Below are 64,568 nucleotides of genomic sequence, written 5' to 3' on the forward strand. Positions count from 1 at the left end.
TTATAATAAGCATGAGAACCCTGGTCTTCCCACAACTCCTCGGGAAGCTGGGTGGGCCCAGAGCTTCTGCTGGACCTTCAAAACTGGTGATAACCATTTTGGTGATAATCACTTTCTCCATCCTTCAGTCTATACACATGTGCTGGGCACAGGACCACCAGGTGCAAAGCACATGAGAGGTATGGGTAGTAAAAAGAGCACCAAGCTAGAAGCCAAAAATCTGCATCGAATTACAAGGCATTCACCTACTAGCTATGCGATCATAGGTGAGCACCTTCCCCTCTGGCCCTCAGTGCCCTCATCCATCAAATGAGGGAATTAAATTAGATGTTCTTTTGTATTTCCCCATTTTATTAAGTGATTCTACAATGGCTCCCATGCCTTTTGGGGCCCACTAGCATCTTCCAGAAGCCCACTCAGTGGAGGCTGCTAGGATATCATCCCTTTACCTGGAAGAAGAGAAAATTGAGAGCGGGAAGCAGGTGCTTCTCTGAGTGGAGAAGGTTTTTCCCACCTGCTCTAGCCATCCAAATTCCAGCCACCCTTCAGGTCAAGGCTCAGGTGTGAAACAGCAAATAGGGCAGCCACTGGCTTGCTTTCCTTACCCTCATATCCCCGCTGGCCCCAGCTCTCCCTCCTACCCTCAGGGCACCCCCTCTTTCAACCTTTTTACTGCCAAACCACATCACTTGCAGTTTTGCAATTTCCCAACTGAGCTTTCCAGAAAGCCCCACATGTAGAAACCAGGACAGCCCCACCCTCCACCCCTCTAAGCTCCCCTTGGCCTAGAACTTAGCACCCTACTTTTGGTTCAGCTATGTTGGTCACCGATTTCTTTCTGATCCTCATGCTTTCTGATACTGATGTTTCTTGGAAGGGTGCAGGATGGGGCAGAACTGAAGGGTTAGGGTCACCATGGATTCATGCAGATGTTGAAGTTTTGCACCTGGTCTCTGACTTGGCTCACAGTTCCTGCTACGGCTGGGAGGTGGCTGAACCAGCAACACAGCAACAATCCCCAGGGCTGAAAGTTCAGTCATAGAATCCTTGGAAGGAGGACAAGAATATGACCACCAGCAAGACCACCATTTTTATGCCTTTGTGGGCAGTAGACAGAAGAAATGCAATGTCTTGGTCGGTTTGGGCTGCTATAACAAACTACCGTAGATCAGGTAGCCTAAATAGTAAAGTGTATTTCTCACAGTTCTGGAGGCTGTGAAGTCCAAGATCAAGGTGCCAGCAGATCCTGTATCTGGTGAGAAACGGCTTCCTGGTTTGCAGACAACCTTCTTGCTATGTCCTCACACAGTGGAGAGCAGAAAAGAGGAAGCTAGCTCTCTTGTGTCTCTTCTTAAAGAGCACTAATCCCATCATGAGAGCTCCACCTTCATGACCTCATCACCTTCCAAAGGTCCCCACTTCTAATACCATCCCACTGGGGGTTAGGATGTCAACACATGAATTGGCTGGGGCAAGGGGTAATATAAGGAGGCAAATAACTCATTCCAATAGTACAGCTGTGAAACAGTGTTCTCCTGGCTCCTGCAGAGGTAGAGGACAAAGTCAGTAGAGAGAGATTCCTCCATCCCTCTCTCTCTTTCTCTCTATCTTGTTCATATTCTCCTTAACAGTTATCAAGTTATCACCACCTGAAAGGATCTTGGTTATTATTTCTTCACTGTTTCATTTTCTGCTTCTTCTCATCAGACAGAAAATTCCATGACTGCAGGTCCTTGTTTATCATGTCTGCTGCTGTTTCCAGAGCCCAGAAGGGTACCAGTTGGCCCTCAATATATGAGTTGGCAAACAAAGAAATAAACCCATGTTATCATTAGCATTATCCCTAAGGGAAATGGGGGCCCAGAGAGGTTAAATTACTTGCCTATGACACACAGCTAATAACAGAAGCAAGAACCCATCCTAGATCTTGAGATTTCTAATTGGTTAACCATCTCATGCATCATGTGACTTATTTCATTATCCCTGAAAGCAGTGAAAAGCCCAAGTCAGATGCCTGGAGGTTTTCTCAGCTCTTTTGAGCCCAAAAGAGTTAAGGAGGTTGCATTACCCTTAGGGCTTAATATATACCATTGATGCCCTTGCATTTTAGTTATGGGAACACCATCTTGTTTTCATCTCTACTTAGGAGTCTAGTTCAGTAAATATTTTTTGAGGTTACCACATATATGTGGAGTACCCCATAGAATTTATTCAACTGAGCCCAGCTGTGGTTGGCTCACTGACCCTCCTTGAATGTTAGCACCCCAGAGCTGGTCCTGTGTCTCTCTCATTCCCCAACCACTATGGGTTCTAAAGCAGGCTCAGTGTGGAATTGTGTGTGTGTGGAATTGAACCAAATTATCTGCTCCCTTTATTGGTGGCCCCCCTAACTAATACATTCCCTATGCAGGGAGTCCTCCGCTGGCCCCAGACTGAACCTATTTCCCTTGACAGCAAAGTTCCCACTTTCTTGCACGCCTAAGACATAGTTAAGCTTGCTTTAGGGAAGGTGCAGAGAGAAGACTCCCTTTCTTTCTCCAGGCGTCTTTGTCTTTGCTTTCTAGGAAGTAGAGGCTGGAGATTGGTTGCTGGTGTCCAATCAAGGCCCCGACTTTTACATGCCAAGCCTGAGAGCAAAACTTGGTGAAAGTTCCCAGCTGAGGGAATGTCCCCTTCTCCACTAGCCTCCTCCAGCTTACTCTGTATCCCCAAGCACCAGAACCTGGGTCCCTGGGCCCACACACTTGTCTTTACCTGCCACTCCTCATGGGATCTTCCTCCAGAACTCTCTGTACTCTGAATGGGCACTGTACCCATCCTCACCTTCACCTCCTTCCTCTACTCCATTAAGTAGTGGGAACCCCATTCAAGTCATACAAAGGCCATAGTTACTGATGTGTATCCAGTCACTGCAGGGCTCCTGCCTGGAGGGTCTTCATCTCATCCTCCATCGGTGGGGGCAGAGTGACCCCAGTTCTGACATGTGAAATGGCCAATGGCTGGGAATTCTTTGAGCCCCAATTATGCCAACTCTAACATGGAAGTAACCATCCATATCTCATACAGTTGTTACAAAAACTAGTGGGGAAAATGCCTAGCTTAGGTGGGGTTTCTAAACACAGAGTCTTCTTGTGAAAATGGTATAATAATACCTAACTTGTGGGGGGATAAGAATTAAACGGGGTGCCATATTTAAAGTTAGCAGAGAGCACCATACAAAGTTGCGTCTAAATAAATGGCAGCTAGTGTCATCGATATCATGGTCTCTATCAAGGGGACTGCCTGAACACCCAACATGGGCATGGCCCTATACTCATCCTGTGCTTCCTGCTTTCCAGCAAAACCTATAAAGTGTAGATACCTCATCCTTGCAGTGTACTAAGTATGTCACCCCATGTGTTCCTCCCAGGGAGGTAGGATTTAGTGGAAAGATCCTTGATTTTGGAGTCTGACAGGCCTGGCTTGAAATCTGTATTTCACCATTTGCTGGCTGTGTAAACTTGGGCAAGTTATTTAATTCCACTGATCCCCTATTTCCTCATTTGCAAAATAGGGTCATTAGGAAAGGCTTTGCAAAGAAGCCATCATTTGAATTGGGCCTGGAAGGACAGGTAAGATTTGGAGAAATGGAGGGGGATGGGAGAGCCCATGAGGGAACAGATGCAGGTGAGTGAGGGGACAACAGCTCTGCTGGTCACAGGGCATAGGGGAGCCAAATAATGAAGGCCTTTTCTGAAGGTGGGACTCTTCTCTGAAGGCAAAAAGGGACTGTGAAAACTCTGCAGATCAATGAGGCCACCTGCACTGCAGCTCTTGGCCTGTGTTAGAAGTGAGCTCATGATACTGGTTTCTGGGAAGATGGAGATCCCTCTTGTAGCACCTGCAATGGGGGATCCATTCTTGGCAGAGTGAGTAAGGATCCCGGGGTTGTCTCATGTTCTTTCATGTCTCTCTACAGGTATGTGTAGCTTGAACATGAGCTTGGCTGACTGGGATTTTGTTCTTATTACTCCTACCACATGATTGATGCCAAGAAAAGCAGAGAAAGGCAGATGAAGTCACTGAGAGTTGTACCCCTGAGAATGTGCAAAGAGTGGTTACAAGGTGTGAACAAGCGGAGTCTCTTTAGTCCAGGTGGAAATATGCAATCCAGTCATTCTGAGAGGTAGGTGCCAAAGTCCATCAGAGCAGGAGAAGGACAGGCCAGAGGTCTGACTGAGCTGGAAGGGCTGGGGGCTCCCTTGGGTCAAGACCAGGATGGGCCGAAGACCATGGGATGAGGGCAGATAGTGTGCTAGAAAGAGCACCAAACCTGGAGTCCAACAATCCAGAGTTCATCTTCCATTCTGGCCACTGCTTAGCTATGGAATCAACATGCAAAATGAAGTCTTTACAAGCTTTAACTTGCTGTTCTACATAATAATAATAATATTGCCCTCTCAGGGCTGTAATGAAACACATGAACACATTTAGGTGGCTGTCATAGGAAGCACTGTATTTATTTTTTTAAAGATTTTATTTATTCATTTGACAGAGAGAGGGAGAGAGCACAAGCAGGGGGAATGGCAGGCAGAGGGAGAGAAAGAAGCAGGACCCTAGCTGAGCAGGGAGCCCGATGCGGGGCTCAATCTCAGGACCCCAGGATCATGACTTGAGCAGAAGGCAGACACTTAACCGACTGAGCCACCCAGGCACCCCCGGAGACCCTGGATTTAAACATCTGATTTGAACACCACAGAAGAAAACACAGGCCAGTTGGAAAACTGGAATCTGAGTCTGTGATCAGCGAGAGCAAGGAGAAGCACACAGGTGTGGGGTCCAGGCTGTGTTCCAGCTAGAAACCCTGTAAGGAAAGAATAGGACCATTACACCCAGTTCTACGGCAAAAGCTACTTGTTCTGTCTTCCGAATCACAGAGTTGATACTGGTCAATAAGAGGTCTGAAGCCAGGGCCCAGCAAATAACCTGCTTTGGTGGGAGGGAGGTGTGGACAGAGGGGCTTCCTTTTCCCCCAGCCCCTTGCTCAGGCCACATTTTTATTATTCTATAAAATTGAGGGCAGCTGGTTTCTCCACCGTGGAAAAATATGGAACATAGTGGGCCATGCCAAATTCATCTCGTTTGGTAATGGAGACAGCACAGACTTTTATTTTACTCTGAAGGACTTTAGATTAGGACCACAGATTTCAGTCTGAATCCACAGCAGTTGAGCAATGGTACCTAATATAAGTTTGAAAGTTACCAGTTGTAATAAATATAGGCCAACAAATAAACACTCATCTCTGCATCATGGGGGATGCCAGGTAGTGTTTAAGCAGAAGCTTTGCAGATTCAGGGCCAGGGAGATTTAATGAAACAAGCACTGGGTTTGGAGTCAAAGGGCCTGAAGGGGTCCTGAGCACAGGACTCACCACTGGGTCCACGACTGTAAGGAAGTTACTTAGCCTTGGGGGCATTCATTTTTCTCATTTGTAAAATGGGATGATGGCATACTATATACATAGTGAAGCTGTCACAGTTGAATGGGATATTGACATGCGTGCTTTATATACCAGGAAGTGCTGTAGAAATGGGAAATGTTTTGCTTGTTCGGTTCTAGAATTGATTTACTTCGCTTAAAGACTTTCTTGCTCAAAGTGGTCATCTCTTGGCCTTGGCTCTTGTCTCCTCATTTTCTCTGGCTGTAGGGAAGGTGGAGCTGCCAGGAATGATGTGCCGTAGCAGGTCAGGGGCTTCTGGCCCCCCGTCAGGCTTTGCTCTCCTTGCTCTTAGGCAGGATGGGAGAGAGTGCCTAGGGAGCCTGGATCCCCTCTTCGCTGCTTAGAAGTAGATAGTGCCAGGGAAATGGGAGACTCCTGATGCAGAGACTCCTGAGCAGGGCCCTTGGTCAGGCCTCCCCCATGGGGCTTCAAAAGGCCTATGGCTTATAGGGCATCTGCCGCCGTGGCAGTCTCTATGGGATGAGGTGGTGAGGTGTGGTGGGAAGGATGGACTTGGGAAGCCGGGTTTCTCACTCCTGATTTCACCTGTTCTGCAATCTGGGTGAGTCGTGGCCTCCTCCGGAATGATCTCTAAGATCCTTGCCACCTCTGAAAAGTAAATTCCTGCACCTCGTAATTGTAAGTGCACCGCAATGCCTTTGCCCTTAGATCTCAGAATTTACTGATCAGTTTTTGTCCTCCCCTCTGTCCTGCTGAAAAATTCCAATAGTCCCCATCATCCTAGGCTAGGCTTCTCTGTTGCTCCTGACACTAGAATGTCCCACCTAGGCCCTGACAGTGCTTCATGCCACTCTCCGATCTCCCAGGCCTGTCTGACCTGCTCTCTCTTCCCAGACAAAGAGATTCAGGCACACAGAAAGCCATGGGGTACTCCAGTGGCCCTAGATCTCCAGGGAAGCTCCTGACAGTGTCTCCACTTACAATGCACCTCAACTTTTAGTTTAACCCAAAGAAGTAAGTCAAATGGTGGGCATTTCCTTTCAGATAGAAGCTGGGTGATAAGTGAAAGATTTGGGAGTCAGCAAGACCTTCCAGGACCCTTCAGGTCAGGACACACGGGGTGATGATCACCCAGTCCCCCTAGTTCGAGGGACTGAATCATTGTCTGTGCTAACTGTATGATGCCCAGGGCAGATTAACAGGGACATGTGTTGAGTAAGGGTTGATGAAAGGCCTGGATTCCCTCAGTGATAGAACAGTTTGGAGAGCAGAAGATAGGTCTCACTGGGCACAGTCCTGCAACAGCCAAAGGGCCAGGCCCAGCATTCAGATACTTTATAAAGCAATGCCATTTCTGTCGCCCATTCTTCTGTAACCAAAGGCACAGTCATATATGCAGCTTTCAGAGGAAAGAGAGTCAGAATCCATTATTAGGATGGCCTTTTACAGATGGAGAAACTAAGATCCAGATTCCAGGACTGGCTTGGATGAGGTCACCTTTACGAGTGGCAAGACCTGGAATGTGACACCAATCCCCGTGCTGACAAAGACAGGCCACCTGTCCTAGCACAGTGCCCCAGGTCTCCGGAAGGTCAGCCAGGGAACCAGACACACAGCTCCCAGCAAGCCACCTATAAATAGCACTGGGATCTGTACCTGCACACTCCCGGCCGCCGTGTATGGGGCAGCGTGCACAAGCCCCGGGCACAATGGATGGGGATTGTTAAGCAGGAGATGGCTTGAATTCATCTGCATTGCTTGGGCCTACGCCAGCCCCTTTTCTCCAAGCAATCCCATTTTGGCTATTGTGCCCATTATGGCTGATCATTATCTTGGTTGTTTATCCAGTTGCTGTATAGATTGACTTTCTGAATGTTAGGGTTTGGCTGTTTCCATAACAGGAAGCTGCTTGCTGTCTTACTGTGTTAAGAAACTCCCAGTCTACACAATAGAATCCCAGCAGAAGCCTAAACACTCCATTTGCCAGGGAAACCTCATTGAATCTAGCTCTTATTGTTTCTTTTATAGGCTGAATCCTGTATTTACAGTCGGAGTGGTGTGTGTGTGTGTGTGTGTGTGTGTGTGTACACATGCACAGGATATTAAGCCTGGCTTTTCACTTTCCACCTGAACCTCAGCATAGATTAGGATATGAAGATTCCCCAGATGTAGACTTACTAAAGTCAGGGTATGGTGGACACAAGCAGGACCCTGTTACTGTGGAGTTTTTCCTGGTTCTCTTCAAGTTGCCTTGCACTCAGAAGGAAGTTGGCATTTGTGTTTTCATACCAAGGCACAAACAGTAGAACAAAACACTCAAGTCAGCATTGAACCCAGGCGCCAAGACCCCTATGGAGGAAATAGAAGATCAAAAGGCAGGCATTTGGTCCTTGTTTCTGTCTGTCACTATTATTTATTATCTTCTGAGTGGTTCCCATGCCTATGGGAGTTTTCAAGGAACCCCCTTCCCCTGCTCCGCCCCGGACATCTGGTTAAATATCATGGATTCATTTTCGATTTTATCAGGCTCTCCTCTCCCATCTCACCTGCCAAGGAGCCGAGAGAAGAAATCAGATGGACCACATTTGGAAGAGTCTAGCACTCCATGGAGAGATGCTTCCTTCAAACAGAGACTTGGCACATTAGAGAATCAGGTGTTTAGAGTTTGGTTGGACACTCCCAGAGGACAAAGGCCTCCTCAGCCTAGTACCTGGAGGGGGTAAGCCTGCTAACTTGACCTTTCAAGGACCTTTTTGAGGTTGCAGTTCCTTGGGATGCAATTCTAGATGGAAATTGAGCCTGAATCCCTTACGGTATCTTTAAACCTTGTAAATCTCAAAAACAGATGATTTTAGGCATTTTGTCTGATGTAACCAATGAAGCTAGTGAAACAGCTTGTCAAATGATCCATAATGGTTAAGTGTGCATGCAAACTGCAAAGAGAGTAGTAAGTACCTCAGGTTACATAGTCTATGTGCTGGGACCCTTTCCCTGCTTCACCAGTAGAGTGCAACTGGTCTACCCAGAAGGAGCCTGGCAGAAGCTTGAGGGACAATGAAGTGGCATTACTGGGTCTCAGAGGGAGCTGGCAGGTACTGTAGACATGACCTAGTTCAATTCATTCTTCACTTTATAGCAGAGAAAAGTGAGGTCAAAAAAGTCAAGTGCTTGAGGTCAAGTGGCTGGTTAATGGCAGAGTGTCAGGGGATGATGCTTTGCTCCCCCAGCCCACAGTTGAGGGACAGCAGAGGGAGTGAGCATTCTCCTCAAAAGCCCAGGTAAGAAGGGATGGCAGCCACTCAACTCAGAAAGCCAAGGCACCAAGAGAAGGTGGACACAAGGCTTTGTCTCAAATGATTGAGCCTGAGTTATTTTAAATCACTATAGGCATTGTACCTTCCAAATGTCTTTAGAGGAAAATGCAAGAGAAGGAGAAGGAGAAAGAGAAGAAGGAGGAGGTGGAGGAGGAAGAAGAAAGAGAATAAGAAAACTTGGGTTTCCTGGGGAGATATTGCATAGCTCATGGGAGTCAGTGGTTTTAAACGCTCTTAAATTAAATAAAATTGGGTCCCAGTGGTGGGGATAGGGCAAGAGAATGGGGAGGAGAGAAGTGCTTAACTCTTGATTCCTAGAATAAGATCTGAATGTCCACAAAACCTTCTGTTCTTCTTGCAAAGAACTGATCTAGTGAGATACAAACACTAGCCAATCCATCTGACCCAAAGAGGTAGAAAAAGTGTTTGCTTGTTTTTTTTTTTTTAATTATTCAAACAAATGTGAATATTCCTGTATCTTGGTGCTGATAGAATTCTAGGGGCCCTGTAGTCCAACCTCAACTGTATGCTTGAATCTAAATCTGAGACAGAAACCCAGAAACCTCTGTTTTGGTTGAAGGCTCCTGGTGTCCTATGGATCAAACACCATTTCCACCTTGTTCCACTCCTCTTTGGGGGTTCCTGTAGACAGAGCCTCCTTGGGAAAGCTGTCACCCAGAGAGCTGTCATGAAAGCTGTTTAGCGGTAGAGGGCATCGTTTACCTAAAATCCAAGCATGAACGTGTCCTAACAAGACAAGCAGAATTCTGATGCCCTGAGAGTGGTCATCTAACAAGTTCTCTTGTCTCCTCCAAACCAGGCCCAAACCAGCCCAATAGATGAGAAGGTCATAAGTTCACAAAGGGCTCCCTTGTCTTACTCAGGAGCTCGGTCCTGTTGCAGCAGTCCTCCTTGTTGAGAAACCCTTAAACCAGCCTGCACCCATTGTGTTACATTTCCTCTCGTTCTGTTCCACTGACTTTGAACCTTGTGTTCATATTGCAGCAGATCGAATTACTTCCCCAAGATGCCTTCCCTCTATTATTCTCCTTTAGCCAGCATTCCCTACCATGTTAACATCCTTAGGATGGGACACAAGGTAGGGTTGGGGCAGCGCAAATTGGGCCTAATTTGAACATTGGCAGATTAAATCTAACATTGTCTGACAGTTTGAGATAAAGCTAGATCTCATAAACCATAAATGAAGAGCATTTGATTATTTATTCAGCTTACACGTCAGAAGCCTAGTTTCTGTAAAACATGCAAAAATCAGAATCATTCTTACAGGACTATGCTTTTTGGAAAAGATGCCCCAAGACACTTGGAACACTGGAAATAACCAGATATCCATAGTGTTATTCCCTAAGTTATTTATTAGCCATGTTTCTGTGGAAAATGTTAACTTTACCTGTGTTGAGATTTGGCCTTGGTCTGTATAAGGTTAAGCCTCGGGATCCCCTGTTCTAGCCAAAGAAACTTAACACAGCCATGCGTTTTGTGAAATTTGCAAAAGTGAGATATTTTGGTCACAAATTGGTTAAGGCTGTTATTTTTTCCACTGTGACTTCCCCTCCGTCATACTCGCCATGTATATACGTACTTTGGTCACTTCTGGGTAGTTAATCATTGCCAGCCATCCAGGTGTGGAAATGGCTTCCAGGCACACCCCAGGGTCCCAATATCATCATGAGATGAAGGTGCAAGGCCAGAGGTCTTGCCTCAGTGAGCACATGTCTTGGGGCTCCTGGCTCTGGAAGTGTGTACCAAACAGGGGACACCCAAGATTTGAAACATACAGAGCCAGAAGCTTGTATGGATTATTTTTCTGGTTTTGTGATACTTGTCAAGTTTTTTTTCTTCTATAAATACGCTATTTGGACAAAACTATAGAGAGAGTAAAAAGATTAGTTGTTTCCAGGGGTTCTGGGGTAGGGAGGGTTGAGTAGGTGAAGCACAGAGGATTTTTAGGGCAGTGAAACTACGGTAACTGTAACAGTAGATGCATGTCACTATACATTTCTCCAAATCCACAGAATGTACAACGCCAAGAGTGAACCCCGGGTGTAAGACTATGGACTTGGGGTGATTATGATGTGTCTGTGCAGGTTCGTTGATTGTTACAATGCACCACTCTAAAGGAGATGTTGATAGTGGGGGAGGGAGGCTGTGCGTGTGTGGGCGCAGGGAGGACATTGGAAACTTCTGTACCTTTTGCTCTATTTTACTGTGAATCTAAAATTGCTCTAAAAAATAAAGTCTATTTTTAAAAAAATACGTAATTTCTGTGATTCATTTGCTCATTCCGAATAAATATTCACTTTTGAGCTTCATTATGCATTCACAAGCTTCTATTCTATTTCTTGAAGAGGCCTCCAAATTGTGGAGGTCCCCACAAAACTTGGGGCTGCCCTGTTTATAGGTGGCAAATCCTTGCCGCTGTATTAGCTCACCCTTAATAACTATGCCATTTTCCATTCAGGTTATAAATCTTGATGGTGAAAAAGGTCTATTTCCTGTATTCCATAGATGAAGTAAAACTATTTGTTGTCTGGAGTTAATAGACCCCTCTTACTATACCCCACTGGCTGTTATCTGTAGGAATTGTGTTACTGGCCTGTTGAGTAGAGCGTAGAAAATTTTGTCCTGAGATTTCTGGTCACTCGGAAGTGTCTTGAGCTAAAACAGAAGGGGTATCACAGGAAGCATCTAATTATCTATGTCAATAGATGGGACCAGCAAATAGTGAACTACACAAGACAATGACTTCAGAACTGAGTTTGTGGTACAGTGAACGGGATAATAGCATCCTGGCCTGGTGAGCTGGGTCAAGAGGAGCTACGAGGCTCTTCGGCGTGGTCATCCGTCCTCCTCTTCCCACCGCTGTTAATGACACTGAGAGACATTACTTCACAGACTGTTGCATACTTTTTTTGTTTCTAGAATTTTCCAAGTTCACCCTTCTGGGAGACAAAATTAGTAAACTTCATAGTTTGTTTTCTCCAAGTTATTGCTTGGCTAGAGTGAAAAAAAAAAGTTTTTTTCGACAACCAAGATTCATGAGGGTGAATTTTTCTTCACAGAAAAGCCACAATTCAGATTCTCCCAGAGCAGATAAAGAACTGAAGATAAGTTGTAAATGTGGCTTCTCTGGTAATTCTCCCAAAGATCCTGAAGGAGAAACCTTGTCATATCTGCATTTGCCAGCAGAGGGCGGGACATCCCCTGTGGTAGGAACAAAATTGGCTCCATAGCTAGGGGTCTTCCCTTGGCCCACCTCCATTACCAGGTCAGTTCTGCAGACTTCCCCTTGGGCATCTACACCCCCTGATGAGGTGGTCCCACTTGAGGAGGTTACAGAGAGCCCTGGGCCCAAACATCTGGCCTGGGCTGTTCTGGGGCCCTTAGACTTGGAGGATCTTGTGTCCTGGAGAGCCATCCACAGCCTGCAGGTCTCCTTTGGAAGTCATGCTCTAGAAAAACTTTAGGGAATGAGATAGATCTAGAAAGACTCCCCACCCGCCATCTTCCCAATCCTGTCTAAACATCCCAAAGACTGCCCTACAGCATTCTAGACCCCACAAGGGGGTCTAAAGTAGCACCAGATAAAATTCAATTTGAATTTCAGATTAAAAAAAGAAGAATTTGTTTAGTATAATTATGTCCCAAATCTTTCATGGGACATATTTATATTTTACAAATAATTTTTGTTTATCTGAAATTCAAATTGAATTGGGAGTCCAGTCTTTTTACGTGTTGAATCGGTACCAGCCAGCTCTCCTGAGATGCCTAGAATATTCTATCCCAGTGCAGATGCAAGGTCTGCTTTCTTCTCCTTTCCCCCAGCCCTGTCTCCCCAAAACTCTGGATAGGAGCTGCTCTATTAGGCTGGCTCTAATCTAAACCCCTCACTGCAGAAAGGGCCCAGGAATTTGGGGCAAGAAAGTGCCTTCACGCTCTCATTTCTTGGGCCTTAGTTGATCCTGTCAACAACACAGTCAGGCCGGCGCTTAACAGAGAAGGAAACAGAGACACAGAGACTCTGACCGATGCAGGGCATTGATCTTGATGGGAAGATGTGGAGAGACTGCACGCACCTCCTGATCTCACAGCTGGACCCAGGGTCTCTTGCCCCCCACCTCAAGCCCAAGGACCGAGATGCCCAAAGAGAGCAAGGCCACGTGCCATGTACTCCAGCATGCCGCCGCCGGCCAGAGCTCTGGGACCAGCCCGCGGGGACCCGCCTGTGCCGGCAGCCCCCGCCAGCAGGACACCTGGGCCCCGTCGGCTGGCCTCCGCAGCAGCCCCAGCGGCAGCCACGCTTTCCTGTGCAGCCGCTGAGCGTGGAGGATGCTGATAACAGGAACAATGCGGCAGAGGAAAAGTGGCAGGAGTGGGACAATGAGCCAGCCAGGGAGACTCTCCCAGGCCAGGCGGGATCGAGGAAGGATCTGCAGGTCCCAGGGGCCAGGCTGGAGACTGCTCTGTGGCGGGGCCATTAGGGGGGTGCCCAGAGCCCTGGGAAGGAGGGCTGGGGGCCAGCCTTGGCATTGCTCCAACCCCGAGGAGACCACTCCCTCTCTCTCTCTGTGGGTGGAGCAGGTGCAGATAAGGAATCATTAACCCAAGAAGGGGCCTTCCAGACGTCCCCAGGCAGGAGGGCAAGCGTCATCCAACTGGAACAAGGACAGAGAGGCTCCCAGGATGACCACAGCTCTGACGTCTAACTTCCTCTCCTGCTCTCCTTCCTGTCTCGTGCCCAACAGCAGGGCTCTTCAACATCCCGCAGCTCTTGCAGAGTGGCTGGGTATACACACAGGTCCCCCAGGCAGGCCAGCCAACCACTCAGGTAGACCAGATAGACATCTGCTGGGGGTGGGCCAAGTGGACCAAGTCGCCACAGTGGCTGAGTGCCTGCCTCAGCTCTCAGCCAGGAGTAACTGCTGAGATGTCTCAGATGCCACCACCACTTCACCTATGGCTCATGGCACGTGGTAGGTATGGAGCAAATGCGTATAAAATAAATACTCAAATCCCTCCAGGCCACACTGGAGACCACAGGAGATGCCCCGGGGGCGGGGGGATAAATGATGAGCTTGGAGGAATATCTGCCTCTTCCCTATACAAAATCCAGACCACAGTACTGAGGCTGTGTTCATTGCTTGGTCCCACCTTATAGGGACCTGTAAGATGCAACAATGTAACAGGATAAAATGAACACAAGGGAGGGAGGGAGGGGAGGTAAAATGGAGCCCAGAGTGAGGGCAAGTCCCAGCAGTGCTCTCGGCCAAGTCCTGCACGCGGCTGGCGGAGCCAGGAATGCAGCCGTCGCCGTGAGAGAGGAACATGACCTGTCACAGGTGGCCTCTGGGGAGGAGCAAAAACAAAACAAAACAAAACATCGGAATATTATTTCTGATACTAAAACCAAAGACCAGTTCTTGCCCGAAGTCCTCAGGGAGAGAGCTCAGAGCCAGGCAATGGACACCTTCCCCTTCATGGGGAGCTTGCTGCTCAAAGCTTCTCTCGGTGCTGGGTAGGGATCAGTCAGGAAAGGCCCTAGAAGAAGACCACTGCGGGGTGACCCCTGTGTCCACCTGTCTGCTGTTTCTACTTCATTTTTTTAAAAGATTTTATTGATTTATCTGTCAGAAAGAGAGAGAGCGTGCGCACAAGCAGGGGAGCGGCAGGCAGAGGGAGAGGGAGAAGCAGGTTCCCCGCCGAGCAAGAAGCCCGAGGCCGGACTTGATCCCAGGACCTTGGGCTCCTGACCTGAGCCGAAGGCAGATGCTTAACCGACTGAGCCACCCAGGTGCCCCTGTTTCTGCTTCATTTTAGGGCAAAATGTTAAGGGGCAAATTTTAGTGTATCAAGAGAGGTGGATGTTTCTCCAGCCCCCAGCCAGTTGTCAACTAACCCTGTTTCTCTTGGTTGAACTCTGGTTAGGGATCAGATTGCATGCAGTAGGAGCCGTTTCTCTGACAACAGCCGGGAGGGCCCTTGTGTGTGTTTCTGGTTCAGTGCAGCCCTCTCTGCTAAGTTGTGTGCAATGGGTGAGGCCGCCACCCTCTTGTGAAAGAAGCTATTTGAGAGGCCACTCCACCCTCTCCACCCTGGAGATCCGAAGGGCCAAGGCCCCAGCACAACCAGATTGGGCCTGGCCTACTGCAAGGTCTCCAGGGTCATGAGCAGGTGACCCAGCTTTTATCCATCTAAGCCCACTCCTCTCCCAACTCCTGTCCCAGTCAGCACTTCAATCTGTATTTATAGATGAAATTCATTTAACCTCAGGTGTGTGTCCTCTGTACAGGGGAAGGATAGCAGCTTTGCTGGCAGGAACCGGGGGGGAGGGAGGGGCTCTCCAAGGGTCTCCACCTCCACATTGCCAGGATACTGAGCAGTCATGGGCTGCACTGACCAGAGAAGTGTGTGGTCAGACCCCAGGTGCAGTCTTGGAGGTGAGTCATGGATCCCAAACACCACGATGCATTAGTTTAGAAAGTTTCTAGTACATTCTCCAGGTTGGGGCCAGGTGCTCCTAACTAGTCCAGCTGGGCCAGCTGCCTCTCTCTGGTTACCCCCAGAGAGTTCGGGGTCCACACCAGGTCAGTTCCCCGCAATTCCCTCACCCACACAATCAAGGGCAGCCACTGGAGCTCCCTGTTATGGACTGTTTTGTCAGCACTTGGCATGCAATCAACAGAAGTGACACCAATTACTTGTGTCACAGCTTCGGGGGAAGACGGAGATGTATGAAATCCAGTGCAAGGGCCATCCATCAAGGCCTGAGAGGGGGCTGAGGGTCTGTCAAGGTGACAGGGAGTTGAGGGAAACTGGAGTCTCTCAGGACAGCTGGTTGGCAAAGTGCATTCTATCATCAGAATTGACACCTCGGCAGGGCAGCAGAGCCCAGGAAGAGGGACTGGGCCTTTCGGAGCCAGGTATCCTGGCCCAAGTGCCCATCCCTCCCCCACCCGCCAGTGTTTGGTCAAGCCGGGCCCTCCCTGCCTCCTAAGCCTCTGGGCTTTTGACTATTCTGTCCCCTTCCCTGGAATCTCCCCTGCCCCAGCTCCCAAGTCCTCTTGTTAAAACCCTGCTCTTTCTTCAAAGCGCCGATCAAATGACATCTCTTTTGTGAAACCTTCCCAAATTTACTCTCCTCCAGTTTGAATGTGCTTTCTCTCTCCAGGCTGACCGGCGGTAGGTAGCTTTCTATCCTCTCAAGACAAAAACTTTCTAACCTGTCACAGCAACAAGTAATTTATTAAATATTTACTATGGCTTGTCCGTGCTTATGACAACACTTCACTCTCAGAGACGCTTAGTCAGCGGGGTATTGACCCCGTTTCGATAGATGGGTAAACTGAGGTTCAGAGACACTGGTGACTTGCCCCAGATCACACGGTTGGTAAGCAGAGTGTGGCAGCTCAACAGTCTTGTAGGTACAAAGGACAGTGAGACAGAGGAGCCTTTGAGAGCTGCCAGTGTGCCCTTGGCAACCCTGAAGCTGCTGGAGGCCGAGAAGGTCTGGTCCTGGCAAGTGCCACCAGCCTCAGGAGGGCGCTGGGCTTGAAGGAGTGACTGCCAGTGGGGACAGAAAGGCAGCCCATGTTTGTTGGTCATGGGGACTACTCAAGAGATTTTGCAGAACTACCAGCACATGTGGGTCGGATGAGAAATTCAGGGAGGTGACTCAGCCGGGTAGTTCAGAGTGGGAAGGGACTCTAGGAATGTTGTAGATGAGGAAATAGGCCCAGAATGTTGTAGATAAAGTCACCCAGCTCAAGACAGAGGAGCTGAGACGTTCCCACACTGCCAGGACAGTCCCCCTCCTTCTTAGCGGGCACCGACTTCTTCAGTGTAGATCTTGCATCCAAGAAACCACTTAATTGTAGCAGTTGTAGGAGCTACTCAAGCCCCGTGTCCTTCAACGAAGCTGTGGAGGGTGGCACGTGGCCTCTACCAAAGACTGCCTTTTCTAACTTCTGCTTCACAGTTGAGGATGCGGGTGCTTGAGCCTATGCCTTGCACTCCTGCCTGGGAGGGGACTCAAGTGTCGCTTTCTGCCCCATTGTCACCCTATCCCTGTGTTGCCCCAGGTCACAGGCACAGGTCTTGATTTGCTTGATTCCATACGTTACCCTCAAATTATAAAACATGTGCAATGCACTCTGGCCCCCCACCCACCCCGGGGTGGGGCTCCCTGCTGCCTCCTGCAGAGCACGAGGACATCAGGGATTAGAAAGTGCAGCATTAGCACTTTTCTTATTTATTTATTTATTTATTTATTTATTTATTTATTTATTTATTTATTTTTGGAGGCCCCGCTGGGAAGCACTTTTCTTATTTAAAGTGGCCCTGTTGCATTCATTAATTAAACCTCCTTGGCCTCTGAGAGAGAGATGCCACAGAGTTATTCCTACTTAAAGCTGGGGTGAGGGGCGGTAGGCAAGCTCCATCCTATCCTTTAAAAGGAAAAGTGGAAGCAGAAACATAGGGTCCCAAGACGGGAACGGGGACACCTCCCCTTTGTTCATCCCTCCACATGCCTGAATAGAACTAGGAACCAGGGTCAATGGGAAATCCACAAAGTTTTCACACTCCCATCCTCCCAGGTTCAGCAGGCTGCAGGGGAGGGGCTTCAGAGCTGCCAGAGAATGTACTGGAAAGGGAAAAAAAAAAAAAAACAGCCTCAAAAATGCGAATCGGCTCAGGGAGCAGCATAATGGGAAGATTTCAGCATGATGTATGGTGCTGGGGATGTTATTAATGGTTTGCTGATCTTTACCTTTAAAACCTTTGGGCAGATTATTTATTATGTCCTTGGCATGCCTATGATCTATGGAGGGGGCACTAATCTGCGAGCACGGCCCCCCACATCCCTGCTCCTCTACAGCTTCTAATTAGGCTGGGATGCTGCTGTCCCCTCACCCACCGCACTCAGCCCACACGAGCAGAGGAGGCAGCCCTGATTCTCAGGCTTGGGCTCAGGCTGTGGAGCAAACTCGGGCCTGCAAATTAGGGAATCCTGTTTCTAGGCCTGATTCTGCTTTGACTTGCCGTGTGACCTTGGGCCAAGGCATGATCTCCCTGGACCTCTGTGCTCTTATCTTTCACACCAGGCCACTGGGCTGCACAAGCTCTAGTGATGCAGAAGTATAAATGGCAGAGCCAAGATGTAGCAGGGTCATGGCTCTCCGGGTCTGAAACACTCGTGCTTCTGTGACACAGAGAACTGGAAACCAGTCATGCTCTTCCGATGGTCTGCCATCACCAGCCCCAGAAGCCAAGCGTTCCCGGGTAAGATGGGAAATCATTCTTTCTTGTTCTGGCTTCCCTGTCGTGTCTGTTAACCACAGGGAGGTCCTCACAAATCCTGGCTTCCATAGGTAGGAAGGGATGGCTGGGCCCTCCAAGTACATGGGTGCCCGAGTCATTCTTCTGGTTAAGTATGGAGCCAGGCTAGAAGGCAGGTGCAGCAGGAAGGCCATCTTGATGGTCAGAGTGCATGGCCTCAGGCAGAAACACCTGGACTACAGAAGACCACACCCCTCATGGTGGCCTGGCCCCTGTCCCCCAGGAAGCCGGCGGCAGGGTGGGGGGGGTTCCTGCCAGTCCTGGTTTCTCTCTGTCGCATCATCTGCTCCCCAGCCCGACAGCATCTCATACCTCTCTTAGATCCCAAATCACTCCTTCCTGGGTCTGTGTTTTGGGGACCTGGTGGCTGGGTGGGTCTCTGAGCCAGGGCCAGCCTTGAGCTGCCAGATGGGCTGGCTGAAGCCTGGTTCTCCCTGAGGCATGGGGAGAGGCCTGCCCTCACATTGGCCAAAGCTCCATCCTACTTCTTCAAAAGTGCCTAAAGAGTTTCAAATTTTCCATGCCCATCCTCCTCTATTGTAATGAATCTCTTTTGCCTTCCAGAACAGGTGGCTCTTAGGTGATACTGACCTGGGGGTCATCAGAGCCCCCTCCTCAAAGAGGCAGCATTTCTGTGACTCTCAGCTCCCTCTCTGCCCTATACCCACTACCCACAGACCACCCCCCCATATACCACGTGACTCCCCTGGGTTCTTCCTAATTGCTGTCACCCCCATCCTCTGGTCCCCTGATCATGGCAAACTTACCATTTCCTGGCTCCAGTCCTTCCTGCCTGGAAGCACCCACACCACCACTGCCACTAGTCACACCAACTCATGCAACCTGACCTTCTAGCTGCCATAGTTGCTCTTGAGGCCATTCTTGTTGTACCTCCCAGTTTTCTCAATCACCATCGGGGTTTTCTGCTGTTGGTGCCCCAGTAGGCACATGGAATAGAAACACTGTTATTCCACTTATCCGTCAAGAGAGTAGCACGGCTAATCAGTAAACCCCAGGGAGGGGTCACACAGGTACAGGGATAGGGGAACATCAGAGCACAGTTTCACCTCTGCATCCTCAGTAGCTGGCACGTGGCCTGGTATGAAACAGCTGCTCAACATATGTTGGCTGAAAGAACTAACAAATGTCAATCATCCCAGTGAGTAGTGTGCCCTAAAATGCTCGTCTAAGTAACGCAGGAAAACTCTATCATAATGAGTCTTTGTGGTGCTTTTGTGACATCCGATTGCAACGAACCCACTGGCAGAAATCATATTCTCCATCTGCAAGACCAGGATGAACTAAACATCATCTAGTTTCACAGTAGGAGCCAAGAGCCCTGGGCCCAGGAGGGGAGAGACTCAGTTAATCCTGTAGATAGTTTATCTCCTTCCCCCTATCCCTTAAATTCTGAACTTTTTGTGGGTTTGATTCTGATATGCATTTGGGAAGGTCAGGTGCACTTGGAAGGCTGAGGTCAAAGAGCGGAAGAAAGATAATCGCTCCTTGATTGTAGAATGAAAGAGTTATAAAGCATTCTCGTTACCTCTGGGTCCCCAACATTTTCTGGAGCTGCCTGTCCTGTCAGGACCTGTTTCCCATGGAGCAAGAAAAAGCTCACCATGCTGGGGCAGAGCAAAAGAGGATGTGGGGCTCAGCCTTTTCCAAGAAAATGAATCACTTTTCAACTCTTACCCTTCCCACCATTCCGTCCATTGCACCCAATGAGCATCTGTCTCTGGATTCGTCCTTTCCTGGAATGACTGTGATTGATGGAGCTTTGAAAGGTCACTCAGTTCATCCCTTTGCCTTGAGGTAGGGTGCTCCCAAGCCAGTCTGGCATGTTAGGAGTGATCTCATTCTTTATGGGAGAGAGTGGGAAGAGTCAGAAATCAGGAGAGGGACGCTCATCCACTCCTAGCCCTGTGCCTCTGGGGAAGCCATGGTGCTCTCAAACTTCAGTCCCCTCAACTGCAAAATGCAGCAATAACAATACCCATGGCGGTCGAGGTGGGACCACCCATCTTTGTGAGGGACTGGCCCACATGTTGCAAGGTGTTCAGCATCCTGGGCCCTGTAACCCAAACTTCACTAATGGCCCCAGCCATTGTCACAAACAAAAACATTCAATGCTTTTCCAAGGCTGCCCACAGTTGGAAAACCATAGGTTCCCTATTCCTTATCAGGAACAGGTCAGTGAGGGTGTCTGGGGATGCAACCGAGGAGGGTGGACCCTGGGGTGGGGAGACACTGGCTGGGACAAGATGTGAGAAACCTGGAAGGTTCATCCCAGCATATTAAGGGCAGGACTGCAACATGGCCAGAGGTGCAGCCCAGCAGAGTGCAGCCACCCTGGCCTTCCTCCCCAGTGGAGCTCCAAGGGAAGATGGTGGAGCTTGAAGCCCAGCACAGGAGATATGAGGCAAGAAGATGCTCAGAACATGGAGTTCAGAATTGGGCTGTGTGGAAGAGGGAACCCAGGTTTGGGAGATTCAGGTTTGTGTTCAAATCACAACTTCAGCATCTACCAGCCACATGTCCTTGGCAACTCACCTCTGAAGCCATCTCTTCATCCACAAAATGGCAATATGACAGACTTGTTGGGTTGTGGTAAGGATTAAAGGTGGAGAATGTACATAAAAGCCTACATTTTCCTGCTATACCTTAGGAGTGCAATAAGAGATCACAGATTATCTTGGGGAGAGGAGGAAGTTGCACCTTCAAGAGCAAGGTGCCCCAGACAGAGCTGAATTTCCAAGGCAAGGACTCAAGCCCAGCAGAAAGACAGTGGTCCAGTTACCAGACTGCAGACCAAGAGCAGGCCCAATTGATATAAGGGCTGTTTGAATACCTCTGGCCAAAGGTCAGGGCTGTCCAGGAGCCAAGGGATTCAAGTGTCCTCCACTATGGGGCTGTATACATGACCACACTCCCTCTGGAGACTTTGCTCACACTTGGCTCCAGAGAAACTGGCTATTCACTCTTCACCATCCAAACCCATGTATGACTTCTTTGTTCCTTTGCTCCTGTCATCACCTCCACCTGGAATGCCCTTCCCTTCACCTCTCTACACCAGAGCTCATCCCTCAAGACCCAGGTCAAGTGTCAGTATCTCTTGGTACTTTCTGGGACAGCCCAGCTGGAAGGGCCTCTTGCTCAGATCAAATGTCCATATTTTACCCACATGGTTCTCTCCTCCAACAGCACTACGCCAGCCTATGTTTTAGGGGAACCTGCCTCACTCCCCAAATAAAAATGCCCCGAGTTGCTTTTCTTGACTGACATAGCTGACTCTGCTGAATAAAAAGAACAAAGTAACAGTGACAACTGATAGTATTTATTGACAACTTTCCAGGTGAGCAGGCACCATGCTAATTGTTTTGTGTGTTCTCTCTGAACCATCTTGACAACTCCAGGAGGTGAGTACTATTATTTACCTTGATTTTCACATGAAGGAGAGTAAGTAAATGGCGACTAATGGTGGAGGTGAGGTTAGAGTTCCTCAGTCCACCTCTAAAGTCCACACTGCTAACCACTGTGCTTCCATTTCTCCACTGCTGCCTCAAGGAGAGTCCAGGCAAGAACACGCTGTGGTCACAGTCCCGGGAAAAGCAAATAGGAAGAAAATGGCCTCTTCCCAAAGCTTAGCAAAATGCTTTAGTAAAAGCTTAAGATTTTTCCATGTCATTAACAAAAAGGCCTGTGGTAGATAAGTCTATAATCTGCAGGGTAATTTGTAAGCAGTCAGGAGCATCATTCTGGTTGATGACAGGCTCTTGCTTAATTATAACTAGAAGTAACTTGGTGAGGTTTATCTTTTAGATAGGTGATGGTGGCCATGGTGAGGATAAACTTGAATGGAGCAAGGTGAGAAATGGGAAGACCCTATTAGGCAGATGGTAGTAATGGTGAGGAGTGAATCACCAGGCCTGGGAAGTTTTAGTAGAATAGAGAGAGAGGGCTTAATGGACTTGGTGGAAGAAGAGATGAATCTAGGATGGATGGTGGTAGTGTCACGGTGTGGTGGGGGAGAGATATTTAGGATGCATGGTGGTGGTGCCATGGGTACAGTGGGAGAGAGATGAGTCTAGGATGATGGTGGTGCTATGGGCTTGGTGAGGGAGAGATGAGTGTAGGATGGATGGAGATGATGCCAGGTCTGAGCATGTGCCAGGTCTGAACATGGAAAGGAACGGGCTGAGAAAAGGAGATGAGTTCTACTGTGCATGTGTTGCTCCTGACAAAAATGCAGGAGCTAGAGCTCAGGGAGATGCCTGGGTTGAAGTCCTGGATTTAGGAGTCATCAGCCCAAAACTAGGAGCAGCAACAGCAAGAACGAGTGAGGGCATTCGGGGAGATGAAGAGAAGAGAAGAGCAGTGGGCTGGCATGGGGAGACCTCAGCATTTCAGGTTCACATGCAGGCCGTGGAGGAAGCGCCAGAGCTGGATGCTTGGAGGCCCATGAGGATGAGACATTGTTATGAGCCAGAGGGGCATCATTAGGAGTGTGGGCCCTACCAATCAGGATGATGACTAAAAAACACAATGTTGTTTGGAAAATACGCCACTAGCCATGATTTTAGGACCAAGAGTGTGGTGCAGGACAGTGATTTGAGATGGGAGGGGGTTGTGGATGAAAGTGGGGGAGGCATGGCAGCAGCTGGGTCATGCTCCTGACCTGTGGGGCCTTCGATCGGTCTTCTCATCAACAAACTGGGCACCTTGGGTTTGATCACCTGCGAACCAAGTCTAAAAACTTAAAACCCAGGAGGCTATGGGTAGGGCTCTGTAAACCCCAGTAGGAATGAAAGCACAAATGAGGGTCTCCAAGTGCCTCTGGGATGAGGGTGTGGAAGCAGTGGGAAAGTGGAGACCTGCCTAGAGGTGGAACAGCATGAAGCAGTTGCCCTCTACCCCTGGATACTGTGGCTCAGCTCAGATGCTGGGAATGGCCACCAGTCTGAGGGTTGAAGACCCTGGGCTGAGTACTCCAGGAGGTCAGGCCTGTGGCGGCGGGGGGCTCCAGTGGAAGTCATGAAACAAGTGTGGGTCCCATTGCCCGGGGTAGCTTGGTTAGGGAGAGGGCATGAGCTCAGGGACCTTTGCTGCCCAGGTCTGCGTCTGCCCCAGGTGAGACCCATAGACAAACAGGGGGCCCGGGCTGCCAGCTGTGCCTCTGGACCTGGGGTCCGGGGGTGGGTGGGAGGATCAGCGGAGGGAGATTTCTCTTTACCCACCCTAGTTGCTTCTCCAGAGAGGGAAGCAGAGAAAGGTTGCTGTGGCTGACCTACACTCTCCCTTGGGCAGACCACATAATGAGGGAGAGCAGGGAAACTGTGTGTGTGCATTGGGGGGGTGCTGGCGGGCTGGCAAGGCTGAGAAGAGGTGCACAGCCTCTCTGAGGAACCCCAGTTCTGGTGGGATGGCCTGACCACAGAGGAGTCAACTTGGCGAGGCGGTGGGGGAGAGGCAGGTATGTGGGCTTTCTTCCAGGGGTTTGTGAAAATGCACATTCCTGAGTCCCACCTCAGATACACTGAATCAGAATTTTCTGAGTAGAACTGTCCACTTGGATCAAGTTGTCTAGGTGGAAACCCCGGACAATGATTTGTTTGGAAATCTCTCAGGATGCGTCCCCTTCCAAGCTGCACCCGCCTGGATAGCTTTGTAGAAGGTCAGTTTACTTCTCCCCTGGATGCCTCAGAAGGGCTCTTGTGGAGATAAAACCTGGGTCTCAGGGACAGACTCAGATGCAGTGGGGGAAGAGGAAGGTGGGTGGGCATGCAGGTGAGAAGAGCGCAGTTCTGGGTTACAAGGCAGTGGGTTTCCTGCTCGTCCCATTCCTCTGCAGGACCTCTCTCAGTTCTGGGAAGGAGGAGTCTGAAGTGAGATATGGTATCTGGTCTCAGCATGGCCACTTATCCCGCTGTGTGCTTTAGACAATTCCTTTTTTCAGGATGGGTCTGTCTTCTCACCTGGGAAAAAGAAGCTGGACCAAGTCAGGGATGAGCCAGCTTGGCAGAGCACTGTATACATCTGAGAGCTTGACAACTTAGCTGTGCTGGGGCTCTTAACTCAAACCAATAGGGTCAGAATCTCTGGGCACGGGACCTGGACATGGGATTCTTTGGTTCCCAGCCGCTGAAAGACGGTCCTTTTGAGCTAGAGCCTCTGATCCCCACCAGCTAGACAACAGGATGGGGAGAAGAGCTTGGCTTCTTTTTACCACTGCTCACTTCTCTCTCCAACTTACTTCAAGGAGAAATCCCTGGCTGGAAATGTTAGACGGACTTGGGCAATGCTTTGAGGGACGAATGAATCGAGTTTGGAATCAGGGATTCGGGCTAAGACTACAGGAATGCCAACATTTTCCCTAGATGCTACATGTCAGAGGCCTGGACCGTGGTATGCCGTATGATTGCTACAGTGAGGAGGGGGCAGGGGAGGAGACACAAAGAGCCCCACTTTTGGGAATGGCCCTGAATTCTTTATCTTCAAGTCAGAAGAAAACACAGTTTTCCATTAACAACGATTTTTAAAAGGTAAAGGGCAGAAATATTTGGGAGCTTAAGGCAGGTGGGTTTGTAACTAAAAGGAGAATCCCACGGAGAGATAATTTTCCAGCTTAACTCTCAGCTTTATGAAACCAGCTTATCTCCAGCTCCTGATATCTGTATATAAGTAGACTATTACTAAGGACATAATGCAATCAGTTGAGCAAACCAATCCCATCTAATTTACTTTTCTAAGTCTTAACTATTTTGCAGTAAGTTCATTCAACAAAGTGTTAATCACCTTTAGTTATTTATTTATGGGGCCTGAATTGAAATGAAGAAAATATGATACAATGGAAAAAGGACAGGGACTTTAGACTCTGAAATCTCTGTGTTTAAATCTTGGCTTTGCCCCTAACGAGCTGTGTGAGTCTTCCCTGTCGCGATTACTTCGTTTGTGATACGGAGGTGACAGTGTGGACTTGCCTAGGTCACAGACATGTTGGAAAGAGTACACGTGCATCTAATATGGTCACTGACACATAACAGGCATTGAAAACACAGCAGTGCTAATGAACATATTGCTATGTTCCCAACATGAGTACAAGGAAGTTTCATATGTTATCTCATCAACTTCTCAACAATGCAATGAGGAAAACACGGTTTTCACGGTTGAAACTGAGGTGCTAGCGCTGGGACTTGAGCTTATAGGTCATGCGACTCCAAATCCCATGCTGTTTCGTTCTCGTGATCAGGAACGGACGACGCCATTTTAATTAAGTGCCAGGTCAGTGAGTGCCAGCGATGGCTGGCTGTCATTTGGGGAGGTCAGATGAGGAAACACAAAGGTTGGAATATCTCTTAGGGGATGACTGGGGACCTCAAGCCACAGAAGAAGTGCATGGTGTATACATCATGTCAACTAACAGTGACAAGTTCTGGACAACTCTGCATGTCACCATATTTAAAGCAAGCTCACAATACAATCTGTTCCACTGAGGACTTCTGGCTAGGGCACCAGCACATGCGAGTGTGTGTGTGTGTGTGTGTGTGTGTGTACACAGACACATATGGCACCTGGGTGGCTCAGTTGATTAAGCAACCAACTCTTGATTTTGGCTCAGGTCACGATCTCAGGGTCCTGGGATCAGGCCCTGAGTCAGGCTCCGTGCTCAGCATGGAGTTTGCTTAGCCCTCTCCCTCTGCCCCTCCCCCCCCCAAAAAAATAAATAAATAAAATCTTAAGAAAAAAAAGGAAAAGAATAATCACCTCCACAGAAAACTTTATAACACACCAAATTTTATTAAGAACATTTACAGCACTCAGAAACAGAACAGGTGACTGCAGGCATGAGGACATGGCCTACACCCAACATTCACTTATTTTTAATTTTTTACTTATTTTTATTTTTGCTTTCTTTTTATTATTAATATTTACATTTAAACAACCAGGGGGCAATACCTGTCCTTGTAGCATCGACTTCTACTTTAATAATTCCGAGTACACAAAATGGTCATATATGAGCAAGAATGCTGGTGAGAACCAGTCAAAGAAATTCTGCCCCATCAGGAGCTCCCTACTTAGACAGGGCCCGGTCCAAGGCTAGCTGTGGAACGATGTAGAGAAAGGGCATTATTTTTTTAAATCTCAAAAATGATAAATAGAATATTAACAAAAAATTATAAAGGGCACAGGTAAATCAATTCATCAAAAAAAAAAAAAAAAGAAGCTAGGATCCCAGTTGAAAATGGGCGAAAAGCATACACATAAAATTTATATGCAAATAGCTTTTTAATAAACAGAAAACTCTTTAATCTCACTAGCAATCAAATATATCAAAAATAGTACCACATTAAAGTCAGGTACTATTTTTTGCCCATAAAATTAGCAAAAGATTTCTCATTTTTAATGGCTATACCAAACACTGATGAGCTCGTGGTGGGCCAGGTGATGTAAATTAGTACAGACCTTTAGAAAAGCAATTTGGCAGCATGATATCAAAAGCCTCGAAAAAAGCTGATATTTTTGGCTAAGTAATTCCACGCCTGGGAATCTATTCTAGGGAAATCATCTGCAGTTCGGGCAGAAGAATGCTAAGAAAAAAAAAAATAACGAAACCCATCTAAATGGCCCACACTAGGGAAATGGCAAAGTAAAGTGTTTTATGTTTGCATAATAAATTATTCAGGCATTAAAAATAGTTTTATGAAAAAAAGTTTTGTGAAGATTTTGAGATAAACTGGGGAAATTCCTATATTGTTAAATAAAAAAAGAAGTGTATAAGGATGAGTTCAACTATCAAACCGTTAGGAAAAATTGGGAAAGAACTGTAGGCAACTGTTACATTAGTCATCTCTGAGTGATGGGACTATGGATGACTACTTTTCCTTCTTCCTGCTTTATTTTGCCTTTCCCAATTTTTTCCATTACCAATATGTATTTTCATGAATATATATATGAATTAAGGACATACACTTGGACTTTGGGGCTGAGAACAAACTTTGTCCAATGACCCTGAATTTATCTGTGTCTTCCGAGTATTCACATCTGCAGAGTCACCAAATATATTCAAGACTAGAAAAAAAACACCTCAAAGTTGAACGAGGTGAATGCCAAGAGAGGCCAAGGAGAAAAATAACCAGAGATCAATAGGCAAAAGAATGAGAGCAAAAAACAAACACACAAACAAAACTCTCCTGGAACTTTTCCCGTCAGTTCCATCCTTTTGGGCTCAGCAGGAAACTGGTGGGGTCCAGCTGACCTCGGATAACAGGGCAGATCTGAGGTAACCCTCCTTCACACCACGCATGGGATTGGCCAGCAGGGCCCTGTGAAGCTCCAGAATTTAGAACCCAAGGACAGCATGGTGTGGCTGCGTCCTTGGCAAGTCCTGATCTTTCTCCAAGCTCTTTGCACATCTCCAGGGGACCGAGCCACGCTCAGGTGTGTAGACAAAAGGTTAAAAACAGACTCATGACTGCCTTGCGGCTGGATCTCTAGAAATCTAAGTCATCGTGGCCAAAGCCATCTGTTCTGTCCGTGGTGAGGTTTTTAAACCTCCTTTCTGTGAAAGCAGGAGTTTTAACTACCTTCTCAGCTTCTAGGCCAGAGGCCTCGCCTGCCTCCTGCTCTGGAGTCCTTGGCCCCAAGGGGGCCTCTTCTTGCTCAGAAGTGGAGCTTTCTGGGTACATATCTGTGACTTTTCTCTCTGGACCAGGGAGTACCTTGGACTCCTCTTCGAAGCTCCTCATGTCTCCATTCAAAGGCTTTTCTACAGAGCCTTTCTGAGAGAGCTGAGAGCAGTTTCCCAGAGATGATGTGCTGGAGGAGGCGAGACCTGCTTTCCAGCCTGACCTCCGGCAGGGGCTATCTCCACCTGGGGCAGGCGGCAGTGCTGGCTTCCCCTCTTGATCTGGGCTTCTGTTTCCAGAAGTCTCACCTGGCTGGCCCTGTCCCCAGCCGACCTGCGGGCTACCTTCTTCCTCCCCTTGGTTTCCCCGTCCCGACTCTGGCTGCCCCTCTCCTTCAGCTTCCGGGGCCTCTGCAGTTTTGACACCATCGTTCTGTCCTCCTGGACTTGGGTTACCTCCTCCAGAGGCTTCACCTTCCAAAGCGGTGTCAGCCCCAGAGCCCTCCTCGGGGTTTTCTTCCTTCCCACCAGAGCCCTGCTCCTCCCCACCTGCTGCCTCTGGGACACTGCTTCGTCCAGCCCCTGTGCTCCCTTCTCTCTTCTGAGCAGTGGCCTCCTCCTCCCTCCCTCGGGGGTCTCCGTCTTTGCCAAGGGTCTGGCTGTTCTCACCCTCGCCCCACCCCTCTGTCCCAGGGTCCTGGTCTAACCCCAGCTCCAGGCCTCCAGTGGACCCCTGGACAGTCCCTGTCCCCAAGGGGTCCCCCTGAAGCAGCTCCATCCCTCTCCTCTCGGGGGCTGCCTCTGCTGCCTCGCCACGAGCACACGCCCTTTTCTTCTTCTGCAGAAGGTGCTGCAGGTCGAAGGACTTTTGGATGGGTGCCCTGGATGCCCCCGTTGTGTCCTTCGGGGACGTGGGGATCACTTTCTTCCTCATGCAGGCCTCACAGGGACAAAACTCCTCCCCCTCGGCCTCCCCAACCAGCCAGGTCCCCAGGGCTCCGCTGAGGGTTGGTGCATCCTCCTCCTCTGTGGGGAAGGGGCCGGGCCCCTGGCTTCCAGCCGGTCCGGAGAAGGTCGAGAGGTACCTCAGGCCCTGGAGACGGCGCCTGCGCTGCTCCATCTGCAGGGCCATCTCCCACCTGAGGCCTTCCCGGGCCGGCCCCGGCTTCTTCCCCACTGCCTGGCTCCAGATCTTCTGGAGCTCTTTCTCAGTGCTATCTCGGAGCCGAAGGCCCAGGTCCTGCTGCAGCTCTGCCACCATCTGGTCCAGCAGGCTGTTGTTCTGCAGGCTCCAGCGGGCTCGGAGCTCCGCGGTGGCACTGCCAAGATGGGCCATGAAGGCCTTCTCCATCTTCCTCAGCAACTTGGACACCCAGAGGGGCTCAGGGTCCAGAGACACTCTGCGGGCCGGAGAAGAGCTCGTCTCCCTAGGCCCCTGGGTGCACTTGGCCTGGGCTTGCGCATGGCATGTCTCAGCTGCTTTGGGCAGCTTCTCCAAACCAGGTTCCAGGTGGGGGCCACTGGCATTTGCATCCCTGTCGCTGAGGCTCCTAGGGAGCTCTGTGGGTTTCTCTCTTTTTCCTGGAGGGCAAAGTATAGTGGAGGCAGGGTCTCTTCTTGCCTCTTCTTCCTGCACACTCTTATCTTCCTGTGCACCCTCCCCATCCTGAGAGTTGGCCTCTGACAGTTCTTGTCCCAAGACTCTTCCCTCTTCTGGGAATCCCTGGACACCATCTCCTTGCAGTGCTGCGATTTCTTTTTCTTCTCCGACTTTCTCTAGCGGTACCTCCTCTTCTTGCACTGTGTTTTCAACTACTTGGTCCAGGTTCCTGCCCAGAACCTGCCCCCCACTGTTTCTGTCTGCCTCATCTTTTCTGCTGGCACAAGCCCATGCTTGGGAATTTGAAGAGGCCGTGGAACCACTCAGCTGTTGGTTTCCTGGATCCTCTCGGTTCTCGGAGGTTCTAGAATCAGGCCTCTGGGAGGGGATTTTCAAGGGCAGGGCTACCCTCTCAGGGACCAGGGCGCACTCCATGGCACAGGGTCCACTGCCCTCCCCTGAGCCTCTGGAGCCACTGCCAACATCCACACCAGATGAGGATGTCAGTGTGAAGTCCTCCGTCATGACGTCAGACCTGAGGCCCGGCAGAGCCTGGCACCAGCCAAGCTCCCAGAGGCCAGAGTCCGGCTCACCACGCCTGAGGCTGCACCCCGGCCACAGGGCCTGGAAGGTGCTCAGGAGCTCCTGGTACCGAGGAGAGTCTATGAACCTCACTTTGCCAGTGGGAGACCCAAGGTCTTCATCAAAGAAGTGGAGCCCAGCAAGACAGGTGATAAGGGCCTGGGCAGAGCGGCTGAGCCTCCTGCCCGCTGCGCTGGACACTTCGGGCAGGCTGCTGGGCCGGCCCTGCTTGGAGCCCATTAGTGCTTTCATGATCTGTATGGAGGCAGAGACCTTGTGCGGAAGCACGCACGGGCCCACTGAACAGTCCACGGCCATGCCTTTGCCTGATCCAGCCTCCCTGGGGTCTTCTGAAACTCCGCTACAAGGAAGATCCTCTTCTGACTTGGGATGAGCATCACCAGTCACTGGGAGGGCTCCGTCTGGCTCTGCTTTCTCGCTGGCGGCCCCTTCATGTGACGGTTGTCTGACCTGCGTTGGCTCCCCCAGACATTCTGGGGAACGTTTGTCAACAGGATCCTCCTTGGGGCCTTCTGGGTCATCCCCTGACACAACTGTGCTCTCACCCACCATCTCACATTTCATGGGTATGGGCTCCACTGGGATGTTGCTCAGCCATTCACGGACCACAGCATCTGGTGAGGCTTGGGGCAGAGCACCCAGCGCCATTCTGCTATCTCTCTCTTGCCCTTCTAGGCTTTCCCCTCCACCAGCAACCTTCTCTCCCTGGAATATTCTCCCAGACCTGGGGCCACAGCTGGAGCTGCCCCTTCTCGAGGCTTTGACTGCTTTCCCCATGGCCCCTGACTGAGAGCCGGGGGGCCAGGGGCACCATGCCTCAAGCTTTCCCTCCCCTAGCTCTCCCCCGCCTGGCCCCCAGTCAGCACTGGGGTTGCTGCAACACGAAGGGTATTTCTTGACAAAAGGCCATGTCCTTGGCGGGGTGGGACAGTATCTGCTGCATACCAAGGGGACCTCAGAGAAGGGCCCCTGGCTGCGCAGTGGCTGGGAGGTCTGCAGGGCATGAGTCTTATCACTGGGGGTCCTGTGGAACAGGGATGTGCTGATCGGTGAGCAGTCGCAGCCTCTGTGGGCTCCCGGCATCCCTCCCTCGGACTGTCCAACTGGCAGAACTAAAGGCCGGGAAGGCTTGGGAATGCCGCCCCCTGCCTTTTTGTCCAGACCATCAGCTTGGCTGCTCAAAGAGTCTGATGGGTTGGAAGGTGTGGGAGCTAATGAGCGCGCCCTGAACTCAGGGTCCCCTTCAGTCTCAGCAGAGGGAGAGTATGGGGGGTAGAAATCGGAAGCACAGTCAGAATTGCTCACAGGGGTAATGAGAGCACTGCAGACCCCCTGTGCATACTGGGAATGAAGAGAGGCAGAGGAGAGCGGCCCTGTGTCCTGGGAGGCCCGGTTCCCGGCCCTGGGCGAGCTTGCAGAAAGGCGTGGTGCTGAGCCATTTGGGCAGGCCCTGCGTCTGCTGGGCGGTCCCGGCATTTGCCTGGGCACAGGTGAGTCAGGTGGGCGGTGGGTATGCCTTTGGGTGTGCTGCTGCCTGGGGTGGCCTCTCTGAGCCCCGTGGCTGAGACCAGAAATGCTGGGTGAGGACACAGCACTGACTCTGCCCCCCTGCTTTCTCCTCCCGCCCGGGACTGAGGCAGAAGGTGGAGAATGGCCTGCAGTGTCCCCAGAGCCAGAATGACCTGGAGCCAGGGGTGGTCTCCTCCCAGACCTACCCTTAGCCTGGGAGTGCCTGGTACCCTGTCCACTGTCCTCTGCCTGAGAGTCCTCGTTCCTCAAAGACCAGGGACTCACCGTGGGCGGACTGGGGCCTTCCCCCTGAATGGCCTTTGTCCGGGAAGTAGTCACGGCCCTTGTCTTGCTCAGGCAGCCCTGGTGCCGCTTACCCCTTTCACTAGACTCCTCGAGAGACTCCGCACTCTCTGAGGAGTCAGAAAGAGCACCTGCCGTGCCTCGGGTCTGGGGCTTCAGGCAGCTATGGGGCTCCCTGCTGCCCTGCCCTTCTTCCTGTGGACCTGGGCCCTCACTAGTCCAGGATGGGCTTCCAGCTTCCCACCCTGCTCCCCTCTGAGAGGCAGCCCCCGAGGCTGAATGTAGGTCGCAGCTGTCCACGCTGCCTTCCGGAGACCTGGAGCAGCAGGAGGAGTTTGGCTCAGAGTCTTTGGGGGGTCTGTCCCTAGAGGTAGGGCTGACACTGTCCTTGCTGCTTCTTTTCCTGCTGGTGAACACTTGGCTACAGGGCCTCCTGGAATGGGAGTGTTGGGTCAGCCTGGATCTCCTCCGAGAGGCTGTCCCCTCTCCCTGGGTGAAGTACAGGGGGTTCATCCAGATCTCACACCTGGTGCCTGGCTGCCACCGGCCTCGGCCAAGGGCTTCTTCACATCCTGCCTCACAGGGCCCCTGTCCCTGTGCCCCAGGCTCTGGGGAACCCCCAGGGTGATCCTCCCACACACAGTGGAGGGAGTCCACCTCCCCCAAGACAGGGACCTCCTCACTGGCTGCTGTGAGGACACTGGCCCTCCCCACCCTCCTGGACCACAGGAGTGCGTCCTCACCAACTAGGTGGAAGCGGACTTTCATCTCTACAGACAGGCTGCCATCCTCGTTCATGCGGACCTTTTTCTCAACATCGTCACTGGCCACCAATGGGCCAAGCTGGGCAGGCATGTCCTGAGGGTGTCTGTCAGGAGCAGGGCCCGTCTGAGCGTGATGCAGGGACACGGGGGGGTCGCTGAGACCAGACCTCTCTGACAGCAAGGAAAACCGCCGTGGCTGGCTGCCCGACCTGGACCTTGAGTGGATCACACTCTGCTTGGCCTTTGGCCCCCAGCTTCCTGGCACACGATGAAAGTAAGAGAAAAGAGGAAAGACAGTGAGCTACTAGGGGGAGCTTCAGGATCGGAGAATAAAGGCTAGTCATGAGGCATTCATCATTTAAATACCCCTGCCGCCCCCAAAACCACAAAGTAAGGGCAGAAACCATTCTAGAATGAATATCCAGTCTGCAATCTGTGAACCAGCAAAGCCTAGTGAGATGAACTTAACGTCTGAATTCAGTCTCAACTCTGCGATTTCCTTGCTGTGTTGTTTTTGGCAGAGACTCCTTACTGAGTTGTAAAATAATAATGGTAGGTTTGTTTTGACGATGCAGGGCAATGCATGTAAAACTTTCTGCAGAGTTGCTAGCACAAAGTATGTTTTCGATAGACAACAGAGTTGGCAGGCAGAGCAGCAGGGCCCAGAGCTAACTCCGGGCCCGGCTCATGCCCACCCCCAACACAGGAAGCAAAATCAATAAGCTGCTGTAAAGGTGCCTGATTGTAAACTGTAAGATGCTTTGCAATTATTAGTGGTGATTTATCATCCTAACACTCATCAAGCTTTGGGGTTGATAAATGATTGCAAGGAAGGACCTGGACACACAATAGCAAGTCTTGATAGTCAAGCCTGCACTCTAGCCATGAAAAAGAGAAGAAAAGGGAGCCACTGAAGGAAGAAAGAAGTGGTCCCAAGTAGGAATGAAGCCTTTAGTACTTTTTCATTTCATCTCCTCCTGATTGGCAAGAAGAAAAGGCTAGTGGAGGCTGAGCCTATGGCCAGCAAAAGAACAGATCCCCCTACTTGAGTCCATCTAGACAGAAGGTTTCGCCAAGCTCTGCTCTTCCATAAGCACCTAATGAGACTAGGATCTACTCCAAAGGGGGCTCTGTGGCTAATAGGTCCTTGTACCTCTAGCACCTGGCATGCAGTGATCACTAATACCATTATTGTCATTTCTTAGTAGCTTTTCACAAAGGATATTATTTTGTTTATTCACCAAATTTGCCCATTTCCATTCCAATAATTTTGCTGAAAATTTCAACCTGCAGTTGTTAATTATGCCTTTAAAATAATGTGTTTTTAAATAACAACACCTACACTCTGGCACATAGTAGGCTTTTTGGAGAGATATACATACAGTTAGATGTATAGACTGATGAATAGATGGAGGATCAATGGTTATTGTTAGTTTTAGTCCATTTGGCTTCTACTGTTGTCTAAGGGAGTCATGACTCTTGAAAGATGCAAATGCCACATACCCATGGTCCATTGCCTCCATAATGTCATGCCCACCATGGTCCTTAATAAAGCTTATTTTAGATCCTAGAAATTTAGAGTTCAAGATTTCCTAATCCCTATTTTCTTTAAATACCAGACTCCCCGCTCTCATACACCAGGCAAATTTCAACCCAATTAAGGTAGATGGCAGTAAGAAAGAGGAAGAGGCAAGGATGACCCAAAAAAAGTGGGATACCCAAAAATTTGGGCCAAAAGGCAGGTTTTTAAAATTATCTAGAAAGGATATCTGCTTAGTCCTACTGAACCACTATCCAGGGCAAATAAAATTCGGGAAACTCCAAAACTAACTCACCGGTTTTGTTTCTTGGAGTCTGCCCAGATAAAGTTGCAGTTCCGTATCTTCTAGAATCTTCCATTGCCAGAGGTTTGAAAGACTCGTAGCCAGCACATACTAGCACTGAAGGACTGCGGAGCAGACCCTTCAGAGAGTCCACCTGAAGAAGGAGAGTGTTGAATTAGGAGGCCCGGTTTGCAGAGCCCCTCTTCTACCCAGGGAGACATAGGTAGAGGAAGAATCCCATCACTCTGGCCCTTTCCTGAAGTTTGCATATCTCACCCCAGAATTCTGTCCTACCCACTTGCCATAATACCTCCATAACTAACTGGGGGCAGAGGTCCTATCACCATCACCTTCTTCTCTCCATATACCCCTCCCCCCACCGGTTTAAGGCCTGTGGTTTAGGGGTTCTTCTGGATGCCTCAGGTGGAAAACATTTCAAGAAGTCTTTGGCCTGCTTCCCTGCCCACCCTTGCAGCCTCCAGAATATGTATTTTTTTTAAAGCAACCAGAACAGAAAGGCCTCCAGCTTCCCTATGGAGATCTGATTCACTATCTCACTCACTTCCCACAAAGAGTTCTCTCCTGGGTCCAATCTGTGTTTTCCAGTATAATCTCGAGCCCATCACCTCTGCTTTCAGCCCTTCTGGAACAGGGAAGGGCAAGGCTGCTCTCTCTACAGGCTCCTCCAATGATTCCCTAGGGTCCTGCTCAGAGGCTTATGCCATCCTTTCCCACCCACCCTAGGACATCCTGGGCTGGATGCTGAACAGGCAACATTGCATTCCAGGAAACAAGTCCCTGCTTTTAGAAAAATCTCACATGGCCCTGAGGCCCCTACGGCACATGTGAGACTTTGCACTATTTATGATATTATATAGTAACTGGCAGTGTTGGGGGATTTAGTTTCATCTTCAAAGGGCTGAATTTGTTCTTCTTTATTTTCTCAAATTAGAAGGGTATGTTCATTAGCAAGGAAATGAGAAAAAGAGAACTCTTGCATCCTCTCCCCACAAATGACATTAAATTAGCTGTACACCAGATCTTTCAACCTAGTTGATTAGAAGTTTCTTTCAAACTACTAAGCACATTTCTTTGTTGATTTAGAGCTCTAGTGCATCACAAAAATGCAAACATGACCCAACTCTATCAATTTATAGAGACATATCAATGTATTCATATCCCTTATACAACAAGAAGCCAAATGGACTACATGACCCAAGTCTATCAATTTAGAGTAGTCATACTTCTAGGAAATCAGACTTTTCCAAGGAGGAAAAAAAAGAACTCAGGGTTAAATGATGCTTCCATTCTAGAAAAAGGTCAAGTTTAGGATCCACACACACAAAAAGAGAGTTATTGAGAGTATATTGAGAGTGTTCACCCAGTTGAGGACCTGAAAACTGATAATCATGCCACAGCCTGCCCTGGGGAGCAATGAGACCATTTTGTTTACAGAAACTCTAATAGTTCTGCATTAAGTCTATAAGAAAATACACTAATATTTTTTTCTCCAATTAACTTACTTTTGTACCTGCTCTCTCCATTTCGCCATACCCACTAAACTGTAGCTAATTGAAGGTAGGGACCTAGACTTATTTTCTGTATCCTCTGCATGAAGCACATGCTGGTACATAGCCAATGTGCCATAATTTAGGAGTTTTCTTACATTATGACTCTGACATTATTAATGTCGATTCTATCATTTGCCAGCCATGCAACTATGAGCCAATTACTTAACCTCTGTGCCTCAATTTTCTTACCTATACAACAGAAATAATAACATGAATTGCCTTGTGAGTTTGTGTGGTAGATGTCATGTCCTAGATTAGTCAACCTCTGTTTTACTCTCTTTCTGGTGTAATTTCCAGTATGGCAGAGTGTACAAAGCTCTATATACATTTTCTGGACTCCCTTGCAGCTAGACTTCTAACCATGAAATCATTTCCAATAATTAGATGCACTTGCACAAGGTAGGAGAAATGACAGTGAAGTAGAACCCATCTTTCTTTTGCTTTTGACTGTTGCCACAAGAAAAAAGTCAAAGGCATAAAGAGGCATGTGCAGCTGCAATGGCAAAAGCCACACTCATTTTTCCAGTACCCAGTCACCAGCTTTCTGGATATCAACAGACAGCAGTGGCACATGACCTGCCTCATTCCAGACCACAGCAATGGTGGGCTAATACTGAACTCAATTATTCCAGGGACATCACCCCAACAACCCACTTGCTTGATTGTGTTAGAGGTGTCTATCCAGATAGGTCAATTCTGTGATATTCTGGGAATTATTTCCAGAAACCAAGCTTATGCTCCTCCAGCTTTCCAATCTTTAAGCACAAACTCTCTGTGTATAATTTCTTCATGCTTAAGATACGTACAGAGGTTTCTGTTTCCTATACTGAATCATGACTGATTCAATGTACAGTATCAGAGGTTGTTGCAGGCATAGACCCTCAAGGGGAGGAGTCTTGGATTAATTATTTGACCTGATTGGGTTTGAAGGCAGTGATAGTCTGGTTATAATGCGACACTGGTAGCCTAAGACACAAAGTGATAAAACAGGTTCTTGAATGATCACCTCTGATAGTAGAATGCAGTGCTTAACTGAGAGCAGGACTTTGACAATCACTGGCTGTCATGATAGATCTTTCTAATGAGAATGAGAGCTTCAAGGACTATGGAGTAGGCTGGCTTCTCTGACTTAAAGAAAATGGCAAGCTCGAGGTCTAAACTCTCAGTTCAGGGATGGCCAGAGGACCTAGGTGCTTCTACTACTATAAAAGAATCTCTTTTCTCTTGTAGCAAACATCACCTGCAGAAACTGATCCTTCTAGTTGTTGAAATACAACTGAAATGATTGTTGTGTGATCTGTCAAGCCATAAAGCAAGTGTGTCAAAGCAGGACCCCATCATCAGGAGGTGGTGACATGTACTAGATCAGGCTCCAGGCATTTGAACGGAAGACATAAGTAAATTGCATGAGCCACACCCCCAGTTCACCTGCTTCTGCTGCATTGCCATCTTTCCTTCCCGCACACCTAAAACTTCCTGGGGGAGTTCCCTATGACCAGTTAACTGAAGAAGAAAATATTTGATTCTGGGTTTCAGATGATTTCACAGGATATGCTGATACAAGTCAAAAGTTGACTGCTGCACCATTACAGACCCACTTGGGGGTCATAAAGGGCAGTGGGGAAGGAAAGTACAGGGGACAATGTTATTTGGTCGGCTACTTTTCACGGAAGGAGCAATGGCAGGAGGTTCTATGGCAATTCGTAGGCAGGAGTTAGCAGTTCAATCCGACAATCAAGGCCTTGGAAGGAACAAGACTGGAGGGCTGGTGACAAGGAACTCTAGAGAAGAATCTGTAAATGGGTCTCCCAGAATGTGCCTAGAGAACGAGAACATTTGTGTCCCATTGAACGCTCACCAGGAGGTGATAATCATGTGGACAAATGACCTGTTCAATGGATGTTAGTCATTCTTTTCCTCCAACCACCCCAAGGTGTGCTCAACTTGATTATGAACAGAGTGACAAAGTAAATTTGAACTAGGAATCTGAACTACCTTATTCATGTGGGTCTGACTGCCATGTCTGCTAAGGGTCCAATCTTCTAAGAGCAGAGATCCATGCTAAACTTGTGCCAAAACACTTGTGATTTGCAGCATACCTTGAGGTACTCAGCAAGCCATCTCATGGGAAGCTAATGACATTGAACCCCTCTATCATGGGGAGAGTCAGAAATGTGGATTCACTGGAATAGGCACTAATTTTGAATACGTATTTTCTTCCTTGCCCACATACTTCCGTGGACTTACTGAATACCTCATTCATCATTGCCATAATCCATGAGGATTACTTCCATCCAAAGAACTGACTTTATAACAAAAGAATTGAGGCAATGCACTAACACCCATGGAATTCACTGTGTAGCCATATACTACATCACCCAAAAGTAGCTATAACTTATAGAACGGTGGCTCATTCTATGGGCACCAACTGAAAGTAATCACTTTATAATGTTGAGGCATTATCTTGCAGGATGTGATATGTGCTCTGGACTGGCAACCACTATACAGTATAGTGCTGTTTCTCCACAGACAACAGATACCTGGGAATTAAGAGGTGGGGATATGAGCAGCTCCTTTCACTATTACACCTATGACCTAGCTACAAACATTTTGCTTCCCATCCCCAAAACTTCAGGCTCTGCTAGTTTGGAGGTCTCTGGGTCCAAGGGAAAATGTTCCCACCAGGAGACACACAGCAAGTCAGGGAAGCTGAAAGTTGAGACAGTCACTTGGCCATATGGGGATCCTTGCAACAATGAACCAACAGGCAACAGGGGGGTTCTGTGTTGAATGGGGTGATTGATTCTGTAATGGGTCTCTCAGAATGAGAGTTTGGATCCTATTCAAACTTGGTTAGGGGGAATAGGGTTGCTGTTATGCAAATAGAGTCGGGGGAAAGTAATCTATAGCCCAGGGAATCCCTTGAGTGCTTTCTGTGGCTGCCATATTCAGGGTTAAAAATTAACACAAGACTACAATGGCTCAGGAAGGACCTCCAAGGGCTGAGTCCATAAGAATGATGTAGCACAGGCAGCACGTAGTAAACACACCATAATTCAGATGGTGGAATTGGTCCAGCCATTCTACCATATCCATAACCACATTCAGCTGAGGTGCTGGCAGAGGGCAGAGGGAACATGAAATGGACAGTAGAAGGAAACCTAATACCATCAATGGCCTTGCAGTAGATAACCTAGTTTTCTTCACAACTCTGCTAGGCATGAATCAATTTTCTATGTTTTGCCCTTGCCTCCCTCTAGCACTTTTTATAAGGTATTTTGGTGACTTGATAGTTAAGTCTTAAGACAGAGGCTACAAAGGTGGGCTTGTGCCCAGAGGATGGATGGTACAGTGCTGATGTGACTCTGGGGGGAAGGTGAATATGTTTTGATTGTTGGAAAGACAGCTACATACTTAGGTGGGAACATGCTGCTGTAGCTGCTGCTTGTAAATTTAAGTAGTGGTAGAATAGTGTACACAGGTGTTAAGTAGTGATAGGATTAGATTATGGGGAAACTGTTGATTAGATCAAGCCACCTCCATCCTCCATCCTGTGCACCTACAGTGTACATTCATGTTCTGCAGGAGCTGGAAAGGCAAAAATTATTCCCTAGCCTTCTTCACAGTTCAGGCTATATGTAGATTGGGTTCTCCATCAATTAGATGCACTTGATCAAGTCTGGGAAAGCAAGTGAGGCAGACACCATCTCTTCTCGCTTCTGGTTGTTGTTGCTGCGAAGCAAATGTGTGGGTACCAGGAGGCCATAGCAGCCCAGGCAGCAGGCTAGACCCGGCACCCCAGAGCTCCTGCATGTCAAGAGTGTTAAGATGCAACTGTGGCAGTTTCCTGATCCCAGATTTATAAGCTTGGATGCCACTATAGAGAAGTATTCTTGAACTCAATAATCACAGTAGCTTCAAGCAGGGTAGTAGCTTCCTGCAGAATGCTGGGAGCTATTCCTGTAGACCCAGCTTAGAGCTCATGCCTCCAGCTGTCCAAAGATTTGGGAATCCCCTAATGTCCTGCATTAGATTATTTTCTGCTCAAGGTACTTTGAGGAGTTTTTGTCTTCTGCACTGAACTCTCCCTGAAATAGATGGTATTGGATAATAGAAGGATTGGATAAGAAAATAATAAAAGTGTGCAAAGCACAGTGTCTGGCACTCACTAAGCACTCACTAAACGGTAAGCAAAATACAAATAATAATTGCTTATTTAACTGACTACATGTCTCCACTCCTTTAATTCACCTTTAATTAGTAGCAAGGCAATCAGTGCCTCTTTGTAAAGAATAACCTCCCCATTCCATCTAAGTATTTTGATCTGAGGTCCAGAGAGCTTTTTAAAGGAAATAGCATACCCCAACAGCCTACCTTTTTCCCACTTGTCGTGTACATCTGCTTCACAGGAAAGTGCAAAAGATCTGAGGCTTTGCTGAGAAAGGCCGACAGGTTCCTTGTATTTCTATGGCTGAGAACCATTGTCTGCTGGAATCTAGGGTCTCCATTCTTAACCAGCATTATCCTCCTTGGGGCCTTAGGACCCTTGCAGGAAGAGGATGTTCCTGGTGCCTCACATCGGCTTTCAAAATCCCTTGACTGCTGAGCAGATGGGCTTCTCCCTTGTGGCCAGTCTGGCCTACTGGGTGTTTTGGGGGGCTTCTTATCAGAGCAGAGGTAGCAGCCACCATCTTCCAACTGTTCCAGGGTACTGAGGCCATGAAGGCCCCGGGGCGTGGTGACAGAGCGCACCCCAAAGGAGAGAGGCACACGCTGAGAGAGCTCGTCCATCAGAGCACCAAAGCTCTTGAACACGCGCTGGTCAACAGCCAAGCGAACCCCAGCAAACCGGGGATCCCCTCGCTTGAGGAAGGTTATCTTCTTGGCTGGCGTGACCTGGGTGACAGAGGGGTTCCGGGCCACGGAAGGCAGGAGGCACTCACGGTGGCTTGGGGCCTGGGCATCCCTCAAGGTGCTGTTCATGGTGGAGAGGCCCAGGCAGCTGGAATGGATCAGAGGAAGAGGAGAGTCAGAGACAACCCAGGGGAGTTTACATTTCCTCTCTCCCCTTTGTTACAGAGGTGCTTCCAGACCATCCCAAATTTGTACCACTCAGCTACGTAGAAGCTGGGTAATCCATTTTGATGGAATAGAAGGAAGGCCAAAGGTCCGGCACCAGATAGATATGAATTCAAATCCCAAACCCCACTTACTACCTGTGTGACCCAGGAGGTTAATGACACAATCTGTGTCTTGGTGGATCCCACCTGTAACATGCAGCCATATTCATTCTGCATAGTGCCAGGTCTCATGTGTAACAGGGGAATTCCCAGCTCTCTGGATTCATGTCTTCTGGTGCCAGGTGAGCAGAATCCCTTGGCACAGGAGTATAGACAAGGAGACTTGTAACCCACCATGTCTTCTCTTTATTATCTGGTACTGTTTGCTTTGACGTAGAAAGAATGCCCCCCTCCTCCCATCCCTCCAAAGTCTTTGGAAGATGCGTGATGGACCCTATGGGAGAGTACCCCAGCCCACTGCCATCGACGTGGGAGACTGCGGGCTTAGCCCAGCCTTGATAGGGTCGATCCCTTTCATCCACGTATTCATTTCTATTCCCACTTCGGGAAAGCCCCATTGTCTTGCCTGGGACTTTGGAAAAGCCTCCCACAGGCTCTCCCTGTCATTGCCATGCTCTGTTCTGTGCACCTGCTGGCCAATTTGTCCTGAAACCCAGTTTTTACCTGGGCATTTCCTATGCTCCAAACCCTTCAAATGGTTCCCCAGTGTCTGCAGAAGAAGCTCAGGCTTGTTACCCTACAATTCAAGGGTCCCTCAGGCTTCCTTCTGACTTCCCCCTTAGAGCCTCAGCTCCTGCTTCTTTCCCACAGGAGTTCTCCACTCCCATCTAGCCTCCTGGTTCCGAGGCTCTCCTCACATGGCAACCCCCATCCTTCTGCACCCTGCCTTGGATTCCCTCCTTTGTGGAGCCTGCCCCAACCGCCTAGTCTGGGGCAACCCCCATTTTCAGTACAACTCCCCTGACATTTCCTATATCCCTGGCCTGTATCCTTCTTGGCCAAGTACCCCAAGCCTGTGAAGCAAACCTGTACTCCCCGGGGCTCTGAGCCCCATGTTTGGCATAGATTAGGGATCCAGGAAATACACACTGATTTCTAATGCCCATATTTCACAGATCCTCGTAACAGTGCTTAATCCTGTCACTAAGCTGACACTTGATGAATTATGATTAGGTAAGGAGTCGTCCCCACTTCCACATGGTTCAGACCACAGCAGGACCCTCATAGATGTGCATACTGCAAGTAAACGTGGTCTTCCCTGCTGTAGCCACGAATCCCACGTATGGCTCAGTGGTGCTCACATCTCCCTTCCTTACCTTTGCTCTCTATCTAGCCACATTCATCTCAGAACTCTTCTCTCATTTTCAAAATGGTTGTGCACAAAGAGGTCTCATAATCCTCTCTCATCTCTGGTACAAACTTTATAATTAGCTCCTTCAAGTTCCTCCCTCCCAACTAATCCCTTTAAGCTGCTTTCTTAGATCTCCCACTAACATCCCTGCAGTGGATGTTAGTGCAGATGCTGTTACCCAAGCATGTCCTCCTGCAGGACTAACTTTTCTTCCCACTTGATTTCCATTTTCACTTGTGATAATGCGCATCCTTCTTGGCCCTTACTGAGGGACTGAGAAGGGAAAGAAGGGTGACTATGTCCCCCAGTGTCACCATGTCCCCAGTGTCAGTGTTCTCTATTGTCACTGTGTCCTCTAATGTCACCATGTCCCACAGTGTCACTGTGTCTCCCAGCATTGCCATGTCCCCTATGCATTCTGCTGCCTCCAAGGGCTTTCTGGGCAGAGAGAGCCTCTCTAGAGACCTCTGGGACAGCAGCTCTGCAGTGAGAAGGGAAGCTTTCATAGGGAAAGCAGAAACATGGCCTAAATCAAAGGCAAAGACCATTCTGTAGCTCCCTGAGGACCCAGGCAAAAGTGTAACATTGGAACATACGCTCAAGAGACTGCCCCTTTCTTCTGGCATTCTTCTAGAAAATAACATCTTTTTGAATTAGAATTCTCAATCTCCAACTGGGTTTTTGAACTAAAAAGAGAATAAAAAGAGAAATGGATCCAAAGTACCAAAGATCAGGCTAGTATCAGCCACAGTTCACCGTAAAGACTCCTTCTCAGCATGAGACCAAGCACATGGCCCAGAGAGAAGTTGAGGGAAATTATTGATCATCCCCTGCTGAATGCACTTAGGTGCACTCAAATAACTGACGAGATTCTGCATATAACTAGGTGGCTTGCACATATGCATAAATACACACATAGACACACATGCATATGCAGGGGTGCACACACATGCACACACGTGTGCGTGCATGCATACATACACACACACACACACACACGTTAGAAAAAAATTTAGGACCCAGGAGAACGAGCTGAAGGACCCAGGGTGGCCTAGATTTGTGCACTGTGAAAGGTGAGGACGCATATGACTCACACTGCTCCTCACGGGAAGGTGAGGCAACTGCTTGCTCTCCAGACTCACTGATTGAAACAAACAGGTTCAGCTTCATCTCTTGGCAAGTGGCTGAGAAGTATGACCTTCTCTTGCAGCTACAGGGAAGGGAGAAGCAAATTGATTTTCTTTTTCAAAGAGGCTTAATAAACTTTTGATTCATTCACCTTCAAAACAACCTGGCCAGACCAGGTTATTCATTCATTCAATCACCCAGTCATTCACTCATTTGTGTACCCAATCAAGAGTTTGGAGTATCTATTGTATACCAGGCTCTGTGCTGGGTCCTGGAAATATGAAGATTACTGAGACTTTTCACACACCTTCAAAAAGGTCACATTTTAGTGTGACAAGCAAGTACATTATTAAAATTCTGCATAAGAAATGTTCTGAGATATATAACTATAGATATATTATACACAGGGTGAGACTGAAAGCAGATTAAGAGAAACAGCAAATCAGGGAAGACTTCTTGGCAGAGGTGACATGGAACCTCCTGAGCCGACACCTACAGGGCAATTTAAGGGAGCCAGAGAAGGAAGCAGTTAGGACCAGCATGCCAAATAGATATGCCCTTGGTGCCAGCTCTGACCCACTCGGGTGGGTAGCTTGAAGGATGGGAGGAAAGGTGCCCAGGCTTCCTGTGTGATGTGATCGGCTAGCAATGTTGCTGTAGCATCAGGGCAAAGAAGGGCCATAGGGTAACAGACATTTGTCATCGGTGCTCTGCTCAGGGCATTTGAGGTGGGGGAGTATGTGCAAAGTTGCAGTGGAGGAAGAAAGCTTGGACATTCAGCAAGAGCCTTCGAGGATGTCGTCCTAATATCTTAGAAAAGACCCACCCCTCTGGCAACAGTAGGGAGGGCGGGGCATGGGAGGGCAGGAAAGTAATTGGTGAATGAGGGCAATTGCTGTGGGAAGCAAAGGGACTGAGCCTGTAGAGGCTGAGAAGGCAGGACTTTTGACCATCAGAGGGGCTGTAGGGAGCCCTGCATGGCTCTGGGGGTTTCAGGCTCAGGGACCTGGATGGGAGGTGGTGCTGTCTACTCACCTGGCAAGGGAGCAGAGGGAGAAGCAGTTTGGAGGAAGGGGTAAGGGAGTGGTGGGAAGGGCCATCCTCTCTGTGGGAGCAGATGCACTGCACGTGAGTTCATCTGACATGGCTTTATTAAGGGGGCTGGGGAATACCCCACGAGGATAAAGCAGCCCAGACACAGCTCTGGCAACAGGAACCTCAACAACAGAACCAAAAGCCCTTCTCCACTGAAGTCTGAGGGGCCAAGGCTGGCAAAAACAAACTCGGGGTTCCTGCATTAGATCCAAGAACAGGTAAGTGCAGTAAAGGAGGACAGTGACAGAGTTTGGTAAAAAAGTGGGGAAACAAGAAGCAGATGTCATTGCAGGCCAAGGTGACCAAATGCTCCAGCTTGCTTGGGACTGCCCTAATTTTAACACTGAACCACCTCCTCAAATGCGGGGACCCAAACTTCTCTTGCCACCCCCTGGCCCCAGCTAACCAAACAGGTAGTCCCCTTCAGTGTGGGGCCGGTGTGGTTTCCCAGGATCAGGTGGCCTTACTCCAGTGGAAACCGAAATGAGCCGGCACTGCCACGGGTTGCCTTGTGGAGCTGGTTGAGCCCCTAGACTCAGCAAGGCCTAAAACTACTACCCAAACTGGAAAACTGGACTCTTCAGTGATGTGAGCCAACAATTCTCTCCTTAGTTTAATAAATTTGGGTGGAGGTTTCTATTATTTGAAATAGAAAGGGACCTGGACCCACCCAGGAGAAGGACCAATGAGTGTTCTGCCTCTCCTGGATTCCAAAGCTGGGCTTCTGAGTAGGAAGCCCCCTTGGGTGGGGAAGGCGGCCCTCAAGCCCTTGCCAGATTCTCCTACTCTGCTCCCGGGGTGGGACAGCTGCCCCATTCCCACATGCCAGTGAGGCTGGGAGGGGAGAGAATGTAAAACAGGCCCTCAGATGTGGGACAAAGGATTAATAATCAGCGGATACATACAGTTGCATATGTCAGTTTTTCCCTCACTGCTTTCCTCCTTGTAAAATCAGGAGGTTTCTCTCCCTAAGCAGGAGCGGTAGAGGAATTGACCTCTTTAACAGACAATCAAGGTAGGACTCCAGGCCTGGCCCAGAGAGAGGGTAGCCCAGGTCCATTTAGCGTCTCCTTACCACATGAACCTCCCTCATGGTAGAGAGAAGACATTCTTTCTTCTGTAAATGGGGTTAAATACTTTCATAAAAATGGATATAAAGGAAAGGAGGTGCCTGACCCTTCTGATTGCAAGGTATAGTTGAGGGAAAAGGGCAAAGAGAAGAAGGGCGCAGAGCTGGAGGACAGCAAATAAGGTCTACTTTCCAGCTCTCCACATTCAAGTTCCAGCTTGGGGTCAAGTGGGGGATTAATGGTGGTTGTGGGGGACGGGGGTCTAGATAAGGTGAGAGAGACTCTAACAACAGAGGGCTCTGGCAGCCAAGCCCCACCACTGAGCTTTAAAGAAGACCTCCTCTTGGACTCTCCACCCCACTTGCGCTGCAGGCAGGGCCTCAGAGGATTGGAGGGGTCTCTGATGTCAGCATTCCCAGGTGACCAGGGTGCTGCAGGAGGTCAGTGGATAGTCTTGGTGAGCACAGAGAATGGGGAGGTGAACCACTGGTGCTGAATGGGTCCCAGAAAACTTCAGGGCCCACAGCACCCGTCAGAGCTATTATGGGATTGGTTTAGGGCAGCAAAGGATGGGGGAGGGATGCCAGGGGATTTCAGGAGGAAGCAGGGCAAGAAAGCAGAGGAGGTATTCCAGCTGTGTGTGGGAGGGGGAGGGAAGTAGGGAAAAACAGATTAAGGGGCAAAAGGAGAAAAAAAATAGAAGTCACAGGAAATGCTCAAAAAGTTGATAGCCCTGGTAGAGGAATTGGCAGGGTGGGCCTGCAGGGGAGGAAACTGTTGTCGGCAGTCCTGGAAGCAGGCTAGACCCGGGTGAGGAGCTGGAGGCGGGAGCAGGCAGCAAGAGTGATGGATTCAGGAAGAGAATAAATAGGGTGAAGTCTGCAGGCAGGATGGAGGCTGGGCTTTGCAGGAGAAAAACTACAAGTGGCAAGGAAACCAAAGTTAGACTTAAGAGGGAGTGAGCAGGAAGTGGGGAGAGCATCGTGGCCGAAGTCTTGAAAGGTTGATTGATATTACACATCAATAGCTCAAAGAAGCAACGATGATGTCAACAGTGCATGTCCCCAGAGAAAAATGCTTACGGCACGTAGCCTCTAGAGAGAATAAGAACTGCTTTTATTCCAGGCAGCTAAGCCCTTCATAGGTTCCTCCAGTTCCACACGGGTCCATACAGGGTGTAGGGGCTAGAACCATTTCAACACCACATTTCAATGACTCTAATTTGCAAGGAGCACCATTGTCTTATGAGCCAAGAAGAAAGAAAGAAAGACATGGTGGCAAACAAAGGCATGCTATTAATTGCAAGATACATCCTGATTGCAGAGATAGTAAAACATGGGGGGGGGGGGAACCTGTGTGTATTAAAGTCAGTGAAATACAGCGTGACAAAGAGCCAAGCATGGGTTGTACACATAGCTATGACAAAGCCATAGCGCTTATTTGAGTTCAAGTTCTATTGATTTGGAGTGATAACCACATCAGGGAGTCAGTGTGCTACAACCTGACAGTCATATCATGATGATCAGATGGGCAAATGTGACTCATAAAAAAAGGAGGGACCAGGGTGGCTGGGTTAGCTCATCAGTTAAGCATGCTACTCTTGATTTCGGCTCAGGACATGATCTGAGGGTCATGAGATCAAGCCTTGCATTGGGCTCCACGCTTAGCAAGGAGTCTGCTTGAGATTCTCTCTCTCCCTCTCCCTCTGCTTCAGCCCGCCCCCAACTCTCTCTTAAAAAAAAAAAAAGGAGGGGACCACAATGCCATACCACTTCACACCCATTGGGATAGCTATTATCAAAAACAAACAAACAAATCCAGAAAACAAGTGTTGACAAGGATATGGAGATTTTGCTGATCAGAATGTAAAATTGTGCAGCTGCTATGGAGAACAGTATAGTTGTTCCTCAAAAAATCAGATACAGAACTACCTACCACATGGTCCAGCCATTTCACTTCTGGGTCTATACCCAAAAGAATTGAAAGCAGGAACTCAAACATATATCTATACACCCATGTTCATAGCAGCATTTTTCACAATAGCCAAAAGGCAGAAGCAAACCAAATATCTATCGACAGATGAACAAATAAACAAAATGTGATATAGACATACAAATGACTATTATTCAGCCTTAAAAAGGAAGGGAAGACATTATGCTAAGCAAAATAAGCCAGATACAAAGGGAAAAATCCTTTATGATTCCACTTATAATGAGGTACCCAGAACAGTCAAATTTATAGAGACAGAAAGTAGAATGGTGGCTGCCAGGGACTCGGAGGAGAGGGAATGGAGAATTAGTGTTTACTAGGGACAGAGTTTCAGTATCGGAAGATAAAGTGGGTTAAGATGGATGGCGGTGATGATGGCACAGCAATGTGAATGTACTTAATGCCACTGAACTGTACACTTAAAAATGGTTAAAATGGTAAATTTTATGTTATATATATTTTACCACAATAAAAAATGTAAAATAAAATAACAGAAAAGTTTCAAAGGAGGTGGTGAGGAGAAAGGTGATTTGGTGGATGGAGACTTCCCAGATCTGAGGTGGTGAAGGGTGAGGGAAACAGCACACTGGCTCCACACAGCAGACCAGACACTCTCTGTGCTCAAGGTTCTGAGCAGTGGATTCAGGAAGAGAATCAACAGAGTGAGAGGGAAAGCAGATGTAATAAGAGCAGTACTTGTGAAGGGATTTGGCAGCAAACATTGAGATCTGCTACATGCTGGGAATTTGGTTAGACACACAATGAGGCACAGCATGAAGACATGGGTTTATGTCTAACAGAATTTATAATCCAGGAAAAGAAACAGAACACCTGCACCTGGGTCCTCACCTTTGGGCACAAGACTGTCCCTGCTGCTTCCAGGGGGACCCAGGCTCATGATCCCACCTTGGCTCTTCCAGTAACTAGATGATGTCTCTGAGCAAGCTACTTGACTTCTCTGAGCGTCAGTTATTTTAATCATAAAAAGAAGGTGCCAGACTAAAGGGCCACTGAGGTTACACTAGGAGTTCATAGGAAAAGAGAACATATAATGCTATGCTATAAATGATTACCCTTGAATCTTGCAGATTCAAGAAATATTGGAGTTATTGGTTCTTAAAAATATTGGAGTCATTAGTTCTTAAAATTGTCCAGGTAATATCCTCCCGTTTCAAAATTATGGTGAAAACCATGAAAAACACCCCAGAAAAAAATGAGCACATTCCCATATTCCACATATCCAATAATTATATGCACAAAATATTGCACACAGGGGAGCCTGGGTGGCTCAGTCATTAAGCATCTGCCTTCGGCTCAGGTCATGATCCCAGGGTGCTGGGATCGAGCCCCACATCGGGGTTCCTGCTTGGCCAGAGGCCTGCTTCTCCCTCTCCTACTCCCCCTGCTTGTGTTCCCTCTCTCGCTGTCTCTCTGTCAAATAAATAAAATCTTAAAAAAATATACTGCACACAATTCCAGGGGGCATGGGCCTCTGAAGCCCACCCATAGAAGACCCCCAGAGATTCATAAAGTCCAGGTCAACATTTTTTGGTCTAGGTCTGAGGATCTAAAATAAAACGTGGTGATTATAGTTGATAACATTGTATTCCATAATTGAAATTTGCTAAGAGAGTAAAACTTTTTTTAAAGATCTATTTATTTATTTGAGAGAGAGAAAGAGAGAGACAGCAGGGGAGAGGGGCAGAGGGAGATGGAGAGATACAATCCCAAGCAGACTTCATGCTGAGCACAGAGCCTGACAAGGGGCTCAATGTGGGGCTCAATATTACCACCCCAAGATCACAACCTGAGCTAAAACCAAGAGTCAGTTGCTCAACCAACTGTGCCACCCAGGTGCCCCAAGAGAGTAAAACTTAAATATTGTTTTACATACACAAAGAACCTTTGATGGAACCTTTAATGTAGTTCTTGGAGATGAGAAAATTAAGAGGAGGGACAATAGAGTGGAAGACCATGGAGCTGTGGTTGACCAGTATATGCAGGCGGTGGGATTTAGGAGGAAGGAAAGAAATTGTGTTTGTGAACATAGATGCTCTTGTTCAACCTGTAACTACCGGGAAAAGTTTTCTAAAGATGGTTTCCTTTCTGCCTGATGATGAAAGAAAGGCACGTCCATGACAAGTCAGGAAAAGAGAATCAGGGTGGGAAGAAACCTGACATTGATCATTGACATAGGAAGTAAAATCTTTGGAAATTGTCATTAAAAAAAAAAAAAAGACAAACAGGGTTAGAGTATGTTCCTGCCCCCCACCACACACACACTTGCTAATATTGTCAAGACAGCTTATCAACAAGGGAAGTAGGCTAATGAGACGGCCTGGATTTATAAGGCTTAAAATGTACAGTAGAATGTGCAAAGTGGGATGTCTGAGCTCTTAAGAAGGCAGGAAGTGCTTCTGGTTCTGTCCCTGCTGCCCCAGGCAGTGCTTGGCACATCACAAATGCTTGACAAATATTTGCAGAATAAATGTTGGTTGGGGTACCATGCAGTGGTAAGAGTGGGGTGAGGAGTACAGTCAGAAAAAAGCAAGATAACAATAAAATAGACAGGATAACCCGAGGGTGGAAGCCCAAGAAACAAACAATAAAAATGCAAGTCCAACAACTGCCATAGGCTGGAGACAGCTGGGAGGGTTTGTGAGACACACAGACAGGGCATACAACCTCAGGCTGCCCATGGCCCCAGGAAGCCAAGAAATCAACTAAGGAGGCCTGAGGTCCAACAAACATACAATCGTAGGTAAAAGCAATGTAGTAAAGATCCAAATAAAAAAAGTTAATGGGAAGGAACTGGGCAGAAGCTGGAGAGAAGGAAGGGATAGATTTTATTGGGGCAGGCCAAGAAGGCAGAACTGGGGTTGCTGAGAATGGCCAGAGCCTTCCTCCAACACTGAGGTTGCTCCCAGCTGAGCTTAGGAGACAACTTTTAGACAAGTGGAATCATCCTAAGAAGATTGCTGTATCAGAAATTGCATTTGGCTCCCAGTAACAGAGACCCTCCTCCCCAAATGATTTAAACCATATAGTCCTTTATTTTTCTCTCACATAAAAGAAGCCTAGAGATGGACAATCTTGAGCCAGTATAGAATGTTCCTGACAACTTCCATTTTTCTGCCCTGTTACCCTTACTGCCTACCAATTTCCCTCTTTAACTTTCCTCATGGTCACAAGATGGCTGCTGTTGGCCAGAAATTTGACTGGAATCCATTCAGCCCAGCACTAATGGTCTGCTTCCTTGTGCTCCATGTTCATCAAGACCACCTACCACAGCTTTACTGCCAGCCCCCGAGCTCTTGCATGGTCCTGTCCATACCCAAGGCATCCAAGTAGCTCAGAAAAGTGAACATCAGAGTCCCCACCAATCCACTCTGCCCAAAATAACTTGATCAGGCCCTGCTCCAAGTGGAATGGGGGTAAGGAGTCCAAAAGGAGGTCTCCTTTAGAACTCAGTCATGGGTCTTGGCTGGACAAAAGCCCTTTGCTGTTGAAGTGTCATTCACTTGCAGAGAGTGGAGAGCAAAGAACCAGAACCCTGTCTTGCTTTGTTCCAGCTCTGCACTCTTCTTTTCTTTGCCACCCATCCACATCCAGGAAGAGGAAGTGGGGAAGACAGAGGCACTTATCAACTGAGCTAGCCCCTTAGAAAGTTCACCTGAAACTGTCATCTTCTGCCTACTTCCTGTTGCAGAACTTACAGGGCCATTGCAACCTGCATGGGGGGCTAGCAATGACTGCAACAGGGGGAGAAGTGAGGTTTGGCAGTGATGACCACTCTGGGCCATCGTTGGCTTTCAAGCAGAGAAAAGAGAATGTGATACAAAGCTTGAGGGCTATAAAGGACAGATTGAGAGAAAACTTTAGGCCAAGTTCTGGAGAATAAAGCATTTTGTTTTTGCTTTATGCCCACATTGTTTCCCAGGAAAATAAATCCCTGTCTAGAGGGTAGCAGTGTGGGTCAGATAAAAGAGCTCTGCACTATTTGACAGGCAGCCTGCAAACATGGGCTTGGTCACTGCCTAGGTGTCTAATTGTGGCCAAATCACTTTTCACCTCTTGGCCTCAGTTTTCCATCAGTAAATGATACCTATGTTCATTTCCAAACCCTGAATCCAGTGGTTCTCAAATGGTCCATTTCTGGAAAAAAGAGCTCTCCTGAGTGTAATGGTCTTGAACAACAAATGGTGTATGGAGGTGGGTGAGCCCTTTGAAAAGGTTTTCTCCTGCATGCACAACAGAAGAAGTGAACGGAATGACGGCCCCAGAGAGAAGGGAGCAAGTCAAGGTCAATGGCATCCCTGAATAAGATTTAAAATCCTCCCAGAAATGACAAGTCACTGGTACAAGTGCCAGTTATCTAACCCCAGGAGACTGAGCATATCACATAAAGAAGGTCAGAAAAGTCGGATATTTACTCAAAACAAGAGAAAATATTAAACATGCCAACTCAGGTCAGACTCCCTGGAAGAGAAAAAGACCTTTTACAGAAAACTATAGAAGATGTAAAAGTGGCCAAGATGATAAGCAGAAAATCATTGTTAAAAAAATGTTCAAAGCATCGGCAAGTACCATGGGGGCACAAAGAGTAGAAAACCATGAAGAAATGCACATGGAGGCCATGTTCTGTGATGTAAGAAGCCATTCGTTACCAATGGGTCAATAGTCAGCTATTATACCAAGGGAATCAAAAGGTACAGCACCACCGCCCGCCTCACGGAGATGATGATCCAGCTGGGGAGGTGGCAGGTGGAGGGAGATCAGTGCGGCCACCAAAGTGCTGCACCCTGGATATGCTGTAGAATCACCTCGTGTATGAGTTTGCGTCAGTTGCTGTAACAAAATACCACAGCCTGGGCAGCTTCAAGACCAGAAATTTACATTCTCATAGTTCTGGAGGCTAGAAGTCTAAGATCAAAGTGCTGGCAGGGCTGGTTTTTCCTGAGGCCTCCCTCCTTGGCTTGAAGATGGTTGCCTTCTCCCTGTGCCCTCACATGGCCTTTCCTCTGGGTGTGTCTGTGTCCTCATGTCTTCCTCTTCACTGGTCATATTGGATTAGGGCTCGCCCTAATGTGGGCCTCATTTAACTTAACTACCTCTTAGAAGACCTTATACACAATCATTTTCTGAGGTACTGAGGGTTAGGACTTCAACATATGAATTTGGTGGGAGTGGGGCCCACAATTCAGCCCAGAACTCCTAGAGAGCTTTGGAAAATACTGATACCCAGACTCCACTTTCAGAGATTCAGAGCCTTTGGTTTAGCCTGAGGCCCAAAAATTTTTTTAGAATTTAAAAATGGTTTTCAGTATTTTAGGAAAAAAAAAACTCCCCCAGTGATTCTCAGCCAGTGTTGAAACCACTAAGCTAAAGTAACACCTGGACAATATTATATGGCAACTGCAGGCCAACCCAAGTGATGTTAAGTCTAGGTAAAACAGAAATCCATAAAAGGAGAGACTGGTCATCGAGGCAGAGAATTTGAACAGGACTTCCCAGTGGGCCTTTGGGAGATGGGAAGAGTGCGTGACAGGGCAGGGTGCGGCCTGCAGCAACGTTGTAAGTGGGGCCTTGCTTGAACGAGTGAACTTCCGACTCTCAGGAGTGGTGACATTGCCTGGTTTGGGGGAGGAGGGGTTGTATATAAGCAGCTGCACACTCAGGAGCCGTGGGGAACTTCTGAGCAGGGGCATGATAATCACCCAAGATCAACCAGCAGGGTGCATTGGAGGGCCTGTGGGGAGGATCCTACCATGGCAACAGCACACACACATGCACGCACGCATGCAAAATGGGCAGGGGGCACTGCTTTAAAATACACCATGAATATACAACCACGGCTCAGCAAGAGTTCACGAAACCTCAAGAACCCTTAACTGTACATAAGAAATCATGCAGTAATCTTTTATCTGGTTCAGAATAGGGTTAATGAATCTTCGCTGTTAGGGGACAGTGGTTCTATTCATGGGGGAGAGGAGGGAGGAATTGAAGGTCGGAGCACACTTGGGGACAGCTCTGGAACGCTGCTAATTCCTGATTCTTGAGCTGGTAGTAGTTACGTTGGTTTGCTCAGTGAGAACTCACTAAGTATAGCCGGCTCTACACTCCTGATTTACATACTCTTTTGTATGCATGTTATACTTCAATAAAAATAAAGTTTAATGTAAAAAAAAAAGGTTTGTGATATCCAGTTGATTAGACTTACCAAATATATCTAGCCAATGCCCTATGGGTAGGCATTTCTTACTGTGATTATTATAGACAATCCTGACATAAAACGCCCTTGTAAACATAAAATTAAAAGAAGAAAAGAATCCTTTAAGGCAACATATGCAAAGCTCTTTTCAGTTTACAAAGTGATTTTTTATATATATATGTATTATATATATACACACACACACACAAATATATTTACATGCTGTATAAGTATAATACATATATATGTGTGTATATATAATATGTATATATAATATGTATGTATGTATATAATATGTATATATATAATACATATACATATATATATATATATACACATACATATTACTTCATTTCTCCTACCATAACCTACAAGGGAGAGCGTGGGAAACCCCACTGAACAAAGGAGAAATCCGAGGCCTGGTACAGCTCCAAAGTCTGTTTGTCCCTTGGCCTCTGGGTCACAAATGACAGAGCCAAGGCTCCGCCAGCCTTCAAACTGCCAACACCTCAGCTCTCCCTCAGGGTGCCTTAATCCGTTGCTGATGAGGGCTGGTCAAAGGCAGAAGAGAAGCAGCCCATTCTTGATGAAATGAGAACCAAAGACGACAAGCACCGCGGGGAAGACACTGTGACCGCAAGTGTCTGGATTCAAAAACAGGAAGGGGGAAACCAGCACAGGGCAGATTTGGAATCGGTCCATGGAAGTAGAATGAATAATTCCAAATCCTGCTTTCTCTGACACTTACGGTGGCCTCCATGAGCAGGACCGCTCGTTTCCTTGAGAATGTTTTTGTCATTTTGTCATCACATTTCACATGGTGGGAGATGGTGGGGGAGGAGCCTTCAAGGGGCCACCAGAGGACAGGTCCTCCTGAGGAAGGAAAGGGAGCAAAGACAGGGGACAGACCTAGCCTGAGGAGGGGGCAGAGGGGTACAGGCCAGGCGGTTTCTCTTTCCACAATCTTACCACCGTGTGGTAGTCAGGGTTCTCCTGAGAAACAGAACCAACAGAATGTATATAAAGAGATACACAGAGATTTATCATGAGGAACTGGTGCAGGAAATTCTGGAGGCTCTGGAGGCTGAGGGGTCCCACCGTCCGCTGTTACCAGCTGGAGGCCCTGGAGAGCCAGGTTCCCCTGATGATGGTGTCAGTCCTAGCAGAGTCTGAAGGCCCAAGAACCAGGAGTGCTGGTGTGGAGGGCAGGAGAAGATGGAGGTCTCAGCTCAAGCAAAGAGCAAGTTGTCCCTTCCTTTGCCTTTTGGTTCTATGTGGGCCCTCAGTGGATTGGATGATGCCCACCCACATTAGCGAAGGTCATCTTCTTTACTGAGTTTACCGACTCAAATGCTAATTTCTTCTGAAAACACCTCACACACACACACCAAGAAATTATGTTTTACTAGCTTTCCCCCCTTAGCCCAGTCAAAGTGACACATAAAGTTCATCACACACTAGTTCGAAAAAATGATATAAAATAACCTGGGGCAACCCTGGGATGCAAGAACAGTAGGCAATCCCTGTTTTTCCTCCTTAGGTTTAGCAACAACTGGCTAGCACTGCACTCTATGACCCTTCACTGGATGCAGGCAGAACCTTCTTTTCTCCTCCGGGAAATGGATAGAAGCACTTTTTCTGGGATGCATGGATGTGGAAGAGACAGCACAGATGCAAACCTTGAATCTAGAACTTGTTGGGCAACCATTCAACCCTCAAAGCTATTTCCTTCCCTGCACAGTGAGGATAATAGTGTATCCCAGGAGTTTTGAGATGATGGCTATGAAGCCCCTGGCACACATTGGAAATGAATAAAGATTAGTAGGTCTCCCTTTTGGCTTAGCTTGTTGGTAAACAATCATCTCTTGGCTATACAATCCAATATATTAATTTATGGGGTTATCTCCACCCAAAATCCAGGGGAGGTGATGCCCTATCTCCTCCATGTTCCTTTTTCTTCCATGAGTGCCTGAAGTGCTTTATTTCTCTGCCCCCATTTCTCATGGTGACTGCATCATTGACGTGTGTGCACATGGCTTATTGCTCCTACGACACTAGGAGATGGTTGGGGGTGAGAACTAGGCCATTTATTTTGGGGTCCCCAGTGCATAGCTATGCACAGAGCACAGCACATTGAAGGTGCTCAGGAAATGTTTGTTGAGTGCCTAAATGAGGGCAATTGTCCCCCACCCCTTACTGCAGTTTCTGTTACCCACCATCAGCAACCATCCAGAAGTAGATGAACCTCCTTCTGACCTATTGTCAGAAAGTCAGTAGTAGTCTAACACTATATCACAGTGCCTGCATCATTCATCTTACTTCATCTCTTCATGTGGCCATTTTAGCATCTCACATCATCACAAGAAAACGGGGAAGGGAGATTCAATACTCTTTGAGACTGCTCAGCCCATACTCAGACTTAAAATAAATAAAAGTTTATACTCACTCCTCCTTGGGCTAAGACTGATGTATAATGAGCGGCACGTCAGCCACTTCCTTTGCTTATCTGTTATGTTGTGCTGGGCCCCCCAGGAGGTTGGAGCTGGAGCCACTGAACTCCAGGAGTCACTCTGAGAGTGAGGGTCAACATCTAATGGTATCCACCTTGGTCAGTCCCAATGGTATCCACCCTGGAAAACACAGGGCACAGTCAAAGGGTTGATTGTGAGAGTTTAGGAAGGAAACATGGGTAGAGTGTCCAACATTGTGTGTCCAACAAGGGACAGTGATGTGCCCATAAAATGACAACAGTGGGAACTTGTTACTGTTCCTGTGCCTGAAGGGGTGCGGGGAGGAAAGAGCATTGCTGGACCAGTGAGAGGTAAAGCTGCAGAGCAAGCACCCAACAGCCTTGAGTAGAAAAATATAAACATTGCCAAAGCTGTAGCCTGGCAGTGGATGGGAAAACAAATAGCCCAACCTCTGTCTTCTCACCCTGCCATTGACCAAACCCAACCAGAAGCCAGAGGGCAAGGGAGTCTGTGAGGTAATCCATAGAAGTCAAAGGACTAAGAATAGATCTGGAGGGGCAGACAGAGATTTAACAACCCAAATATCCCAAATAACATCAGCTTCCAGCCAAAGGAAACCCTGGGCAGGGGCACCAGTAACATGCCTGAGACCTTAGTGCATTTCAGCTCCAAAGACCCTCTCTACAACCCTCCTATATGCCAGGCACTGGAGAGTCACTGGGGAGTCTTAAGCCTGCTCAGAGGAGTCCACGGTCCTGGAAGAGAAGCAAAATGTCATCTTTTTTTATCCTTCTTGAATCTGGTATCAACCTAGAGTAGCTGGAGGGGCTTCAAACCTCCAGACTGTACCCCAAAAAGTTCTCCAGACCTCTATCAAGTTCATATGAACTTCAGTAACCACTAATTCATGGTGGGTCAATGTTTGCAAGGCATTTCCATAGTATTGTAGATAATTTTCACATCGTGCCATGAGGAAAGCAAAAGCTAATATTCCTTTCTACCCTCTCTGCTTTTTATCAGGTAAGAAAACTGACTGACAGATGTAGAGGGAACCTGATCTTCATGACTCTAGAAACCGTGCCCTCTGTAAAGAAGGGTGGCTGAAGGCCTAACCAGGCTCCCAAAATCACCCTGCCTCCCAACTGCAGGCCGGAGGTACCTTCAGACCCATGAAGCGGAGGAGATAGGGCTCAGAGGTTCAGGCTGGACCACACCACAGTTGTCTGAGCAGGAAGAGAGATGATGCGGGTATGAAATGGGGTGGAGTACTCATGCCACAGAGCACCTATAGAGGGAAGAAAGTACCTTTGGCACCTCTCTGAACCCCCCATTCACTCTTATACAAATAGTTCAGAATATATGCTCTCCCAGTATCCAAGAAGGAGCAGCAAGTGTGGCTGTGGGCAAGAGCAGCAAAATGCTCAGCACATGGATCACAGGACAAGACGTACCGTACTGTACAACCTCATCTTCACTGGCATCTTCAAGGTTTCTACAAGCATGTGAACTGACCCTTTGTGATTGCCATGATTGAGGAAGATCAAATCAAAGAAAGCAAAAACAGTCGGAGCATAGAAGTGGAGTGTTGGGTCCGGTGTTGCCACATGAGGAGAACTTGGTTTCATGACTATCCAGGTCTATCCTCAGAGTTACTCACATTGCTTGGGTACTTCTTGCTGGAACTGAAGGAGGTTCTGGGTTTAGCAGAGAAGCTGGCAGAAGAGTACCAAGTCCCTGGGCTCTTGCTGGATTAGGAGGCCATCCAAGGGATTCAGGGACATCCCAGCAGGAATTGAGTCTATAGGTATAGTGGTAGCTGCTACATTTTCTACTACTATCAACATTACTGAAGCCCCACACAGAACCCGTCAGGCCAAGGGGCTCCATCCCATCTACCTCCAAGCATTATGGCTCTTTCACCTTGTATGAGCTAATCAACCCCCAAGTGGGATGCTCCTCCTCAAGGGGCACCAATAGACATGGTCTTTCCAGTCTCCTTGGGACCCTCTTCACCAAGAATTAGGGACCCACCTCCCTCAGGAATGCATCCACCCAGGCCGTAGGTACTCTTGAGCCTTCTTGGTCACTTTTTCTGCCATGCATAACTGAAAATGTGTAGAGTGTTTGTGAGCTTTTGTCTCCTCTTTCCTACATTAACATCAGCCAATAATAAATGCACAGAGCAGTTGAACTGTGGAGTGAGGGGAGACAAGCAAAGTCTCAGGAGTCAGAAGACTAGGTCTTCATCCTAATTCCACCATAGACCAACATTCATCCTTGAGGAAGTCAGTTTACTTCACTGGGTACAAGTGGGATAGGATATAGAAGCCCAGGTGCTTTCCAAGTGACCCTTGGGTCTCAGTAGCCCATGACTCTATTACCTCCTTGTTACCCTTGTTACCCCCAACCCACACCTAGATACCTAGTGCCTCATATACTTTCTGTTTTCTCTTGGATGTCCTAAGGGAACATAATTAATAAAACTCACGTTATTCTATGAAACCAATTCATTCCTTTGTTCTGCAAATACCTATTGAATATCTACCAAATCCTGTACATTATCAAGAAAGAACACTAGGTAACTTCTTAGGACAGAGTTCTTTAATGTTCTACTCTCTGGGCAACCATGAAACTGAGAAAAGGAAAATCTTTTGACTTAAACAACACTAGGAGCTTCCCATTTCCTCCACATTTCTCTTCCCTTCCCTGCCTGGCACAGAGCTGATGGTTGAAGGAGCCATTGGTAAGGGTGCTGGGGTACCTACAGAAATGGTGGAGAATATGGGAGTTTTTTGTATCATTCCTGCAACCTTTCAGTAGGTTTGGAACTACTTCAAAATAAATATTAGTTACTTAAAAAGCATGAATAGTGGAGACTCAGTGTCAGCAGGAGGCCAGTGGGTGGAATGCTTGGAGGCAGCAGGAGAAGTTCCCCCAGGTCAGGCCACTACACTGACCTGTGGACAAAGGTCCATTTGAAGAGGCTGGAACAAAATGAGAACTAGATGGGGATGGGGCTTGGGCTCATGTCCAGCTCCATCACTAATTCCATCATTTAGTCAACAACTCCCTGTGGACAACCTGCCTTCAGCCAGGCAGTGTTAAGTGCCATGTGGGTGTGGAGGAGTTGTTTCATCTCTCTGGCCCTCAGTTTTCTCATCTGTAAAATGGGTTATTTGGACTCAGTGATGCTTATGGGTCCTTTCAGTGCTCACCCTTCCTGAGTCTGTAATGAAGACTCTAGGATGCTTCACGTCTGGGCCTTGAAGAGGGGCACTGGGGGCATTTGGTGTAGGTTAAGGCTTGCTTTGTCCAGCGTGATGATGGCAACATGAGGCAAAGAAAAGAGAGGCAGGTTTGCAGTCTGCCAGATCCCCCTCAAAGTCCCAGAGCTACCCTTTAGCAGCTATAAAGACTTGACTTGGACTAATAAATCAACCTATCTGAACCTGGTCACTGCTCCTGTGTAAAATGGAGACATCAACACCTGCCCTGCACAGTCAATGCCTCTCTTCTTCCCCTTCCCCCTCGAATTGCATCTCAGGGCCCCACCAGCCCCAAGAAGCCTGCTTCATAATGACCTCCTTGGATGACAGGCGCTGGGGCAACAGGAAGGACTGTTGTTTTAACTGCTCTGCGTTTCCTCCCTTTGTCTCTAGCATTATAAACAAGCCTATTCCCCAAAGCCACATCTGATAATCCAGCTGCAGGAGGTCAGCGGTCAAGCAATCAGAAATGCTTTTAGTTGGGATTAGGTAATTCAGAGCTGGGCCTGATGCCCGCAGCAGGTCGGAACCAACCTATCCTCGTTGTCACTGCCTGGGCACAATGCTCCTTGGGAAGCTGTCTGCCGCCCAGATGGAGCAGGAGTGACCAGAGCAAGGGTCAGCCTGTCCACACAACTCCCTGAGACAGCTTCCAGGCCATCAGCCTTAGGACCACGGGTCATGACAAAAGGCCCCTGTTAGGGGAGACTCTTTGCGGCACACAAAGAACTTTCACTGGTCTCAGCTATCCTTGGAGAGCATTTAGAGCAAGAGATTGGGGCCCAGAGAGGAGAAGGATCTGCTCAGGGCCCAAGGAGCAGGTAAAGAGAAAGTAGTTTGACTCTGGACCAAACTCAAGGCTCACACAGAGGTATCAGCTTCACATTCCCCAACCATCCTAGTTTATCACAGAATCTGAGTGGCTGTGCCTTCCTTCTTCCACAGCCTGAAGGGAGTACAGTATCTCCTTCAGTACTCATCCACTGTACTGAAATCAAGCCAGGTAGGTGACAAATTTAATTACGTGATAAATATACTGTGTGTGATGTTATGCAGGAACCAGAGGATTCTTCTAAGTCTTTTTGGTATTAAATGGAGGAAGGAATGTAGCAGTAAAAAGTATAGTCCAAAGAGCTCCCCCTTAATCAGTTGACCCACTTGATAATATACCAGATGCTCTAGTTAATGTGCTCAGCTGAGCTTTTCTGCAAAGAAAGAGTTAATGTAGATGTTATTTGTGGTAACTTATCTCCCATATAGGCACTTATTTCCCTAAGTTGGTTGAGACAGGAGGGGAAAGAGACGGGGGGAAATAGGAAGAGAGAGAGGAAAAATGGGTTCGTTTAAAGATCAAAAGATGCTCAGAGATCCAAAAGGAAATACGAACTCTGGGGGTGGGGGGGTTTTCAGGACTCTGTATCCTCCTGATAAGGAACTAAATCTTGGGATGGCTCCATCCTCCTGTCTACAGCCCCAGGGCTAAGTCCACTCTCCAACGAGAGCAGGCAATGGCACCCATTCCTGGAGCTGGGGACCAGAGAGGCCAGAGCAGACACAGACCTGGGGAATATCCCCTGAGTCCATGACAGGAAAGAAGGATTGGACTGTATTCTGTTAGTTTCAGGTATGGCTTATGGCAGTTACACATGTGACCACAAAAATATGGACTAAGCTTGCCTATGCAAATTAAACACCATTCAAACACATTTCCACTTATTTATAGGCATTAGTGATTCTCACAGACTGAGGTCTAACCAAATAGTAAAAGCGTTTGGTTAGTCTTAATGATAAAAGTATAAATAAAAGCACTGAAATAGGAACTTCCTATGGATGCTGGAACTTAAGCAGAGATTTAAGAGAGTGTCATATGGAAATAAAAAAAATTGAAGGAAGAATTGAAATAATTCATTCCCTTGATTTTTTCTCAAAATATTAGATAAAAGTTTCTATTCAAATTGTTTGAGAGTTGGAATTATTGAAACTAGAGCTGAGACAAATAAAGGGGATCACCAGACAGAAGGACCCATATTAAACCCATTAGCTGCTCAACAGATTAATGGGAAGAACTACAGGGAGGCAGCTGGAGACAGGTGTTCTCGCCTCTGCTTTCTGACAGAGCAAGCACATATAACTTTTGCTGAGGCCCTTTGCTCACCCTCAGTTCTGATCCTTGTAACCCCATCATCAGCAGGAAAGACAGTGCGGCAGAGAGAGAGAAAGAGAAATAGGACATATGGACATTGTGTTATCAAGGATTCAGGTAGTACAGTTCTAAGTGTGTTAATCTGACCGATCTCTTTCTCTTTGCTTCTTGGTGATGTTTTCAATTTATTTAAGAAACCATGCTATTTGGGCATTTAATTGTGAGCCTTTCTGTTTCATGACCACAGGGAAAACTTGACCGAACTATACTCAGACCTACCAATGCATCAAGGTATCCACCACATAACAAATCTAAAAGATGAATGACATTTTACTTGGTGAAGATGGATGAAAAGCATTTCAAGTAGAAGGAACAGGCTGGGCAAAAGAATTCCTGTGGCATTTCCCTCTTTTTAGGGGATGATGTTGGCAGAATGTTGCATGGGATGTATTTATTACAGGGTTCTGAATGGTCAGGGTTTGTTGCTGTTGTTCACTTGTCTTTTGGTTCTACTTTAATCTACTAAAAAACAAAATACAAAATAAAGCTCCCTTGGAATGACACGAGTCATAGGAAAGAAACTACAGACACTGGAAGATTTTGGAGTGAGGTTGACAGGAGCTTTCAACTGGCCCAGGAAAGCTGCATGATTTGAATGGTTTAACCCTGTTCCTTTCGTTTCAACAATGATACTGTTTTGACTGTGAGGTCTCATATACCTCACATAGTTGGAAAATGAGCCATTTTGCATGTCAACTTTCCACATAACAAAAATTTTGCTTTATATAACACGAAGATTTTTTTCTATGCTGTAAATCACTCAAAATTTTTTTTGCCTTTTTTTTTTTTAAAGGGCACGGAGCCCAACACAGGGCTCGAACTCATGACCCTGAGATCAATACCTGAGCTGAGATCAAGAGTCAGTCGCTTAATCAACTGAGCCACCCAGGAACCCCTAAATCACTCAAAATTTTAAAAAGTATTTATAAGAAATAGGAGAAAGATTGTTATAATATTAACCTATACAATAAAATGTATATTTTTCATATAATATGGAGCAGATACAATGCCATGGCTCACCAAATCCTCTGTCATATTCCTCTTTCCTGATTATATGACCACCCTTTCTGTCCTTTGCAATTAGGTGGATCTTGTGACCAGCTCTTGCCAATGATACGTGAATAGACATGACACATGTCATTGAATATGGAGGCCTCAAGTTTGGACAGCAGAGCCAATTAAAGCAGCTTGGACCCCAGAGTCCCCACTTAAATGGCAATAGCCCCAGAAGGTTGCCTGGATTGACAATAATTTTGTGTAAATGAGAAATAAACCTCCACTCGACTAAGCCGCTGAGATTTGGGAGTCATCAGTGCAGCATAACCCAGCCTATCCACACTAACACATGGTATAAGAATGAGAACAATAAAAATAAAAATATTTTTTGAAGACATAGAGAGAAATTACTCCAAAATGTTTATAATTCTGTTTTTAGATGATGGTCCTACAGGCAATTTAAAAAAAAATTGCATATTTTCAATATTCTATCATGTAATACATTACTTTTGGTGGGAAAAAAATTCTTTTAAAAGCCCCAAAAGTTACTGGCAAAGGAATAGACACATAGATGAATGGAACGGAATAGAGAATAACCCCCTAAAATAAACCCACACGAAAATGTCCAACTGATTTTTGACAAAAATGCAAAATGAGAAAGGATAGTTTTTTTCAGTAAATGGTGCTGGAGCAATTGGACATCCATAGTAAAAAAGAAAGAAAGAAAGAAAATTAATATCAATCTAAACCTCATATCTTACAAAAAATTAACTGAAAATCACAGACTTTAATGTAAAACATAAAATAATAAAACTTTCAGAAAAAAATAGGAGAAAATCTTTGGGATCTAGGTAAAAGTTCTTAACTCAAACACATGATCCAGAAAAATAAAAATTGATTAAATTCAACCTTATTAAAATCTAAAACTTTTGTTCTGCAAAAGATCCCCTTAAGTAGATGAAAAGACAAACTACAGAATGGGAGGAAATGTTTGTAAACCACATGCCCAATAAAGAATTGTATCTAGAATATATAAAGAAATCTCAAGACTCAACAGGGAACACACAAAGAATCCAATTAGCAAATGGATATAAGACATGAGCAAACACTTCACCAAAGAGAAAATATGGATAGCAAATAAGCATGTAAAAAGATGTTCAACATCATTAGCCATTGGGAAATACAAATTAACATCACTATGAGAAATCTTTACCTACCTATCAGAATGGCTAAAATTTTACATTCCCACATTGCTAATGGGGACATAAATTATTGCAGCCACTATGGAAAAGGGTTTGGCAGTTTCTTATAAAACTAAACAAGCAACTACCATTAAGACCCAGGAATTGCACTCTTGGGCATTTATCCCAAAGAAATGAAAACATAGGTTGACACAAAAGCCTGTACATAAGTGTTCATAGCAGCTTTATTCATAATAGCCAGAGGCTGGAAATAGCTCAGATGTCCTTCAATGAATGAATACTGAGACTGGTGGTATATCCATTTCATAGAATACCACTCAACAATGAAAAAGGAACAAGCTACTACTGGGTATTTACCCCAAAGATACAAAAGTAGGGATCCGAAGGGGTACGTGCACTCCGATGTTTATAGCAGCAATGTCCACAATAGCCAAACTGTGGAAAGAGCCAAGATGTCCATCGACAGATGAATGGATAAAGAAGATGTGGTATATATATACAATGGAATATTATGCAGCCATCAAAAGGAATGAGATCTTGCCATTTGCAACGACGTGGATGGAACTGGAGGGTATTATGTTGAGTGAAATAAGTCAAA

The 64,568-nt window shown here is 47.5% G+C and overlaps 1 protein-coding gene across 1 annotated transcript; it reads right to left on the reverse strand.

Annotated features, from left to right (window-relative positions):
* Positions 1-25,924: 25,924 nt before the first annotated feature.
* On the reverse strand, positions 25,925-43,555 carry RP1L1 (RP1 like 1). The gene is made up of 4 exons (XM_081810704.1): positions 43,434-43,555; positions 40,282-40,909; positions 34,349-34,490; positions 25,925-32,771 (listed from the first exon to the last, which is right to left on the reverse strand). The coding sequence occupies exons 2-4, from the start codon at positions 40,888-40,890 to the stop codon at positions 27,601-27,603; spliced, it is 5,922 nt and encodes a 1,973-aa protein (XP_081666830.1). The 5' UTR covers positions 40,891-40,909; positions 43,434-43,555; the 3' UTR covers positions 25,925-27,600.
* Positions 43,556-64,568: the final 21,013 nt, after the last annotated feature.

This window comes from Leptonychotes weddellii, chromosome 2, assembly GCF_054177405.1.
Source record: "Leptonychotes weddellii isolate Sample4059 chromosome 2, ASM5417740v2, whole genome shotgun sequence".
In the NCBI taxonomy this organism is placed as follows: Eukaryota; Metazoa; Chordata; class Mammalia; order Carnivora; family Phocidae; genus Leptonychotes; species Leptonychotes weddellii.

What these genes read in the sequence shown, in the direction of transcription:
- RP1L1 (XM_081810704.1), bottom strand. Translation starts at nt 40,890, where the DNA reads ATGAACAGCACCTTGAGGGATGCCCAGGCCCCAAGCCACCGTGAGTGC. An exon ending in ACACGACAAGTGGGAAAAAG is followed by an intron (nt 34,491 to 40,281) that starts GTAGGCTGTTGG and finishes CTCCTTCTTCAG; the next exon opens with GTGGACTCTCTGAAGGGTCT. An exon ending in GACTCCAAGAAACAAAACCG is followed by an intron (nt 32,772 to 34,348) that starts GTGAGTTAGTTT and finishes ATCGTGTGCCAG; the next exon opens with GAAGCTGGGGGCCAAAGGCC.